The 72,089-nt window shown below is 40.3% G+C and overlaps 1 long non-coding RNA gene across 1 annotated transcript; it reads right to left on the minus strand.

Annotated features, from left to right (window-relative positions):
- Nucleotides 1-31,983: 31,983 nt before the first annotated feature.
- LOC110368787 lies at nt 31,984-35,768 on the minus strand. Its single transcript, XR_002428403.2, has 3 exons — nt 35,661-35,768; nt 33,878-34,013; nt 31,984-32,104 (listed from the first exon to the last, which is right to left on the minus strand). It is a non-coding gene; the product is annotated as an uncharacterized LOC110368787 (long non-coding RNA).
- Nucleotides 35,769-72,089: the final 36,321 nt, after the last annotated feature.

Genomic DNA, 72,089 nt, shown 5'->3' on the forward strand with positions numbered 1-72,089 from the left:
TAATAGGGTTTTTTTCTGTATAAAATTGCATTTGTTCAACCTGAATCCAAGTACCTGCAGGTGTTTTTGAGAATGCACTTGTATATGCAAGGTTTATCCATCTGAAAAATACTCAATAGTGGTTGCGAGGAGCCAAAGACCCGCACCCCAGAGCACTAAGACAGATGCCAGGGGAACCAGAACCTCTCATGACCCCACAAGGGATAGACGTGTTAGAAAATGGATGGATGGTTGGTATCAAATTAAAATGTAACCAGCATGCATCACGAGAAACCAGAAGAAGAAATTGTGGATTCTTACAAAGCATATGTGATAGCAGCAGCTACGCATGCGTATTCCTGCGATGCCATGTTTGTGTTGGTTCGTTTGGGGGCTCAACCGCTCTTGCTTTCATCGCACCAGTATGTGCCCAAACCGTTCTCTGTTCGGAGACAGGCGGCTGAAGCCGGAGTGGGATAAGATGGATTCTAGTGTGTTTGTGAACACACAAATACCATGAGAATTCATCTTGCGAGCAGGGTTAAGTTTTACTTATTTTTTTTTCACTTTTACTTAGTAGTTTTGTTGAAGGTTACTAGCTTAGTTAAATACTTTGCTGACTGATGTAATCTAACTGGATGTTGAAGTACTTTGTTAATATTTTTGTTTGTTTTTGAAGAAAAGTTGTTTTGATGCTGTATGTGTTTAGTACTTGGTGTTTGAGAACGGCAGTGCACAATTTCACTCTTTCATATGTTGCTCTGTTATACCACATCTCACCAGCACTGTTTACTCAAAGCAAATCTAGACAGCGTAGAGAATAAAATCCAAGCTGAATTGTAAAGAAAATAATAAAGCAAGTAATTTTGGACCATTTTCACGGCCTCACTCTATGAGTGCCAGGTGCTGATCAGAGCGTACCACTGATTGGCGGGTGGGGCAGACACAGATGCCTTTCTAGTTGAGCACTGGGAAGGTGGCAGTGTGCATCTTTGATTGTGTGGCTGTGTTTTTGTGATCTGCTTATCTGAGATCGTAAGACTGTTTTTCAACCAATTTAGTTGTTTTTTGAGCACCGCACCTGCTGTTTGAAGCGCTGTTACTCCGCTGACGTTCTCAGCTGAAGTCGGAGTCCTTTGCAGGGCACGGCTTCTGCTGGTTTCTGACCACCCTTTTATGTTCTACCTCAGTTTTAGAAAAGCAACACTGTTTATACATTTTCTTATTTTATGAGAGCATGCCTGAGGACTACAAAAATATACTTTAGTAGTGCTTTATCAAGTTTCGGATATTATTTCTTGGTAGCAGCCAGGTGTCCCAACTTGGTAACCAAACCTGTTGTTGCACAACAGTAGTTTATTTTAAAATGCTTTCAAAGTATTTAATTTGGCATCCATCATTGCAGTCAAGGATGCTGCGTTAATCCTTGAGATGTCTCAAACAACCATATGTAGTTTACCTGTGTGAAACTGAATTGATTAAACAAATATTAGAGTACATACTGTGATCACATGGTGCTGCAATCCACACGGCATGTCAGGACAAGAAGATAGACCTCAAACACTGTGCAATGAAGTCTGCAACTCTAGGGACTCCTACTAGATTTGGCTGTCTTGTTAAATTGAGCGGCCAGATGGAATGACGGCCATCTTGCCAGAACTTCATCAAGCAAACTGTTACAAAGTGGTGGTTATATTGAGGCGATTCTTGAGTAAAAGGCAATCGACAGCTCACTTGGCAGTTGACAGATGGGCATTTAAACAACTGTGAAAAAGGGTTTCTAGTTTGATGAGACAAAAATTAAACTACTTTGGAAGAAATTGGGGCCTCCATGTCTGTTCACAGCAATGCTTGTCGCCAGGCAATGGCTCCCTAAATAAACAACACAAGATGAACACCCAGATGCAAATATTGGCAGTCAAAACTGGTTGTTTTAAAAGCTTAATAGGTAATTAATTAGCATATTATTAAGTAAAAGTCACTTGGATTATTGAATTGTTATGATTTCAGCTAACACTGGTCTAAAAGGCCTGATTTTCATTTAGTTTTGTCAGTAAAGAGATGTATTTAGTTACGTGCAACATTATCGCTCACCAGTCCTGTATGTGCTTCCTACACCCCTCACTGCAGTGTGACACTTGCCAACCCACTGGACATCAGACCAGCTGAACACCGTCACAAAGCATTATCATTCCTAAACAGAATGACTTCAGGTCTATTTTTCAGGCAATAAAATGCATTGGAAGCGCTGAAATTACCAAAAGACATGATGAAAGACAAGACGGTCTAAATGTAGGATTAAGAAAAGAAATTGCTAAAGATAATACATGTTTGTAACTAGGATCTAGGAGATCGCCATAAACATACAATGACCAACTTGAAATCCAGAGGAATTCAGAGGAAACTAAAGTGTACCTAGTGAGTCATTCACTAGCAGATATATCGTTTAGCAAGAGTTTTCTGAGGTATTTCTGAGGGATTGTTTGATGTAGGATCAGAAGAACTTCCTTGATTATTGTTGAGAAATTATGTCTTATTTTTTCAGTCCATTAAGGTTTGTAGAGCATTTTTACACAGTATTTTACACAGGAAGAACACTTAACTTGACTCGGGTTAAATTATGACTTCAACAAGGCCTGTTCAATAGTATGATCTTTCTCAGCTTTACAGTACCTTGCAAAAACATTCAGGTAAAAAAATAAATTGTTTTATTGGGATTTTAAGTGACAGACCAACACAAAATACTGCATGGCTGTAAAACTGAAGGAAACCATAAATAGTTTTTAAACAGTGTGACAGGGCATTTGTATTCAGAACATTTAGCAGCAGCTCCCGGGCTATATATATATATATATATATATATATATATATATATATATATATATATATATATATATATATATATATATATATATATATATATATATATATATATATATACATACATATTTCTTTTTTTTTTCAGGGATTCTCAATATAATTTAGACTTGGCTTTGACTTAGCTTAGCTCTGGCCGTATGGTTTGGGTTGTGAAAAAATAATATCTGCCAGAGTTTGAAGTTTTGTCTGCCATTTAGCTAGATTCGTCTTCTCAACTTTGCCACCGTCCCTGTCCTGTTGAAGAAGTCTAGATACAGCAAGATGCTGCAACCACCATGTTTCATCAGATGAGATGGTGTGCAGTGTATTTCTTCAAATATTATTTCCGTGTCAACCAGAAAAAACTTTTTCGAAATGCTTGCTCTTGTCCCCTAACATGACGTTACAAGACTTTCTTTCAAATTAGCCTTTTGATTTGCCACGTGTTAAATAATTGTTGTAATTGTAAATAATTAATTATTAGTAGTATTTTTAACATAATCCTCAACCTGTGGACCTCTGCAATTCGTTTTGAATTACTTGCTTAAATAGATATAGAATATTTGCTGTTGTAATACATTCAGTTTAAAGTTTCTAGTTGAATTGTGACCAAATGTGAACATTTCAATAAACATGAATACTTTTGCTTACAGATAAAAGATTAAAGTCTTTAATAAGGCACCCCAATTGCAACAGGGAAGCTAATATTTTATTTTCTCTGAAATCATTATAACCATCCTTACAAATACTTGAATACTCCAAAAGAGCAAAGTCTTAATTTTGCTTGGTTTTATAGAGGTGCGTACACTCGTTGGTAATCTAATCACACATGTCATGATTTGGCTTGGATGAACCCGGACACAGCACGCACACACAGAGCAGTCTTTGAGAGTTTATTGCAAAGGGTGGATGGTGGATGACAAGAACCAGAGTCAGTTACCAGACGGAGATGTAGGATGCAGGAGCTGGCTGACAGGAACAGAGCAGGGAGAAATCCAAACCAGGATTTCTCCCAGGATGATGAACCACAGGACAACGGAGACGAAGGAGCAAGGCGTGACAGATAAGGAGCGAGACAAGACGGACCAGAACAGGACTTGACATACATGGAGTAGATGGAGCGAATAGGACTTGACAGGCTTGGTGTTGAGGTTGACTGGAGACGAGTCGGCGACAAGGAACAGACCAAGGTGAGTTTATGTAGGGAGCCTGGCAGGTGACGTGAATTCTGACTAATTAGTGTCCAACAGGTGTTACTAGTTGCTGAAGGAGCGGAGGGTGAGCTGAGAGACAGGAGGGGGAACCGAAAAACAACAGAGAAAAAGCCAGACAAAGACCAAACCATGACAACACACCTCTGGTAACTACTAATCTATTTGATTAGTAGGGCTTGGCTTGCACATAAATAATGTGGTCATAGTCAGGGTGTATTTAGTTCTTCTTTCAGTGCTTTTGCATTTTAGTGAGACATGACAATATTCTGCAATTAGTCAAAGGCCTTTGTTTATTGATTTACTATATTTGATGACGTATATAATTTGTCATTCAAAAGTTAGAATAAAAAGCAGTGACTGATTCTACCATTAGTCATGTATATAAAATATACTGCACATATAAAATACATTATGTTGTGAGATTGCTTCTATTTGCTCTCTGTTCACATGCTTAGACCCTGACCCAGGCCATTACATTTGCCTCTGGAGGACTGTTCACCAAGATGGAGGTCAGCTGATTCTAAAATAGATCTGAATTATATCGGCCGCTCCTATACATGACATGACACAGAACCATCTCTTTCTGTTAAACTGATGAAAGGGTTCATCCTGGACTTGCAATGCCTTCCTGTGTAATGTATTAGTAATTGAAAAATATATTTGGAAAAACATGAATAGTAAAATTGTAATACATTTTTAAAAGAGGCGCGATTCCATTACTTTAAGTTATAAAAACAACAAGCACGGGTGAACAATAAGTATTCAAGTATTTAAATAGGAGCAAAGACTGTAAAGTTGTGCTTATGGAGATTATCATTTCATCGAACACTGCTAGCAGACCAGTCATAAAGCAATGATTTGTAGCTTTCGCAAGTGTCTATTTTACCTGTAATCCCTCCATGATTTTCTATCTGACCTACGTAAATTTCAACATTGCCTTTTCATTCCTGCAGGCTCAATTAACAAATTACATTCTGCATGCACCATCGGATCAGATCAATGATCTTTTGACCCACATTCTTCACTCCAAGTAGACCCTTAATGCATTTCAACCTATTGTTTCCAAATCACTATTATTATCTCTTGCCTGTTACATGAAGTGATATAAGCTTATCTAGTGAAGCCATAAGCCATCTATCATTAGAATAAATATGATTCATTCACAATATTCTATTTTTAAATGATATTATGCTTAAATATTATTGTGTTTTGTTTGTTTTGCTGACTTTTTTGGTCTCATTGCAACAAATTACAAACTGTAATAAACAATTACATCCTGGATATTGACTTTTGTTTATTTGTTCATTACAAGGCAAGGCCAGTTTATTTGTATAGCACGTTTTGAAACTGAGAGCTACTTCATCTGTGTTGTGTCATACGAAGGGCTACCACTACTGACCTTTCAATGTGAAGAGTCTGAGTTCTCCTTAACTTTATGCATATTAAACACATTTTTCATGCTTTTTTTATAGATATTGTAGTTTTTTAAATTGATGTATATAAATGCAAGTGTGATTAAGAAGAAGGAGTAATGGAATAAAATCAAGTTTTAGATGTAGCTCACTGGAGGATTGTGCTTTTTTAGAACAGTCTCATGGGCACGTCATTGGGTCCTCTGGGGCTACTCGGTGCCTGCGGCGGGCACTATGTTGGTGACCCTTAGTATAGTACATTTCAGTAACGGCAATCCCCAGTGATGTACATGAACAGGACATAAGGAAAGAAAATGCATAGATGAATGTACATTCTAAAATCAACCTAAATCATTCTCATTTGTCACCTGGAACATGAGATTTTCCGGGGTTTCCAACACAGAGTGCAGTATTTGATATTTTATCTTGGCAAAAAGCAGCAGTCTGCTAACTTGGAAGTCAGTAAGAGCAGAAATAAAAGAGGATGAATAGAAAAGAATAGAACATCATATATCTATCCCGCTGCGACAGACTGGCGACCTGTCCAGGGTGTACCCCGCCTCTCGCCCGGTGAACGCTGGAGATAGGCACCAGCACCCCCCGCGACCCCATGAGGGATAAAGCGGTTCGGAAAATGGATGGATGGATGGATATCTATCCCGTGTACGTAAAATTTCACGACAGCAACACACTGTTTAAAAACGGCATATTTGATTGTTGTGAGTGGCAAAGAGTCCTGGATAGATGTTAAAACATTTTAAGAAAGAACTGAAGGAAAATCCACTTGCCTACAATTTAAGCCTTTTTGCTGTTGCGATGACTGAGAATTTGCACAGGCATATGGTTTTAAGCATGATTGTTTATTACTGTTTGTTAGCTTTTCGCTTTGTTCTTTCGGCCATGTATTAGCACAGTTTTAACAGCTATCTCCTATTAAGGGCCCAAGCTTGAAGTGAAGTGATTTGAAGGTTGTTCACCATCCATGATATGTAGGGGAGATAGATTAGGAGGTCGCAGGGGTCTGCAGCTTTTGAAAGATGCCGGTCTAGTAGCACAGCCTGTACAATGAGTATGGTTGTGTCGGGAAATTGTAACATTTATACAGAGGGTTAGTTGAATCCCAATCATAAATATATCATTCATGTGGTTAGTAAAACCATGGAAACCGCCAAATGAGCTGAGTGGGGAGATATGGGAGGTGGATGCATTTTGCGCCGGTGTCTGGGGGGAGGGAGGTTTTGGGTTTTCAACTGGGATTATGAGAAGATCTACTTTTTGTCCTCCTAATATCAGGGGGGAGTCCTCCTGTAATTATGTTGAAGTCTCTTTATGGGTCAGCTTTCAGCCTATCTTCATCTTGTATGGTTCAAGCTGTATTGGGCCTATTGTGTGTTTATGCACTTGTACTTTGTTCAAGGACAAAGAGGCTGCTGTATGATTCACATATTAGGGCATGTCGTAAGTGAGGACTTTAGCTCCCAAACTATTTAGACAGAAACAATTGTTCTTGAAAAGATCTCTTTTCTCTCAGAAAATATTGAAGTTGTCAATAAAGTTGATCGATTTTGTAGCGCATGCTTTTTTCAGCCAATTATTAGGCATCAGAAGTAATCTTATCTCCTCAATAGGCAAAATAGATCCACTGAGACACATTAAGACCCTCAACTTTATTTAGCAGACAAATGAAATCTTCCTTAAATACTTCTGATGTTTTTCTTGATAACATCACTCATGGCTTCTATGTATATTATGGGTTTTTCCAAGGTCGGGTGCACTTTTGTGAACCCTAGAATACTCTCTGAGATATCAGACATCGGGTTAAGATCATAAATCACCACTGCTGTTTTTCTTGTGTAATGATTTAGGTCCTTGTCTGTTTATTTTGGACTTTTCTTGGATCAGCCTTCACCTCTCTGCCATCATCCAATCAGCTCAGTCTCCCTACAGCCACAGCTCTACTTTAGATCAGCTCCACCTGTTGCCACTAATTAGTCAATTCACCTCACCTGTGTACCTGTCTACATATACCTGCTTCAGCCAACTCATCCCTGCCAGAATGTCTCATCTGATCTCCTCTCATCCTTTGTGATGTGCTCTGCCGCTACTAGTTCCTGTGTGCACTGCCAGCTGGACTCCTCTGTTGAAAGTTACATGTGTATGCATGCTGCACAAGTCTACCTGTTTCCCCGTGAGTTCCAGCCTCTCGTTCTGCTCGTTCTGGTGGTTCCTCAGTCTACATTGGCTGTTCTGTTCAGCTCCTGCCCTCTTCACTGGCCTGGCCTGTCACTACCTGCATCTGGTCAAGTCTGATTCAGCCTGTATCTGGTCTAGTCTTGTTCTGCTTGCCTACCTCACCTGCCATTATTCATCCATTTCAATAAACCTTTTAAAACTTAACTCAGTTTTTTGGCTGAATATCGGGTTCACCAGCGTCATCCATTAGATCTTGTTACAGAATTTGTTTTGATCTCATTAACACCCACATTGCCAAATATTAAAGTTTGTGGCCCTATGGCTGGCTCTTTCTCTGGCATTCCAGTCAGACAGTTTTGTTGACTGCTAAGGGGTCCGGTAGTGACAGTGTACCTTAATGCTCCGAATATCCATTGAGCAGAGCAGCTTTGTTGCTTACTGAAGTCATACTTACACATTTTAACAGATTTCTGAGCGCACTATACCACATAAAATTGGTCAGTAAGCACAATGATAATCATAGATAAGGAGCACCATCAATTTTTGAGAAAATTTAAGGATTTAAAGTGCACCTTATAGTCCGAAAAGTATCCGTCTGTATATCTGTCTGTCTATCTATCATTACAACCTCAATTTCCAATGTATTTTACTGGTATCTCATGTGATGAAAACACACAAACTACTGTATAATTGTGGAGTTGCAGAAAAATGACACAGACAGTAATTTGCATGTTAACCAGAATTTTATATTTAGATGCTTCTCTCAATATAAAGTGGTCCCAGTATCAAAACACCATTAAAAGGCTATTTTGTGCTTTCTATGCAACAAATGATCCATAAATCTAGAAATCTTATCACACTGCAGATAAATACAGTTAAGGTATAAACAGTCTATAGTAGATTTTAAACATGAATCAGATACCCTCCCCAGTGTCATTAGCAAGTCATTTTGTATGGCCCTCATTTTCCTAACAGTGCTCACAATGTAAACAATTCATGGGCCACACCAATTTTGTACTGAATTTATGTTATATTTTGCTATGAAAAACGTATTGTCAGTGAATACATGCCAAATATTTCTTTCCACAACGAACTGCGTAATAAAAAATACTGTAGTGCAACTATAAAAAGTGAGATCAAAACAAAAAAGGGCACTTCCAGTTATCATTAAACTTTGCTATTTCCATCCATTTTCTAACACGCCTCTCCCTAGTGGGGTCACGATAGGTGCTGGTGCCTATCTCCAGCTGTCAATGGGCGAGAGGCAGGGTACACCCTGAACAGGTCACCAGTCTATCTCAGGAAACTCTGTGATTTGGGAGCATTAAAGTTTCTCATATGCCTACCCTTAAGCAAAGAAAGAGTAGACCAAACTAAAACTTTGTCAGCATCCACATCTTTCAAAAGCAATAAGGGTCTCAGAGCATTACCTCTCTTGGGCGGTGCCTGACAAGATCCTAGCTCAAAGTAACCCCATGGTTCCTTGCCTTGCTCGACTAATTCCCCTCTTTCCAGTCCGTCTGCACCAAGAACTTTTCCAGGAATGATCACCCACTCCACTGGCAGTTCTGAGTCCCAAGAGCCTTTCTGGCTGTCCAGTTGGTCGCTGCTCCGCCGACTCCGCTGGCATTCTTGGCTTCCATCACCATTAGGCCTGTCCACCCTCCATCATGGAAGAACAGTCAAGCCCCAAGCCATAACTTCACTCACTACCGTCAACAACAACTACTACCTGCCTCTTTCCCTCTGGCTTATCACTCATCATCATGCCTGTAACTCAGCCTCTGCCGCACAATGCTTGTTGTCGGTGCTCGCCTCTATCCTTTCACTTCCCCACCATCCTCGGCCAGAACCTTCCCATTTGACTAAACCCCATAACCGCGTCCACATTTCCCATCTTCTCAACCTTCAATAAACCTCTTACCTTATGGTGTTGTGTCCTTGATGTGTTGCTTCTGGGTCAATCATGGAAAGTATGAACATGACATATATATTTTCAGAGTGCTGTTCTCTCCCCCCAAGCAGAATCTTACCCTGGCCTTTGAGTCATATTGCCATATACGCATGACCAAAATAACAATCCTTCCCTCATATTCACAAATTACGCTTGATTTACAAAAACATTTCCATTTTACAGAATGTGTTCTGTTTAGCAGGGTCTTTAACACATAATGGAGACGTTTACTTGAAGCTAGCAACACATTTCTTCAAAAACATCAACTGCAATATCCTACTGTTTGATCTTTTCCCTTTTACAGATGAATAAATCTTGGATTTGAATATTTAATACACTGTCAGGACTCCAGCGCTTTATCATCCATTAAGGAAATTTAGGTCTACTAAATGATGAATGAGTAGGCTATGGACGGAGTAAAATGTAACAACTTACTTAGTTTTGTTCTCTTTGTTCAGACTCAGACCTTTTCACGTTGGCTGTACTTTTAAAAGATAAATGCTACCTACCACACATTAGAACCTGCATTAGATAAAAACAAAGTTATCCTTTTTTATATTTCTTTTTTTGCCCACCATAAGTTAAAAATAATCGACAATTCAGCTTTGATTTAACTAAATTGCTTCAGCTGTTTTTGGATATTAGAAAAAAGGTTTTCTGCCTGGGTGCTTTTGTGAAAGAAAAATAGTAGAAATCTATTTTTTCCCAAACAGTGGATTTTTTTTATAACACACCTTGGTTCTCTCTAAATTAACAGTCTTTGAAAATTTAAGAGCTGATGACAGCAAATATTTACATAAAATATTGGTAGTTTACTAATTCTTTATTTTGAAATTTCAATATTGTCCATTCATGCTTTTTTGTGTTTTGCAGACTATTTCAACCCAGAAAAACATATTATGCCTTCTTTTAAGATACTGATCCAAATGCTGTATGTCTTTTTAACCAAAACTACTTTCCTCCAGACTTACCAAAAGCAATTTTGCATGTTAATAACACACACACTTAATTCTATTCTAAATGCAAATGATAGGGCCAAACCACTAGGTTTCTTCCATTAGCTAAAAACAAGAAAGAACCAAACAGAACAATTTTACATAGACACAACCATATTTTAATGGTAACAATCTCCTCCTTATTTCCAGTGGCTATCATAAATATTTACATATCAAGGGAGGATTCAAACATAGGACCATGTTTATGTGAGGTACTGGTTCAAAAAAGTGTACAACCATATAGCTATTAGTTTGATTTTAATAAACAAAGCTACTTGTCTTCTCACTTCACTAAAATAATGATGATTAAAATTTACTTCTTCAACTTGTTCTCGCTTGAAGAGATTTTTCAGATATATATTATTCAATATTATACACACTATTATGTAGTCCACAAGAACCGAGACATTTGTACTCGCTCCCGCCGCGCATAACGTCATTATGTTCTTACAGCCCTGTCTCGGATAGTCTCACTGCGCGTTCTCGACTGGTCTGGGCAGAACTTGTTTTTTGCGAGGTGTCCAACTACTATGATGTGATTGGACAGGATTTGCATGGCCATGTTTAAGATGGAACAGTAGAAATTTCTCACGCATCAGTTGAACTTAATGCTGTAGAGATGATTTAAGTGGTTGAACTTGCCATTTTGTGGCAATAGGGTTCAGTCTAGATACCTCAAATCCAAGCTTATTAGGACATGCAGCAGCCAAAGACTTAATGAAACATGTTAATGTTAATGTTGTACCTTAGCAAATACTAAAACTGACACTTTTATAATATTTACTGACACATTTATCATATTTATTAAAGTATTTGTTTAAATGTCTTCTCATTAACATCTGATTCAATATTTAAAAATGAGATAATGAAACAGACAAAAATAAAAGGCTATGTGTACATTTTAGAATATAAAATAAATATATACAAAAACAACAGAATTCCAAAATAACAAAGTCATGCAGAAAAAAGTATGTGAGGTGAGGGTACAGAGGGCACACACACACACACACACACACACACACACACACACACACACACACACACACACACATACACTCACCGGCCACTTTATTAGGTACCCCATGCTAGTAACGTGTTGGACCCCCTTTTGCCTTCAGAACTGTCTCAATTCTTTGTGGCATAGATTCAACAAAGTGCTGGAAGCATTCATCAGGGAGTTTGGTCCATATTGACATGATGGCATCACACAGTTGCCGCAGATTTGTCAGCTGCACATCCATGATGCAAATCTCCCGTTCCACCACATCCCAAAGATGCTCTATTGGATTGAGATCTGGTGACTGTGGAGGCCATTTGAGTACAACGAACTCATTGTCATGTTCAAGAAACCAGTCTGAGATGATTCCAGCTTTATGACATGGCGCATTATCCTGCTGAAAGTAGCCATCATGGGTTGGGTACATTGTGGTCATAAAGGGATGGACATGGTCAGCAACAATACTCAGGTAGGCTGTGTCGCAGCAGAAATCGAGACTCATCAGACCAGGCAACGTTTTTCCAATCTTCTATTGTCCAATTTCGATGAGCTTGTGCAAATTGTAGCCTCAGTTTCCTGTTCTTAGCTGAAAGGAGTGGCACCCGATGTGGTCTTCTGCTGCTGTAGCCCATCTGCCTCAAAGTTCGACGTACTGTGCGTTCAGAGATGCTCTTCTGCCCACCTTGGTTGTAACGGTCTGGCCATTCTCCTCTGACCTCTGGCATCAACAAGGCATTTCGGCCCACAGAACTGCCGCTCACTGGATGTTTTTTCTTTTTCGGACCATTCTCTGTAAACCCTAGAGATGGTTGTGCGTGAAAATGCCAGTAGATTAGCAGTTTCTGAAATACTCAGACCAGCCCTTCTGGCACCAACAATCATGCCACGTTCAAAGTCACTCAAATCACCTTTCTTCCCCATACTGATGCTCGGTTTGAACTGCAGGAGATTCTCTTGACCATGTCTACATGCCTAAATGCACTGAGTTGCCGCCATGTGATTGGCTGCTTAGAAATTAAGTGTTAACGAGCAGTTGGACAGGTGTACCTAATAGAGTGGCCCGTGAGTGTATATTATATATTATTACAAGACAGAAATAGTGTATTTTTCTACATCTTAAGCTTTCAAATACTAAAAGAAGATGTCCACAAACATTGGTAGGACATACATTTATGCCAGTAGCTTAATGTTAAACAGTCTGTCAGATTTGCTGATAAATAGTCTATACCTTTAACTTTCACTAACTTTTATGTATGTAGTTTCCATATTGGATACTAAACTCGGGGGTGCTTGGCAACCTTCAACTGTCAAAGCTGGTATTCCCAACTCATATTTAGAATAGGATCTTGGATAGTCCCAAGTACAAACAGAACACACTATTTGTACAGAGAGTTCTTAAAATCATTTCTGCTAGCCTTTTCTTTTAAAATCTGTCTAATTATGCAAAGCTCAATTCCACAACTCATTATTTTGGCATAACTTAGCCATACTTCACAGATAATGTGTTTATGTGTAGCTTACCAATAATTAAAATCTAATTTCTTCTCCATACAAAGTACCACCAGTTATAGTTCAGAATCATGATATTACAACATTTTTTCCTCCAGAGATCTGCTCCAGTGGTGAGGTGAACAGGCCAGGAATGAGTCATCAGAGATTCAACCACTTTAATTCATATCACAAAGGTTCAGAGGGGTCCTGCAGTATGTATGTTTCCAAATGTGGTGAAAGGAGGTCTTTGGAGAGATTCTCCATGCCATGCTAAGCTTGTCTGATCTCAGGAGGTAGATCAAACACATGTCTGTCAGCAGGGGACACAGGGGGGGAACCATGAAGAAGAGCAAATGCAAACCTTTATTATGTAAAATATAGTGGCGATGATGATGAAGAGAGACGCCGACAGAGCCAAATATGCAGTGATAATCCTCAGATGTCATAGACCACCCAGCTCGTCAGATTACCACCCGTGCCCTCCTCTGGGCTGTGATGGGGCACTGGGACAGTCTGGTAAAAGGCAACATAATCAATCAAAGCAGGCAGGCTGACATTCACCATAACAGAACATTTCATAGGGGGGGAATCATAGCCACAGCAGTTTTTCTCTCTATCTGTGTTCTGTTTGCGCTTATGCACAGCAAGCACAGCCTTTAGTTTCTGTCAATTATCAGATGCGTACCACCATGTATAGTAAACCCTCTTCACTTCTTTTTGGTGAAGTTATTGCTGTTTCATGTTTCACTGCACCACACAAGTACCAAGTTTTCTTAACCAGATAACTTTGAATGTTGAGCATACAATTTCTTGCATTTTGGCAAAATTTAAGGCTGTACCTTGTGGAGAAATGTTACAACTTCAAGATGGATACATCCATTTTCAATCATAGGTTTTTTAATGATAATTTTGTCCTGATATATTTATGGATTATTTATGCAGAGAAGCTTTCACTGATCCTATCTGGCACACTAAAAAAGGAGGACCTTTAGGGTTATATGCTGTATGTTCCTTCGGTTGCCCTCTTTTTCTGGTTAGCCTTAACATAAAATCTTCTTTACAAACTCTCTGTTTGAGGGTCACAACATTCAGTGTTCAGAATCAACTCCTGACAATGCTAATTGTCAGGAGTTGAAGTTGTAGGAATTGTTGGCTTTCTACAACTTCTCTGTTTTCTTTTAGAACCTTTGGTACTTTTTGGTAGCTCCCCTTAACGTTGTTGTAGCTTAAACTGATAGTCACTCATCTCTCCTTGTCCACCACCACAATGTGCTGCTGTTTAGCCATGGACTGTTTATGAGCATGGATCTTGAAAACCCAACAGGATGTCAGCCTTATCAATCTCTTCATGTGTCATCGAAATTTAGGTTTTTCACATTTTACACAGCGCTTTGTATCGTCTTGGTACTGAAATATGCTACACAAATAAACTTGCCTAGCTTTATTATGTACTTGACTGTCTTAGAGATGTTGTTGTCCAGCCTGCATCGTGGGGCCTGTCCAGTGTCTTCCTGAGGGGGTAGAGGATGACCTGGCTACTGTTCAGGAGTTCTTCTAAGAGAATGTCCAGGTGGACCCGCCTCTTTTATCAGAGGGTTCCAACACCCTGTACACCAGCCTCTAGAACTCCTGTACACATCCATGTTCAATTCTACATTGGACTCACATGTGACATCTAACGCCTCCAATGTAACCCCTCTGCTGCAATGTTGTCTTGTCATATGTGCTTTTCTCGTGCTGAGGCTTTTTACATATCTCAAACTGTACCCTGTTAAGGATAAAGTGTGAAATATGCCTTTTTTCCCTCTCCCTCCCCAAATGTGGCTCCTATCTTTCCACAGAGTTAAAGGCAGTGCCCTAAGGAAACCAGGTCACAGTGGGGTCCTTGGCAGTTGAGAGAATGCACCTAACGACTGCGTTCTTTGGTAACGCAACCGTTCCCCCCAAATGTATGTGATGTATTTGATGGACGGTTGTACTGAAACTGTAATTTCAATTACAATGCAAATTGTAGTTGACAATAAAGATTGATTGATTGGTTGATTGATTGATTGATTGATTGATTGATTGATTGATTCCAGCAGACCGACTGTCAAGGTTCTTTGTGCTTCCTGATTAAACTCCAGACAAAGATTCTCATTGGTTCATCCAGTCACCTGGCCGATCTTATGACAAGGTGCTTCATGGTTCTTTCAGTATCCCTTTCAGGATCCAGACAAGGTTCTATGTGGGTTCTCCCAGTTCCTTGATTGGACTTCCTTCACTAACTCCCTCAGACCTCCTTTGCGTTCAAGGCTCCAGTGATGTTGCTAGCCAATACGGTTCATGAGCAGCCACCGGCCCATGATGTTCCTGAGCCATCACGTTCTAGGGCTCTAACTACTACTCAACCTCCAGCCCTTCCAGCATGGAAGGTGTCTCCACTACTGCCTCTGTATTTAATATCTTCTTGTCATTGCTTGGATTCTTCTGATGTTCTGCTGTGGATTCCGTTTGACTACCTGTTCCATTGCATATGCTTTTTTACTTGTTCTTCCTGTGCAAGAACACCCTGTAAGTTTTCTTATTTTCCATTAAAATAAATTATTTTTACCAAAGCCCCTCTCTGCACTTGACAAGTAAATAACCCATGCTGCTACACAAATGACTGATTGTCATGGTAACATTATACACAATATTAGTAAGGGTTCTCAGAAATGTTTCTTGTCAGCTTTTGCAATTAAATTGAGAGTTCACAGCAGGTTACATGTTTGTCTGTTTTTTGTTTTTGTTTTTGTATCAAATGCTACCATTAAACCAGCTGCTGCATTGACAGAAATGTGCATATTTTCCTGTTTGATTTTTTTAGCCAGGAATTTTCAGGATTCATTATACCTTCATTAATCAATTGAAGGATATTTTCTTTACAGCCTCCCGTTCAAACATAAATACATATGCATACAATAGGTATAAAGTGCCAGCAACAGTTAAAACCAATCCTGCAGTAATGTTGTGAAAAAAAACATGAATTTATAATCAAATATAACTATAAAAACAGCTAATATAATGGAGGAGCTGCTACACAATTATTTAAGAAAAGCATCAAAAAGTCAGATCTTATCAAGAATGATAAGGTGTTAAGTTTCGCTTTCTGACCCGCATGCAGAATCAGACAAACAACTTGGATCTTCTGGACCCCGTTTCAGAAAGAATGCCTGATCTACCCTGAGTAGAAAGCAGCTACTCTGAGTAGTTCTACATCACTCTGTCATACTCATATGACATTCACCTGTTTTGAAACCAAAACTGGTTTCAGAACAGGTGAATTCAATCAGGTAACTAAACTCAACTTAACTTCAATCAACCCTGAGTTAAGCAGGAGAACAAGCATGAAAGAAGCCCTCATAACTGGAACGCAGATAGCGTGATTCACCATGGCAACAGCAGGAAATAAGAAGCCTTGAAGTACGCATTTCCCAAGAGTGGAATTAGAAATATTTAATGAAGGCATATGGAGAATATTAAACCTTAATTAACAAAAAGAAACAATGCTGTTGCTCATGAAAAAGTGAGTTAGTGGCAGAGAATTGCTGAAAAAGTCAAGGCATGAGAGATGTGTTATTTGACGGAGATAAACAGCTCTATTCATGCATTACATTCATCCTCTTTTTGAGGAGCATACAGAAGCAGCTCAAAGTCAAGATTAGAGACAGCAAGGGGAAGTACAGGAAGAATCTGGAGACTAAACTGCAGAGGAACAATATCAGGGATGTGTGGTCAGGGATGAAGAAGATCACAAGCTTCAAGCAAAAGGAAGATTGTATAGATGGAAGCCTGGACAGAGCCAATGAGCTGAACACATTATTCAGTGGGTTCAGTTCAGGTCAAGCTTATCATCGTCATTTCCGGTCCCCATTGAGACAGACATCCCACCCTCCTCTGATCCACAACTTTCCTGTCAAACCTCAAATGCTCCATCTTCCACATCACTCATGGATTCTTCTGCTTCCACCAGTTTGCCTTCAACCAAATCAGGAGATGCTGTTGCGCCCTTTGCCTCCCCCTCAAACTTTTTTATATTTATGTCAGGTGAAGAGGCAGCTGGAGAGACTGAACTGCTGAACTGGTACAAGGCTGCAGGTCCAGATGGTGCCAGCCCCAGAGTCCAGAAGGTCTGTTCAGAGCAGCTCTGTGGGATGCTGCATTATCTCTTCAACCTTAGCCTGACCCAAGAGAAGGTTCCATATTTTTGAAAGACATCCTGCCATTTTCCGGTACTGAAGAAAACTGACCCATCAGTCATTAACGACGATAGACCTGTTGCCCCACATCAAATAGGTCCCAGAGAGACTCCTGTTGGTCACCTGAGTAAGCAGGCAAGCACATATCAGGACCCCCTGCAGTTTGCTTATCGCTGTGGAGTTGGAGTTGAAGATGCCATCATACATCTTCTTCAACAAATCCACTGCCACTTGGACAAAGAAGGCAGCACTGTGAGGAATGTGTTATTTTATTTCTCCAGTGATATTACCACAATTCAGCCTGATTTGCTTTGTCAGAAACTCCAGAAGACTCTACCAGGATCTATGACTACCTGACAAACAGACCAGTTTGTAACACTGGAGGAATGTGTGTCTAACCAGGTAGTCAGCAGCACAGGGGACTTTACTTTCACCATCCCTTTCCACTTTGTACACTTCAGACTTCCAGCACAAGTCCAACTTCTCTCATCTACAGAAATACTCAGATGATTCTGCAGTTGTTGGGTGCATCTGAGATGAACAAGAAGCCATTTACTGTTGTGCAATTATACACTGTTTAAAAGTTATTTAACATTTAATAAATAACTCCCTGTCTGTTAGGTACTGTCCGGTGAATATCAGCTCTACAGCTGATATCAAGACAATGGTTTAAAGGAATGATTCGAGCACTAGCGATACATCACATCCAGATAACATCACTATAGAATGCTGTTTATCTGAATTAACACTATATTTCAGTCAATAAATCCTCTCTACTAAGCTAGTGAAACTTAACTAAAACTACTAAGCAAAATGAAGATAAAAAGAAGCTAAGCCAAGGAACTATGTACCTGCAAAAGAACACAAAAGACAAAACAAAAGTGGTTGATCATCATCAGAATAATTCAGTGAATACTGGTTCTCTGCAGATCTGACTTAAAGAACATGGAATGGAGTTAAATTAGCTTAACTAATTTAGAACAAAATTTGGCATGTATTTCAACCCATTTACAATGCAAATCCTGAGTTACACAAAACATTATTTGTGGTAATAACATTTTAAATAATGATTTGCTCAGTAAAATCATTACCTTTTGGGACGCTCAATATTATTAATGCGATTATACCTCCTGGATGCTAGGGTTTGCTGTAGCGATTGGTCGCTAAAAACGGCTAATCCTAAAGTTAAACAAAACGGCTTTAAATTGACATAAATATTCCAAATCAATGCGGTAATAATACTCATAGCACTATTGAACGATGGCGGAGCGAAACGAACAAGCCTTATGCTTGAAATGGGCTTTTGTTGAATAACCTGAAATCGCAAGTTACCGGGCTAATAGAATTTTGGCTAGCGGATTTTCGACACTAACTTTAAAAGCTTCAGCTTTATTTTAGCCATACTGATTACACCGGATAACGCAAACATTAATACCCCATCAGTGTATACAACCCTTGTGGAGATAACGTTAGTCATAACCATAAAAACACACTTGAATCATGTCTGCAATGGCCTGATACAGAATGATAGCATGAGCTACGTCCGTTAGCTCTTTGTGTTTAAAACACACCATGTACCCGCATCACACAAGCTTCATTCGTGCAAAGTGACACAGCAACTTTTCCAGCATCTGCATACTGCACGGATGGGGACGTGGTCCGTTCATCCTGTGACACAGCAGCATTCCAGCACAGTATAGTACTAGTTGGCAAATCACTGGCTGCCTGTTCTCTGTGTTGCTCGCTCTGTTTTTCCAAGCTAAAAGCTAATGTTGTGTCAAGCCTCATAAAAAAACAAATACACACACACACACACACATCTGTCCCCATTGTCTTTACAGATGCTGTGTCATAGCGGAAATGGATCATGTCCTCATCTATTCAATATGTGTCACAGCTGAATGGATTACGTCCTGATTTGTCCATGCAGTACACGACTCACTCACGTACTGTGAAGCGGCGCTTTGTCTGAACATGATTGGATCACGTTCTGATTTGCAGTACACTTTACTGGTGTAGTGATGTGATTTCACAGAGTGAATCTTTATCATACATTCTGTGGGTTACAGAACACAGAAGTTCCACCTGACCAGCATGTTTGCACGGACCCCAAATGAACTGAGAAATCATCAAGTCAGTTAATTAATTGGTTTAATTCAATTTGTTCACTCAAATGATCCGTTAATTTGAAAGGATACTTCATGACTCCTTAGGTGATTTAGTTTTTGGGTTTCTATATGATTGTTTCTTTCCTGTTTACATTCCCCAGTTGCTTCCATCTTGGTTCATGCATTTGTGGATTATGTTCTTAGTTCATTCTTAGTACATTTTGTATTGTTTTAGATTTATTATTTATTCTGTGTTTCCCCCTTCACTTCCTTTTTACCTCTCCATCTAATACACTCCTCCCTTTAGCTTGGTTAGTCTCAGCTGTTCATCTCTGCCTGATTGCTTTCTCCTGTTTCTGCCTTATACCTTTCTCCACACATTCCTAGAAAAAAAACAACAGTTTTAACATGGCAGGTTTTGCAAAGACCCTTTGCTTTAATCTAGGTCATGTCTGACAAATGAGAAAAAAACATCTACAATTCATAAGTAAAAAAAAACATGTTTTAACCTACATGCTACTGGATTGCCAAAGGTATCAGCACATGTTCAGTCTGTAAAACAGCTGCTTTACTCCTAGTTGTGCTGCTAATTAACATATTTGAAAATAAATAAATAAAATACATTTTTTTAAATAAATGTCTTTGTTTTTATGACAAAAAATTGCCTGCTGCAACTGTGAGAGAGAAATAAACCATGGATAATAAAGATTGTGAGGGTGCCCAAAACTGGGCACAGCTACTGTGGATAGAAAGAGTATGGGCAGAGAAACCAAAACCTATATTTCACCCTTTTTATATGCCTGAAATTGCTACACTCAAACAAATTGAGGAGACAGGAAAAGCAAGCAAGATAGGAAGAGGGACAGACAGAAAATATTAAAGCTTGTGAAAGTATTACATCTCCCTGAACAAATTCTGAGACGAGCATTGATTGTGTGAATAGCTTTTTCCAGTGAATTTACACCCACAGCTGTTCATTACATTCTCTTTACTAGCTCCCAAATGACCCTTTCAATGGCTTTCTCCAACATAAGGTTACTGATATCCCAGATCAAAATTGGATAATCCACAATAGAACTATTTCTCTTGTGGTCTTCCTTTCAGAGAAGGAATTATATCATTATTTGTTCAGTTTACTGCCATTTAGGAAATGAGGCAATAACGATTCCCAGCTTATTCGCATGTCTACTCTCTCACTGATTGAGACAATGTGGGCATAGGAGATCATTGTGTTAAAGATATAGGTAAAAATCAGCATGAAAGGCAGCTTGTTTAGTTATGTGCTTGTTTGTAAACCTGGGGCTTTCCTCACTCTTTCATTGGCTCAACTGACAGCTGTTTGGCCCAGCAGGGCCCCGAGGCAGAACATGAGGCTCCATCTGATGTCAGTTTGTCTGGTGTCAGCAGGGCAAGGCGCTTTGTTTTTCCATCAGCGACATCACCTCTGAGGCGAGAGAGCATCTTCGGTGGGGCAGAAATTCAGCACTAGTGAGAGACATAATATATGGTGAGAGCTTTAACACAACCAGGAAGACACTCAAATAATTATTTCTCCTTACCTGACAGACAAGAAAAAAAAATCTATTTCCAGTGCAGAGACTATACCATTGACCGCTGATATTAATGAATCTCTCTCTGAGACTGTCGGTGTACTTGTCACTGACACTGTCCAGGCAGTAGGTATTACTGCCATGTGGAAAGAAAATCTGGTAAAAATGCCATCATTCAATGTAGCCCATGCTTTCCTGATAGAGAAGAAACTAAAGAAAACAACACTGCTCCATATATATGCCACTGTGTTATAATACTAGGCTTTAGGTTTCCTGTTGTAGACATTTTATGCATACTTTCTGTTAGATTTGACCAGTGGCAGTTCTTGCATTTAGGGTAGCCAAGGCAAGCTCCTCTTTCTGCTCTCCTCTCAAGCTAATTTATCCTCCTTCTATTCCGTATACTACCAGAAACACACATACCCCAGACCAAAGCCCAGTCAACAACCTGCTTGACTTTAGATCTTCTTCACTCCCTTGAAATTATGAGGTTGGACCCCCTTTTGGCCAAAATTTCTCAAAGACTGATTCATATTGACATAATAATGTCACATACCGCCTTCAGACTGCAAATCCCATTTAATTCACATCCCATCTGTGTTCTATTAGATTTAGACCAGGTTGTCTTATTAATAAAACATTGTGTAAGATCTATACTAAAAGTCTACATATGCCTAAAAGCCGAAAAATTGCATACGGCAAAACAAAAATCTTGATTTATAAAAACCCTGTGCACACAAACCAGGAAGATATTGTCCCTTTATAAATCACAGCTGGACCCTGGTGTGCATACAAGGTTATGCCTCATGTTCTGCCCTTTACACGCCCACATATAGCTACAAATGGATCCCCAACTATATTACATCTTTGTTCTATAGGATTTATTTTGCCGTTAGTAACGTAGATATAAGATCAAAAATAATTTCCAGTTTTACAATGTTTCAAGAAATTTTATTTCTCTGTAGCTCGCCATTGTTGTTTAGGATGCATTACATTCTAGGTAGTGATACCAAATGGGGGCGGTACTAGGCTAGACGCAGTGGTTTGTTTTACCAATAGTAGCGGAAAAGTTATGTATGCATAGTTATACTGTATATATATATATATATATATATATATATATATATATACACACACATAGTATATTCGGCAAGGGAATCTATTTATACATTTTTTCATAATTGGAAGAACTGTGCCTATTTAAATAGGCACAACTGGAAGTATGCTCCCTCCTTAGTGTCACAAGCACAGCCATTAATGTCCACCCATGACTCAGCTTAGCCCTTAGGTCTGATGGCTCCTCCATGGTCATTTATCAGTCAGCAAGTGTTAGGGAATAACAAGGACATCTCAAGGAGGGGGATAACTGAGCAAGAGGGACCAAACTTATTTTTTTCTGCTCTCTTCCAAACTTTGTAAACAGAAATCCTGAAGTACAATTAATTACAGGTACCCCGAAAAAATTTAATGTCATGAAAAAAAAATCAATATTTGCCACTTATATTAGAAAGGGAACCTCACTTAAATCATTTACATATTCATTACATATGGAGTGAAATAGTCATGACTTTATTTGAAATTTTGATGAGAGATTTTTTATTTTATTTTTTTCGTTCTTACCTACATTAACTTAAATGAAAAAATCCTTTAGCAAAAAATATTGGATTTTGTATTCTGGTACTTGCAGTTATTCACCACAAATCTACTAAATGCTCTATATACATGTATAGTGGGAGATTTGGAGACATCCACATAAAAAAACTCAAAAAGTCTGGGTGTGGGGAGGGGACAAGTCGGCAACAACCCTGGAGGCATATGGGTCCTGGATGGATGGTAGGTGACTGACAATCACTTGATCTGCAGTTTCAGTTGACGTCAAAGAAGTTCTGGACAACGGTTTGGTGACTCAAAACAGGGAAACAGGGATCATCCGAAGCTGTGAGCTTTTTATTTATTTTTATTTTATTTTATTTTTATTTTTTTTATTTTTTGGGGGGGGGGGTTGGATTGTGGAGATCTGTCACTCTCACAGCAGCTTGAAAGACGGAGAGAAAGAGATGTGTGTATGCGGACGGATGGACCCGGCTCACAATGTGCCCAGCGCAATTGAACTAGTGGCTTTATTTGTCCAAATAAAACACGTCATGGTAAAAAAAAAAAAAAAAAAAAAAAGCCCAATGAAAAGCTACCTCTGATGCACAGAACAATAGCTTATGTGTCTTTTGTATGCAAACTTCTTTACAAATGTGCTTTTAGGATCTTACCACTTGACTAGGACCCCACTTTCCTTTTATTAAATGTAAGAAATTACGACTATGAAAATTTAGGAGATTTTTTGAAGAAATGATTTATATAAATGAGAAAAGGAGCACACATATTCAACCAATAGTAAACTAGTTTCTCATTTTTATGCTAATATAAATGTTTCAGAGTATGGTTGCTTCTTGAAAGTACACCTTTTTATATATATTCAACATCACTGCATTTGCCTTTAATTCTTTTGTGAAGTGTCACAAATCCTCCGATTATTTCTTACACCATGACATGAGGAGTACCACCTGCCACCTACCAAGGGTCAATGAGTCCTCCTTTCATGCCACTTACTAGCATATCTAGAAATATTCCTTAGTCTCCCTCAGGTGTGATTTTCCAAAATAATTAATGTTATTAATATGAACAGCTCACTTAAGCAGAAACCAACAGCAAAGCCAGTGTCCAGAAACAAAGACATAAAGCACAGATAATCAGCATTTAATGATGCACTCAATTCCCTTTGAGAAACTCTAAGATGTAGGGCATTTTACAGGCCGAAGACTACAGTCAGCCCACGGTCTACCTTTGAGTTTGTAGTAAAAGTGTAAATCCTATTACTTTGTTGTAGGTGCACACAATGAAAATATACAACTTTTACTTTAAGGTGCCCTATTGCTTTCTTAACACCATTGGTGTGCTAATGTGCCATGAGAAATGTGTTTGACAGGTTTTAAGAAATTAAAAAAGGACCTCTAAATATTAACTGAAATTTTTAAGTTGGCTAGTTGACAATGGGGAGGTAAATTCATCCGTGTAGACACTGGGACTAAAATGTGACAAATCTGTGGGTTTTTACAATAGATGTGTTTACTTTCATTTGTGAATGAATTAATTAACAAAATATTATTCTGCAAGGCAAGGGACTCTTTGCAAATAAACAACAGTAAAAGAGCTAGTTGTTTTTTTAAGCATTTTGAGCTGCTCAGGCTTAAAAAATACTTATAAAATATCAGTGAAGCTAACTGTTAGTAAATAACATTCAAAAGTTTCATATTTGTTGAATTATAAATACTACCGACTATGTGTTTATACAGACATACCTGGTAAAACAGATTTCATTCAAGGTCTTACTATACAATTTAATATAATTTCATGTAGTCAGTTTATCCCCTCCCCTGGGCTGCCACCTTACCGTGGTGGAGGGGTTTGAGTGTCCCAATGATCCTAGGAGCTATGCTGTCAGGGGCTTTAAGCCCCTAGTAGGGTCACCCAAGGCAGACAGGTCCTAGGTGAGGGACCAGACAAAGTGCAGCCCAAAATGCCCCTTATGATGAATACAATTATTGGACCTCGTGTTCCCTCGCCCGGACGCGGGTCACCGGGGCCCCACTCTGGAGCCAGGCCTGGAGGTGGGGCACGTTGGCGAGCGTCTGGTGGCCGGGCTTTTGCCCATGGAGCCCGGCCGGGCTCAGCCCGAAGAGGCGACATGGGTCCCCCTTCCGATGGGCTCACCACCTGTCGGAGGGGCCAAAGGGGTCGGGTGCAATGTGTAACGGGTAGCAGTGGAGGGCGGGGACCTTGGCGTTCCGATCCTCGGCTGCAGAAGCTGGCTCTTGGGACGTGGAATGTCACCTCTCTGGTGGGGAAGGAGCCTGAGCTTGTGCGCGAGGTTGAGAGGTTCCGACTAGAGATAGTCGGACTCACCTCGACGCACCGCTCTGGCTCCAGAACCAGTCTCCTTGAGAGGGGCTGGACATTCTTCCACTCTGGAGTTGCCCATGGTGAGAGGCGCCGAGCTGGGGTTGGCATACTTGTTGCCCCCCATCTCGGTGCCTGCACGTTGGGGTTTTCCCCGGTGAACGAGAGGGTGGCCTCCCTCCGCATTCGTGTGGGGGGACGGGTTCTGACTGTTGTTTGCGCTTATGCGCCAAACAGCAGTTCAGATTACCCACCCTTTTTGGAGTCCTTGGAAGGGGTACTGGAGAGTGCCCCTCCTGGGGACTCCCTCGTTTTGCTGGGGGACTTCAACGCTCACGTGGGCAATGACAGTGGGACCTGGAGGGGCGTGGTTGGGAGGAATGGCCCACCTGATCTGAACTCGAGTGGTGTTTTGTTGTTGGACTTCTGTGCTCGTCATGGATTGTCCATCACAAACACCATGTTCAAGCATAAGGGTGTCCATATGTGCTCTTGGCACCAGGACACCCTAGGTCGCAGTTCAATGATCGACTTTGTTGTCGTTTCATCTGACCTGCGGCCGCATGTCTTGGACACTCGGGTGAAGAGAGGGGCGGAGCTCTCCACCGACCACTACCTGGTGGTGAGTTGGCTCCGATGGCGGGGGAGGAAGCCGGTCCGACCGGGCAGGCCCAAACGCACTGTGAGGGTTTGCTGGGAACGTCTGGCGGAGTCCCCTGTGAGGCGGAGCTTTAACTCCCACCTCCGGGAGAACTTTAAACACGTCCCGAGGGAGGCGGGGGACATTGAGTCTGAATGGACCATGTTCCACGCCTCTATTGCTGAGGCGGCTAGCCGGAGCTGTGGCCGCAAGGTTGTCGGTGAATGTCGTGGCGGCAACCCTCGAACCCGCTGGTGGACACCAGCGGTGAGGGAAGCCGTCAAGCTGAAGAAGGAGTCCTACCGGGCTTTTTTGGCCTGTGGGACTCCGGAAGCAGCTGATGTGTACCGGCAGTCGAAGCGGCAGGCGGCTCGGCTGGTCGCCGAGGCAAAAACTCGGGCGTGGGAAGAGTTCGGAGAGGCCATGGAGAAAGACTTCCGTACGGCTTCGAAGCGATTCTGGTCCACCATCCGGCGTCTCAGGAGGGGGAAGCAGTGCAGCACCAACACTGTTTACAGTGGGGGTGGTGTGCTGCTGACCTCGACTCGGGACGTTGTGCGTCGGTGGGCGGAATACTTCGAAGACCTCCTTAATCCCACCAACACGTCTTCCATTGAGGAAGCAGAGCCTGGGGACTCTGGGTCGGGTTCTCCCATCTCTGGTGCTGAGGTTGCCGAGGTTGTTAAAAAGCTCCTCGGTGGCAAGGCTCCGGGGGTGGATGAGATTCGCCCTGAGTACCTTAGGGCTCTGGATGTTGTGGGGCTGTGTTGGTTAACGCGGCTCTGCAACATTGCGTGGACATCGGGGGCAGTTCCCCTGGATTGGCAGACTGGGGTGGTGGTCCCCCTATTTAAAAAGGGGGACCGGAGGGTGTGTTCCAACTACAGAGGAATCACACTCTTAAGCCTCCCTGGTAAGGTCTATTCAGGGGTTCTGGAAAGGAGGGTCCGTCGGATGGTCGAATCTCGGATTCAGGAAGAGCAGTGTGGTTTTCGTCCTGGCCGTGGAACACTGGACCAGCTCTATACCCTCAGCAGGATTCTGGAGGGGGCATGGGAGTTTGCCCAACCAGTCTACATGTGTTTTGTGGATCTGGAGAAGGCATTCGACCGTGTCCCCCGGGGGATCCTGTGGGGGGTACTCCGGGAGTATGGAGTACCGGACCCTTTAATAAGGGCTGTCAGGTCTCTGTACGACCGGTGTCAGAGTCTGGTCCGCATTGCCGGCAGTAAGTCGGACTCGTTTCCGGTGAGAGTTGGACTCCGCCAAGGCTGCCCTTTGTCACCGATTCTGTTCATAACTTTTATGGACAGAATTTCTAGGCGCAGCCAAGGTGTTGAGGGGATCCGCTTTGGTGGCCTTAGGATTGCGTCTCTGCTATTCGCGGATGACGTGGTCCTATTGGCTTCATCAGGGCGTGATCTACAGCTCTCACTGGAGCGGTTCGCAGCCGAGTGCGAAGCGGCCGGGATGAAAATCAGTGCCTCCAAATCCGAGACCATGGTCTTGAACCGGAAAAGGGTAGAGTGCCTTCTCCGGGTTGGGGAGAATGTCCTGCCCCTAGTGGAGGAGTTCAAGTATCTTGGGGTCTTGTTCACGAATGAGGGGAAGATGGAGCGGGAGATCGACAGGCGGATTGGTGCAGCGTCTGCTGTGAAGCGGGCGCTGTACCGATCCGTTGTGGTGAAGAGAGAGCTGAGCCAAAAGGCGAAGCTCTCGATTTACCGGTCGATCTACGTTCCTACCCTCATCTATGGTCACGAGCTTTGGGTCGTGACCGAAAGAACAAGATCCCGGATACAAGCGGCTGAAATGAGTTTTCTCCGTAGTGTGTCTGGGCTCTCCCTTAGAGATAGGGTGAGGAGCTCAGTCATCCGGGGAGGACTCAGAGTAGAGCCGCTGCTCCTCCACGTCGAGAGGAGCCAGTTGAGGTGGCTCGGGCATCTGGTCAGGATGCCTCCTGGACGCCTCCCTGGAGAGGTGTTCCGGGCACGTCCCACCGGGAGGAGGCCCAGGGGAAGACCCAGGACACGCTGGAGGGACTATGTCTCCCGGCTGGCCTGGGAACGCCTTGGGATTCCTCCTGAGGAGCTGGCCCAAGTGGCTGGGGAGAGGGACGTCTGGGCCTCCCTACTGAAGCTGCTGCCCCCGCGACCCGACCCCGGATAAGCGGAAGACAACGGACGGACGGACGGTAGTCAGTTTATGCTCCATGTGGTGCAAAGCTTCATACACGGCATACATGCAGGTCAAGTTAAACTCTTCATCTGTGATCCACATCTAAATATACAGGACTGTCTCAGAAAATTTGAATATTGTGATAAAGTTCTTTATTTTCTGTAATGCAATTAAAAAACATGAAATGTCATACATTCTGGATTCATTACAAATCAACTGAAATATCGCAAGCCTTTTGTTGTTTTAATATCGCTGATTATGGCGTACAGCTGAAGAAACCCAAATATCCTATCTCATAATATTAGAATATCGTGAAAAAGAATACTAGTAGGCTGTTCAACTAATCACTTGAATCGTCTAATTAACTCGAAACACCTGCAAGGGTTTCCTGAGCCTTGAAAAACGCTCAGCTTGGTTCAGTAAACTAAATCACAAGTATGGGGAAGACTGCTGATCTGACTGCTGTCCAGAAGACCATCATTGACACCCTCCATCAGGAGGGTAAGACACAAAAAGAAATTTCTCAAAGAGCAGGCTGTTCACAGAGTGCAGTTTCAAAGCACATTCACAAAAAGTGTGTTGGAAGGGGGGAATGTGGCAGGAAACGCTGCACAACCAAGAGAGGTGACCGCAGCCTTAACAGCATTGTGAAGAAGAGCCGCTTCCAGAATTTGGGGGAGCTTCAAAGACAGTGGACTGAAGCTGGAGTCCAGGTATCAAGAGCCACTGTTCACAGACGTGTCCGGGAAATGGGCTATAATAGCCGTATTCCCATGGTCAAGCCACTTCTGAACTCAAGACAACGGAAGAAGCGTCTGACTTGGGCTATGGAAAAGAAGCACTGGACAGTTGCAGAGTGGTCCAAAGTCCTCTTTTCAGACGAAAGCAAGTTTTGTATGTCATTTGGTAGTCAAGGCGCCAGAGTCTGGAGAAAGGCTGGAGAGGCGCAAAATCCAAGTTGCTTGAACGATGGTTTGGGGAGCCATGTCAGCTGCTGGTGTTGGTCCACTGTGTTTCATCAAGTCATGCAGCTATCTACCAAGAGATTTTAGAGCACTACATGCTTCCATCTGCTGAAAAGCTCTATGGAGATGATGATTTCATTTTCCAGCATGATCTGGCACCTGCCCACAGTGCCAAAACCACCAGGACATTTTCAAATGTTTGATTTTGTTTTGCTGTTATAATTTTTTTTTTTACTTGGTCTGAGGACATATTCTAATATTTTGAGATAGGATTTTTGAGTTTTCTTCAGCTGTACGCCATAATCAGCGATATTAAAACAATAAAAGGCTTGCAATATTTCAGTTGATTTGTAATGAATCCAGAATGTATGACATTTCATGTTTTTTAATTGCATTACAGAAAATAAAGAACTTTATCACAATATTCTACTTTTCTGAGACAGTCCTGTATATATATGCCTTCATATACAGTCTCACTTGACTAGTGTTCAATATTGAGCCAAATCGGTTATTGTGTGCATCTTCCTTCATGAAGTTAACCTTTTGACTTGGTTAACCGATTAACTTGATTTACACTGCAATTTGATTTAAACTGTAATTTGATTTATAAATGAGAGATGTGTTTACATTTTGTCAAATTTAAACACATTTTAATTGGGCAAAGTTCTCGGTTATCTCCTGATAAAGTCTGACACTTCATGGATTAAATTAACTTGCAGAAAGATGTGATGTTTTCATCATACTTGAACTTTTCAACATTTTGTCATGGTAACAGCACATATTTTAGTGTCTTCTATTGGGATTGTATATAGTGGTCCAACACAAAGTAGTGCATGATTATAAATCCATCCATTGTCCCTTTAATTTTGAAGGAAAAAGTCATTGCAGAAAGTAAGCCATAAAAAGTTGCATATGCAGTTTGTGACAGGTCATGTACACGACACAGCTATCATCAGGATCAGAATTAACTTTATTCAGCACATCTGTGGGTATAAACAAGGGAATTCAGTTTGGATTCCAACTAGTGCTGCTACCAATTATTTTCATAGTCAAAAATCTATCAATTATTTTTTTCGATTAGTGCATTTATCACTATTTTTTTGTTGATCTTCAACATCAATTCAGTTGCTTGTGAAAATAATTTGACTCCCTTGTTCTTGCCTACACACCTTTGAATGCCTCTTTATTGCCTCTTGTTACCACTATCCTTTATTAGTTTTATAAATGATCGCCCATAAAATTTTAATTTTAAATTTAACTAACTTAGTTTATTTTTAATATAAATGTATCAAAGTAGATTTTCTTTTCTGTAACAATGTTTTTTAAACAATATTTTGACCTTAAAATGTTAATTATAGCCCAGTGTAAAAAAGAAAAGCATATTAAGATGTTTGCAGTCAGGTTTGTTCTCTTTACTTAAGCTACACAGCACCAATATTAAAAAGGAGCGAATTATTAATTTCCAAATAAACTCCAACGCTCTAGTTAGACATTAAAGTTAAATAAAACTTTCCCATCATGTAGCTTCTCTTTAATCTCAACCATTAATTTAAGTGATAATTGAACACTGAAATAAATCCAATAATAACCGTTAGATATCATCCGATTGAACAGGAATGGCCCCCCCAGAAGCCTCCGACTCCAGGGCTGAGGAGCTTGATCGCCTCCTCAACTACAGTTGGGTGATACATAGCAAGAACAGACATAATGGGCATATCACAACTAAGCCGTATCTTGATTAACCTAGCAGCTATTTTGGTTTTAGACAGCTACATTCTCGCCTAAAATCAATGTAAAAGTCTATTTTGTATCAAAGAAAGTACAATTTATGAAACTTTACTAACTTTAGTTTCTTCTTCTTTCAGCTATTACTCTGGAGCTGAAGTAATGTGACTGGGGTGCTCTTTGCTAACTGGGAACTTTAGGCTTAGTGAACTGCATGTACTTAAAAGTCAACAGTAATGAAATAAAAACACTTTTCAATCATACTATAATTTATTGATATGAACCAGCATGTGACATCCATATTACATTCTTTAATTGTATTTGTATTGACATATATCTACATTTACAACATTTCTAACTTCTTGAATTTAGTTTCTCTGCGGAAGAAAACATAAACTCACCTCTATTTGCATAATTTAGTCTGAAGAAGTTCAAAAGCCAAATTAATTTAACAGAAAATATTGATTACATTGACCTTTCAAAATGATTGCAATCTGATGAAATGATGATATGCTACAAACACTGTCATAATTGCAAGTTAAAACATTTAGCACTTAGTGATTGTAACATGTTTTGGCATTTACATCTAAATTTGTATGGGGTTAAAAAGGAAAAAAAAAACATCAACATTTTCCCTCATTGACCTGTTGATCACTATAATAATGCAAATGTGTCATTTGTTCCATTTCTTTCTAAGCCAACATGAACTGATGGATTTGAATTTGAAGGTAAAGCTGTGTTGGGCTACATATTGTGCTGCTTGGCTGAACCACTGCTCTAATGAGACTCATGGAAGGCAGACTCCCACGGCTATCCGTGTCCCTTTTATTAAGATGGAGAGATCTGGCGAATGCATTTGGGAGAGGAAGTGATGGTATAAGCATGTTCCTCCAGAGAGACTTTGTCTAGGAAATACAGTACTAAATTTAAATGACCACTCTCATGCTTAAGAACAATACATGTGTAAACATAGCAGACGTTACTCGCTCTCTTGTATATACACATAGAATGAGGACAATTTTAAACCTTCTGTTACATTGAGTTCTCTGGAAACCCGAAGTATTACTACTATTAGCTGCAGTTCTGTTCCCTTGGGCCATGTGGGGACACATAGAAGGTAATTACAGAACATAATGTTATTAATTACTCTGAACCCTCATGTTGCCGTTGGAGCTGAACTCACTGCAGATGAGATTCTCAAAGCCAATGGGGCCTTAGCATAATGCTTACAGTTAAGTGACCCACTCATCTCTGTCACAGAATTTGTGAAATTGTCTCGGCTTGTCTATTTGTCTGTGATTCCTGGGCCTGGAGTATGTTTTTATATCCCTATTTCCACAGCTAAAATAAGAGAAAAAAAACAACTATACAGTGGTCCTACAGAGTACACAGACAGCCAAGTGATCATATGCCATTCAAAAAAAGGGAAACTTATAAATGGATTCATTAGATGCAGAGTTGCATATTTTAAGTGTTTATTTCCATTAAAAGGGAGGGGGGGAAGAAAAGGTGCAAAAGCAACCAACCATTTTATTAGATTCGCCTTGCAGGTATGTGGTTGGACTGTTTTTTTATGGATTGAACAAGGTGTTGGAAACCTTCCGCCAATGATAGCTTTGCGTAGTTGCTTCAGATGTTTCAGCTGCACATGATGTGTATCACCTAGTTCAATCCTGAAAGATGAGAAATGCAAATTAATGTGGAGACAATTGAAGTGCAGTGAACACATTTTTATAGATAAGAAAAGTAACTGTTTAACATTATTTTAGCTTTGTGACATAGTGCTTTGCCCTGCAGGAAGAAGCCATCAGAAGACCAATCACTGTGGTCATAATGGGATGCACATGGTCTGCAACTGACGGGTCGCTGGTTAGATCCGCCCCGGTCCAATCCCACCGGTCTGACCATCTCAGCTGTTGTCTCCAAGGGCAAAACACTTTTGCCCAAATTGCCCACTGACGGTGGCCAGCCGGTGGCGCCTTCTGTCAGTCTGCCCCAGGGCAGCTAACATAGCCCACCACTGTCAGGGTGTGAATGTGTGGGTGAAAGACTGATTGTACTGTAAAGTGCTTTGGGGTCATTGGACTTGATAAAGAGCTATACAAGTACAACCCATTTGCCATAAGACATAAAACATAATCTAAGGTCCTTACATGTGCCAAGATTTTGCACTAAATTCTGACTCTGTCATTTGAATGCTCCATGTGGAAAATAGAATCATTGTCCTAGTGTTATTGTCCAGGTTTGGTGAGTGTGTGTGAATTTTTTGCCTCAGTTTCAAGTTCTTACCTGACAGGAGTCTAATCCAGTTTGAATTTCTGATGCTGCAGCTTATCGGCATGTAGATTGGCTGTTTTGTGAATTGAGAGACGGTATTTACCTTGCTTTTAACAAGTGGTTATTTAAGCTACAGTTGCCTTTCTATTATCTCAAACCATTCTCTCCACTCTTCTTTGACCTCTGACATCATTAAGGACAGGAAGGCACTCTTGAGAATACTCATGCAGTACGTGCAAGCTTATTATTTTTCTCTGGTGTTGAACCTATGATATAGCTGGTGACCTTAACTTGTGTACCGCACCTTTAACAGACTGACTGCTGGCGATAGCGATCATCCCTTTTGACCATGCACAGCATTAGGAAGGTAAATCCTTTTTAATAAGTTCATATTCATGTCATCTGTTTTTAAGATGCTACATCTGCATCCTAACATATACTTACAGGTGCTGGTCATATTAGAATATCATAAATAAGTGGATTTTTCGCCAATAATTTAATTAAAAAGTAAAAAACCTATATTATATCAATTCATTACACACAGTCTAATATATTTCAATAGTTTATTTATTTTAATTTGGATGGCTAGAACTGACAACCAAAGAAAACCCCAAATTCAGTATCTCAGAAAATTTGAATATTTTGGAAAGGGCCAATATTGAAGCCACCTGGTGCCACACTCTAATTAATTCAAAGCACCTGCAAGGCCCTTTAAATGGTCTCTAAATCTAGTTCTGTAGGCTACACGTGGGGAAGACTGCTGACTTGACAGTTGTCCAAAAGACGACCATTAACACCTTGCACAAGGGTTGTTCACAATTTCAGCCTTCTCAGCCTGGTTCAGGGCCCAGCCAGATCAGCTTTGGCCGTTTTTTACAGCTGCTGTTCTGGACACAGCCTGAGCAAGAGAGCCTTAACTTAAGTGCTGCATTAAAAACCAGCAACTACAAAAGGATTGAAGTTACCGAATTTACATATGAATCCTAGACATAGTAGATGAACAATTTACTCAGATCTTTATGCAATCAGGCATTTGAACAATAAAAGAACCGTAAAACTCCTCCATGAGCCTCATTACAAATGTTGCACCAGGTTAGAAATATCCTTATTAGTTTTTTTGATGGTTATATAATACACTGATAAATGTTTACATCGACATGTCCACTAACCTTCAGCTGAAATGGGGCACCTGTAGTTGATGTCCTGGTGGGAGATGCAGGCTCTGATGCCGGTCAGCAGGTTGCCAAACTGGGCTCGGGTGACACATGAATAGTGCTGAAAGCGACCCTCGTCAGCACGCAGCTCCTGCAGTAAGTGGTAAAACTCACCATACTGAAAACGCCTTTGAAATATCTGGTGAATCCAGACATGGTGCAGATAGAAATCAAGAGAGTGGTTTGGCTTTAGATAAAGCCAAACCACTCTCTTGATTTCCTTTGCAATTTTACAAAGAGTCTGGCAGAAGTAAAAAAAAAAGTCACTTCTCCCAAAGGGAGCCACTCAGTGTTTTCACATTTTGTGAGACAAACAAGCAACCAGCGCTATAAAAACATGCCCAAAACAAGCGGCAACCCACCATACGTTGAGAAGAGGCAGACGTAGTAAACATAGACGCTTCACTCCATGATGTTTACACTGTGTGTAAATAAATACGTGTTCTCATGCCAAGATACTTTTTTTATACGTGGTGTTACGTATGGATTATTGTTCATTGTTTATTGTTCTTTTTTCACTCTCTCACACACATCTAATCATCTAATCCTGAGCTTTCTGTACACACCAACAACAATAATGTCCTCATAGTTTTTAGGTGCAGTTTATATCCACATGCATGTACACAGCTTTTTTTTAAAGCCTGGAAAAGTTTTTAAAATTTCCAGGTCATTCGTGTCTTACACTTTGCAACTGAAGAAGGAGCTTAATATCCTTGAAAGAGAACCTTTAGCACAGCTTCTTGCATGTGCTGACACTGTAACTCCAGGGTACTTCATTTGGCAACATGATTCGGCCTTAGTTTATCAAAGACAGAGATAACAAAATAATAAACATTAAAGTACGGTTTATGGGTTAGGTTTCTGCAATATTTTCAGCACAAAAAATGTGTAAAAACTCATCTTCAGAATCTCAGCCCAAAATTGGTGATCTGCACCCCGCAATCTACTTTCAGCAGTTATTGCAACGGTAAACTGCATAAAATATGGGCAAAATGCTCCCTCTGCCTTTATTCCCGTTGGCTCCTATGTCAGCCTAGAGTAGAAAAGACTCCGCCAATATGGTGAAGACACAGGATGCGCTCCAGCATGTTATGAGGCGTAGTATATTTTTTTCCATAGGTAGGAGTGTATGAATGCAGAGAGGTGGAGGGATAGGGTTGTTTGTATTTTACAAGCACATCAAAACCTTCTGTATCATAATAGAATACAAGTGGAAGTGATTAAAGATTTCTACCCCTACTTTGTGTTGTACTTCACCATCTGCATCAACTGCCTGTGCTGGTGGATGAAACTTTTAGAGTTTAGGAGTTGTGGTTGGGGACTACAGAAAATCAAATCAAGGGCAGCAAAGGCCTGTACGCCGTGCTTTGAATACCCCTACTTTAAGGCATTTGGGGATGAGAGATTTTCTCTGGCACTTTAACAAAAATGTGTCTTAAGTGACAAACTATATGTAAGATACAGAATATGGTATTTATCATCAACTCTTTCATATTTGATGTAAATGTCTGAAAATAGTAAACACTTGCAAAAATATAACAATGTTAATGCATGGTTTGCAAAAGGTTGTTATTCAACAGCCAGAAAATTGTGTCAGTCTTTTTAAAGCTGCAGTGCTGTCAACTTTAAAGCTGTTATAAAACTCTGATGAAAAAAAATAGGTGAAAGTCCATGAGGAAGGGGGAGCAATATCTCCAGTTATTCTGTTTTGGCAGTTTTGATAGATTTACTTACTCACCTGAACACCTATCATGTTCCTCCGTCTCTGCCGATATCATTGCATAAGATCAGCTACATTTCCAGCCGTTTGAAGTCCTGTTACCTAGAGACATGCTGCTGGGTTTCATTTGACTGAGTTCTGTGTCAACTGTGGCAGTTGGCTCTATGCATCATTTCTTGTTTCAAGGATGGGACATGATCATTCTCTTTCTTAAAGTCACAGTGGATGGACTGCTGGTTGTTATGATGCATTGGTACAATCTTCAGAGAAACTAGACCCTTGCTTTATGACCAATACTATAAAGAATGTCTAAATATCCAAATAAGTTCCTATAATAACAATTTCATGAGTCCATGAAAAAGTCCCCAATAGCAAATCAACCTGTTGCTTGATTTAGTTTTGCAACATACAGTACTTTAATCACTTCCACTTTTATTCTATTATGATGTTTAAAACATTTTGCACTGCTGTATCCAGATCTTATCCAACCTAAAATGTAGCCCAGATCCTATTTAAATATCTGGTGATATCAAGCTTCGGGTGCCAAGAGACTCAGTTTCTACAAGGTTTGCCGCATTGTCTACACATTGGCTTTAATTCCTTTTTGATAAAGGTTGATAACATGTCTCTGATGGTGAGAAAATAAAAAAATGGGCAAATTTTAAAGATTAGCTAATCTTCTTTGAAGAAATGTTCTTCATAAGAGGTTATCAGAAGTAGATTCCTTACTTTATTAATGAAACAGATGCTATAGCAAGTCCAAACAACTAAACGTAAAATGTGTATGCCATCCATGAAGCATCATCATAATAATAATAATAGTCTTTATTGTCATTGCAACATCCATTACAACAAAATGTGTTCACTGCATTTAACCCATCACCCTTGGGGAGCAGTGGGCTGCTACTGTGCGGTGCCCAGGGAGCAATCTGGGGTTAAGGTTCTTGCTCAGAGACCTAAAGTGGCAGTCTGTGGGAGTTGAACTCAGAACCTCTAGGACCCAAGCGCAATGCGGGACACAAACGCAATGCTCTAACCACTAGGCCATGACTCCCCTGTGGACTTCTATATCATAAGATGCTAGGAGTCAACACTTTCACAAGATATTCATATTTTTCTCGGCCGCAAAACGTCTTTGTCACTGCGTTAAAAATACATAGGTGGAGGCTCCGGGCTGGATAAATCTGAAGTTATCAGCTGTGATTCTTCAGTTCACTCTAAGTTCACTTAGAGCAGATTAAACTTCAAATTTGGCCACAAGCTGTCATTGGAAAAGCAGCATCTAAGATGGTATATTCATGTGGTTTCCTGGAATAGCAGTTTTTGGGAAGTTATTCTGACTGATTTACAAAGAGCGGATTAGTAGGATGGATACAGCCAGCAGCCTTGAGCAGACAGAACATTGATGTGCACCCCCCAATCTTCTGTCTGGAAGAACCCTGCTAAAATATTCACTTTTAGATAAAAGATAAACTCACATGTTAAATATATATGGTTAGCAAAAGCATAAGTTAATGATACTTTAAAACTGTGAAACAGCTGACAGAAGGCTTGTCCGGAGCCTGACTCATTACCAAGATAAGTTAAGCTTGTTAAATCTGGTTTTATTCTATAGAGGGCAGAAAAATTATCCAACATTTTGCTCAACAATCATAAATAAATCTTTCTAAACGTTTTCTTTTTGTTTTTTGTTGATATATCAAAGTCACAATACAAATGGATTAATGGCAATTACAATACTATAACAGTAATCATCAATATATTTTAATATAGTAAATTAAGAAGAAAAGTACTTTATATAAAATAAATTATATTGTGTTTTCCTTTTTGTGTCAATACAGTGACATTGTTGTATTTTTTTCTGAAGGTTATCATACCATGAGGATCTCGTACCAGCTTGAGCCTGGTCTGCAGCCACAGATTGAAAAGAAAATTTCTCTGTTTCTTCTTCTCACTTCATAAACTGAACCGACACCCTTGAGAAACGGCACAGCCTTTTTGTATGCCAAGTGATTAGCTGCTGCATAACAGTTATTTTCTGTGTGAATGGGATGGGATTTCCCTCAAGAAAACACTGCAGAGAAGATAATGCAGCAATCAAACTCATCGGTGAGTTATCACCAGAGTTAGAATACAGGCAAAGGGTCACATTTAACTGTCTGTGTTTGGCAGTTTGCAAAGACGGCTCTACTTTCCCCCTCACGGTAACACCCTCTTGCTCATTTGACACATTCTTGTTCTACCCTCTTCCAGAGATGTCTTTTTAAAGATGAAAAAAGACTGACTAACAATACCTTTTAGAACAATTTGAGCACACCCAAAAACAAATTATCCCTAATGTTGTATCTCAGCTAGGTTCTCTTCACTTTTTTTGTGTCATTAAAGATTTACAGTATCCAATATCAGATCAAGGCTACAGGTGCAAATCAGCTATATAGTTAAAGGAGGCAGAAATAAGGCTGTAAATGAGAAGGTCATACTTAACATGACTTATTTCATACCCATTAAGGCCTTTGAGTATCAATATTCATGTCATATCTGTAAATGGGCAGGGAAAGCTGTTCTTGATCTCAGGAGATATTTTTGGCCCCTGGATTCCTTCTCAAAGCTAGAGTTGAGTCTCTAAAGGACAGTCTGCTTTGAAATGTTGCACCTTACTGCCTGGCAGGTTTATTCTCCAACAAAAGACCAATGGGTGAGAGCAGAGCACTCTCGGTGCGAGCCAATTAGCCTTGTTTATTTTCCTCTGCTGTCTAATAAACGTCACTTTCGACTTCTAATGGTTTGGAAAGAGAGTGTGATTAAAATTCAGGCCAGAGGTGTGACCAAATGTGAAACAGAGCCATGTCTTCTGCAGACGTCCTTTATTATGCACAATGGCTCTCAACATAGCATTGTTATTGGAGCTTATAATAGCAAATATTTACAACACTCCGCTGACCTCTGCGTACAACAGCCACTGTGAGGACAATATTCCTCACTAATAAAAGTATGGGGATAGAGCACCACCTGTGCATTATTTATGAAAAAGTACATTTAATCAGAATTTCTCTAGACAAATGAACAATCAGGTATTTAAAATAAGGCAAACAAAGTTAAACTTTTCATAAGGGTGTTCAAATCATGTTTATTTATTTTTTTATATTTTGATGTAATTCTTTAAGACAATAATGCATAACTGGGGTGAATAGGCCTTATGTTAATTTACTAGAATTCATAAACAGGACAGTTCCATTTAAAAAAAATTGTTCAGTTATTTAAACCTCTGACATAGAATTTGGTTAAAGCACATTTTATTACAAATTGATTGAAGTCAAAATAATTTAAATATATTTTTTATGGCACAAAATGACAACAACAGTAGTCTTTATAAAAAGATCCATGCAAACATCATGGAATAGAATGGGATTTGGGAATGTTGTTATTATTATAACATTAGCATAGGATGCATATAAATTGTGTAGCATCTCTGACTCTCTGAGCATCACAAAGTTTTTGGTCAGATCAAAAAATATCCATGGCAGCATGGTTCAGTGGGAAATTAGATTACATAGCAGAAATATGAATGAGTCTGATGTTATTTGCATTATCAAAACAAAATGGATCAAGCTTCTTCTAGGCAAGCATGGAACCTTTCCATTGCTCGCTATTTTCGCTTTTAGGATAGAGGCTAAAATAAAAATATGTATCCTATATTGAAGAAGATATGAGCTTCATTTTTTTCTGTTCACCAAACCAGTTCCAGTACTTAGCCAGGATTGGTGCTAGAACCAGATTTTTTATTGATTCCATGAACAAACTGATTTGGTTTCACATAGCCAGAGAATCAGCTTGGAGTGACATCAAAATGTCAATGTAATATACTTTTGAAAAAAAATTTGAACCTACCCCTGTTGCATTGAACCACAGGTTAAAATCTCCATTGAAATTCTTTAACAACATAATGTTATGATCCTGATGTTTGGTGCATATGTGAGTTCTCCCCCTGAACAGAAGATCCCTGCCAGACGACATGGTTTACCCGCCGGCGACGGAACACCTATATGCAGTTACACTTATCTAACTGCTGGAGATATAAGGAGCTGCAAGACAATCACTCTTTGCCTGAGGATACGTTGTTGGTAGAGTGTTAATAGGGCATCACTCAAATGATGTCAAATTTTTGGATAAATTTAGAATAGCACACTTGTAGTGGCCATATTGTGGTTGCACAAACAGAACGGTAACGCTTGAATAGTTTACTTCTATGAGTAAACAGATCTGCACTGAATATCACCTCAACAGACAAAATACCGCTGCATTGGTATCACATCGGGTAACTCTCGATGTGATGATTGTGACCATATGGATTTGTTTTTCAATGATTTAACCCCAAAAGATTGGTGAGAAATGTAAAGAGGACTTTACTATGGAATCTGACCAAAGACACCTATGTGCTCTCTAAAATATGTTAAGGAGACAACATGTAAATGCCCAATCCTACCTGGAACCTGGGCTATCTCCAGGCAAATGTGACGTCATTTGAGGAAAGTCCCGTTGTGTTCTTCGAAGTACCTTGTGATTCTAGAAGTTTTTGTATGGTTGCATACCTCGTCTTACATCTTCTTACTCATCTTACCTTCAACTCATCTTACGTTTGGGCTATCTGTGCTCCCAGGTCTAAGTAGCCTTACTCCACTGTGACAGAATCCTGGACTCTGCCCCGAGTCCACGCTCATCCATTACAGTTTCTTCGACTCTGACTTCCTTCAGCGAACTTGCACTACAGTTCTCTGTTCACTCACCCCAGAGACGCTGAGATTTCACCTGCTCTATTCTCATAAAGTCCTCTCATAAACATTTCCTCCGGGACTCTTTGCCGAGATCCTCACTACACCCTCAACGCCTCTTTTCAACCCTGAAATCATAAGCCCAGCGTTTCTACTAACAGTCATAGAACATACACTTTCTGGTGATCATCTCACATCCTCTAGCTAGTCCTTTACCATTCTGATGGTACAGAACCCTAGACAGAATCCTTTCCCAGTTGTGCACATTATTTCTCATAATCCTTGTAAATAAACCCTTTGCTCTTATATTCTGACATAACATGACACATAAATCGTATTAATAATTTCAGTAACCCCACAAAGATGTTTACATATCAGCAGCTTAAACAGCTGATTGATTCTTAAAAAATATATTGTCTTTAAGATGGATGATAATACAATTAACAGCAGGAAGATATGACACAGTTAGCATGTAGTACTATGTTTTGCAAATCTGACCTAACGAATGTTGACATTTTTAGTCACAGTATGCAGAGCAACAGCAAAAGCGATGGGAGTTTTAAACACGGCGTCCCAAACTGTAAAACCTTTTGATTTGTTGTTGATCCATGGCTAAGTGCTAAGCAACCACTAGGACCAGTTTATGAAACAGGTTTATGGAAAAAAAAAGTCATTAACTGCCATTCAGCTGAACAAGATATTAAACCTCCAGATTAATGGCTGGCTTCAAACAGAGTATATCTTTCATCTGCATATTTATTACTCCAGGAAATATTTTGTTTACTGTAATTTGTGGGTATATCCCTCAATATATATAAGAATAAAACATAACAAAATATCCTTATGAGAATTATCAGTTTTGTCATCATTGGGATTTGTTTCCACATAGATGATTTGCAAGTTTAAAAGCAAGGTGATTTTGTTTTGTTTTTCATTTTTTTTATTCTGATCTTTAGAAGTCTTTTTCCCAAAAGATTTTTCAATTATCTTTAACTAAAGCCCAGTTGGTCCGATTGATAGAATGTCTCTGAGACTCCAGGTCCCAATGCCCCCATCATTTTTTTATTAAACACATCATTCATAGATACACCACTCTCTCAAATAGTTTTTTGGAAAATGACTATATTAATACTTTGATGTAAATATAATTTATCAATATTAACCTTCCAGTAGTCCGCCAGCCTTTATATATTCCTGAAATTACTTTTTTGGTGTGCTTGTTGAAGTATTTCCTTCCGGCCTCATTATAATTGTTGCTGTGGTTGTTGTTTTTCATCTGTGACATTTAAAAATGTTAATAGACTGCACCATGCCTGGAACGCATGAAAATCTATCAGATGACTGGCGGACACACATTGGGAGCTCTCCAGAGCTCAGCAGTTTGCTTTATCATGGTGTTTTTGTTATGATTTAATGGTTCAGCAGTATGCCTGAGATTTTTTAAATAGGTATGTGAGGCTCCACACCCTTGGTCATAGCTGGCACTTACAAACTCTAAAAGAACTGCAGAATGAGACCAAGAGCCGTATTTTCATGAAAAATCAACAACAAACACAAGCAGCACTTTGATATATTTTTGACCTTGGGTTTCACTTAGTGTGTCTGTGGGCTACTTTTAGACAAAGCCTGGTGTGTTCTCTTTGCAGGTGAATGTAGAAGCTTAAACAGGTTGGGAGCTCAGTCGGTGAAAGAAATGAAAACCGAGATGTTGGCAGACTTTGAGCTGAGAGCAGATGTCTCAGACCTATGTGTGTTTCTGGCATCAGTCACCTGCTTCAGTGATCAAACTAAGTGCTCAGAGCAAACACAGCAATGACAACTTTCTAAACAGAAATGCTCTCCAGCCAGTAGGTAGGCCCTATGCAACAGACTTTGCGGATAAATTATTGTTCAGTTTGGTATACTTATTATTTTCTAGGGCTGCTCTCAAAAGCAGCTTCTTCAGTTCACTGACTTGATGTTGCTATTTGATTATAACAGGAAGAGTATGTTGCATTTAATGTTGTAGTATTTTCTTATCTATGTTCTGTCATGTTAAATTCAAAACCCACCTTACCGTATGTTCTAGTTTGATTTAACAACTTATGACAAGACATGCACAGATTAAAAATAAAAATAGAAACATTAAAGTGAGAACAATTACGTGACCAAGCAAGGCGCTGTGGTTCTTGTGCAGTGAGCGTTGGTGTGTTTTTTTTCCTCACTGTGACTGACAATATCCTTGTTTAACAGTTTCATTAATGTTAAACTTTATAATGATTTTACTCTAGATGTGGACAGGTATTTAGTATATTTTATCTTGTAGTCGTATTAGAAAGATAAACTCACATTTGCCTTGCTTGACGGACATATTATATTATATTATTATCTTGTCTTTCCCATTTTTCAAGGTGGCTAAGAGAAATTGCTTTCTGTGCCATGCAACTGGTCCAAGGAAACAGACGTCATAAAATAAATAATTAAATGCACCTTTAATTATTTAATAATAAATAATTAAAGGTGCTTGGACTCTTGATTACAACTTAGTCACACAATAAATCCAGCATTCATATATATCAAGTACAAGCCAACAACCATTCTGAAGTTAAAAACATCTGGCTAAAGGTTAACATTGCATATGCTGCTTAGATAACTTGAAGCTACTGACAACTCAGGATTCAAGCCATTTCCTTCTGCATGTAGAGAGGATGGAAAAAAAGCATAATCCAAGGTTTTTGGACAATTTAGTCAACTTAAAAAAATTAAGTATACAGGTTGGTGTTGTTTTAGTGGTTTTTGTTAAGCAAGGCAAAGCAAGTTCATTTATTAAGCACCTTTCAGTAATAAGACAATTCAAAGTGCTGTACATGAAAAAAAAACAGATGAAAGGGAAGGATTACAGAGAGAGAGGGAAACATTGCATAGGAAAACACATTGCATTGGAATGGTAGCAGCAGGTCAGATACAGTATAAGACAAGTTTGACTATAAACTTCCACATTAACCTTTGAAGGCAACTCTAAACAGATAGGTTTTTAACCTTGATTTAAAGGAACTCAGGGTTTCAGTACTTTTACAGTCCTCTTGGAGTTTGTTCCAGACAGGTGGAGAATAAAAAACTAAATTATGCTTCTTTGTGTATGGTTCAGACCTGAGCCAGAAGACCTCAGGGGTCTGGAGAGTTGATACAATAACAACAGGTCGGTGATGTATTTAGGTGCTAAGCCATTCAGTGATTTATAGACTAACAGGATGATTTTAAAGTCTATTCTCTGAGATACAGGTAGCCAGTGTAAGGACTTCAGAACTGGGGTGATGTGCTCTACTTTCTTAGTCTTTGTGAGGACACGGGCAGCAGCATTCTGGATCAACTCTAGCTGTCTAATCGACTTTTTTGGCAGCCCTGTGAAGACACAGTTGCAGTAATTGATTTGACTACATGTGTGGTTGACTGCAGTAGTTGCATTAAACATTTGTCTTGCTGCCTTCTTTGCAACCTGACATTTTTTTTTTCATATTTCAGTAAAGTCCAGCACTCCAATTTGAGTTTTATAATAGCCTCTAACAACCCAGGAGAGTGATGGTTAATGATTTGATTCTGACTTGGAATGTGCCCAGGAGGATGAACTTTATTGACCTAAAGCCACTTTTTAACCTATTTGGGTGTATGCTTGGAGTCAGTGTCCCATTGTTTGTGTCCAAGCTCTAACCTGTGTACTGATGTCTAGAAATGTTGCTTCAAAGTTTCTACATGATGTTCTTTCCTCCATGATACCATTTATTTTACATGCACAAAATTCCTTCGGTGGGACTGTAAAGGGAAATATTTAATAGTAAAACAAAGACTCTCCCCATATAATCTATAATATTATAGTATAATGGTGAATGTACATAATTATTTATATCTGTTGGAAAGACACAGTGGCTTGAAAAAGTATTCATACCGCTTGAACTTCTCCACCATTTGTTACATTGCAACCAAAGACATAAAGATATTCTATTGGAATTTTATATGAAAGACGAACACAAAGTGGTATACCACTATGAAGAAAAAAGAACATTATATTTTATTTAATTTTTTTAAATAATATAAACTGAAAGGTGTGGTGTGCAAAAGTATTCAGGTCCCTTTTCTCTGAGTGCAACCAACAGCCTTCAGAAGTTGCCTGATGGTTGCTAATAACTGAATAAAGTCCACCTGTGTGTAATCTAATCTCAGTACATATACAGCTGCTCGGTGACGGCCTCAGGGGTTAGTTAAAATAATATTGGGGAGCAAACAGTATCATGGAGTCCAAGGAATAGTCTTAGGCTATAAAAGGATTTCCCAAGCTTTGAACATCTCACGGAGCACTGTTCAGTCAATCAGCCAGAAATTAAGAGTATGACACAAGTGTAAACCTACCAAGATAAGGCTGCCTACCTAAAATTACAGGCCAAACAAGGAGAGAAATGATCAGAGTGGCCCATGGTGACTCTGGACGAATTGCAGAGTTCCACAGCTCAGGTGGGGAGATCTGTCCACAGGACAACTAATAATCGTGCACTGCACAAATGGAGTCTTTATGGAAAAGTGGCAAGAAGAAAGCCATCGTTCAGAGAAAATCATAAGAAGTCCTGTTTGCTGTTTGTCAGCAGCCATGTTAGTGACAAAGCAAAGAAGGTGCTTTGGTCGGACAAGACAAAAATGTAACTTTTTTGTGGGGCATGCTCCGATGGTGCCCAGCACAGTACACCCCTCCTCTGTAAGGTAGCTGGTGCCAGCTCACTTCCCATCCCCCACCCACCCAAGCAATCTACTCAGAACCCTCAATGTTATCTAAATGTGAGTGGGGCATGGGTGAGGCCTACACACTAAGCCCCCCACACCCCAGATGTCTTTACACCCGCCCAAGGATGACACACCCCAGGAACCCAGAGCCCCGGACCCACCCAGGACTAACCCAAATTGCAGCAAAAAGGTGGTTCCATAAGGTATTGACTCAGGGGGTCTGAATACTTTTGCATAATGTCCTATTAAGTTTTATATTTCTAAATACAAAAAAATCATGTATAATGTTATTTTAACTTTGCAACGGTATATCACTTTGTGTTGGTCTTTCGCATAAAATTCCAATTAAATATATGGTTGTAATGTGACAATATGTGGAAAAGTCCAAAGGATATGAATAATTTTGCAAGCAAGTATAAATGTACCTACTGGATTTAAAAAAAAAAACAACAACAATTAAACAAGCTCTACAATCTTTCAAAGGGAATATGTACTACATTTAAACTTTGTGAACAGCTTAATTTCTATGATTGAAGAAGGCTAAATTAAATAGTTTGCAAGAACTCATATCCATAACAATATGCTGGTGATGTACTCTGTGCAAAATTAAATCACTATATTGTTAGCCGGAGTGAAAATGACCTCAAAGTCAGTGAGAGCACAGCTGAATGCTTAATTAGGCAGTTAGTGTTGGCAAGCACTTTGCCTAAATTATGATGATGGTGTACATCCAAAACTCAGGAAAACATTTTGCTGAGATTTCATCTGTAAACCTTCCCAAGGCTGCCAAAAGGCCTTGTGTCCCAAAGAATCCTAAATGTTGGCTTTAACACAATGCCTGAATCTCTACCACCCCCATACTGACTATTCGTGTCTTGGCTCAACTAGATTGCTTTACTGACACTTTTTAATTAAAAACATTGCATTTGTTAATTATAAATAGATTTTATTTGTTTTTCTGATAGCATATTTGGCTAAATAAATGAACAGTCTACAGACAACAGTAAAAACTTCTAGTTAATCATCAAGCAATAAACTATACATTATTGACATGGCAGAGTTCCAGAGTGATGTGAATCAATAACAGTGGATTTCGGAGCCAACCAGCCCACTTGATTTTGCTTAGGAAACTGTTTAGCAAAAGTGCATTTCATAGGAAACATTAAAATTGTTTTTACTTTCAGCATGCTCGCAATGACAACATTGCTTATAAGACTGAGTTTAATGAAACCCCCTAGAAGTCTCTTGGAGAAGAGAGGAAACATTTCAAGAAGAACTCGTCCAAAGGACCTACTCAACTTTTTTTTTATCTGCCTGGATTATTGGGATGCATCAGGACAATGAAGTGGAATGGTAGAGAGGTATTGTCAAACTTACAGAAATGTTTTTAATAATTTATGGAAAAGCCTTTTTAGTTTGGTAAATCTGCTGTAAGGGAAAAAAAAGTCACACACTTTGCACAAATGTAATTTTAACCAATTGATCGAAGCAAACTGACTTCAAATCTTGAAGGCCCTGGGGTCATCTCTATGCCCTCTGATCTTTCAGTACTTTCTTGAGAGATATGCATAAAAACCTGGAAGACAAAAAGGAATCCCAAAGCAGTTGTGAATACAGTCAAAAGTTGCTGAACTCAAATAAAAATACTTAACAAATTGGGTACTGGAGACAAAGATAAGACAACTCGGACCCCCATCTGTTTACTTCCATGGAGACGTAAGCTCTAAAATGATGAAGTGCTGGACACAATACTCTAATCCATTTATAGTAGTGCCTTCCTACTCTTGAGGGTGTAACTAAAAATACTTTTTTTGTTAAAAAAGCGCATGTTAAAATCTGGTATTAAAGGAAAGGAAGAGCATTAACTATTAGGTTCAATCTAATGATTTTTATGCTTTCTAGGTTTATAATATGATGCATATACTATGTATTTAACTGAAATAAGGATAATTCTTAATAACAAACAGGTGTTTACATGGAAAACCTAACATGAAGTCAGGTAACTGACAATTAGATGTACTGTTGTAATTTTATAGTACATAGTTGAACAACTGCAACATTGTCTATTGAGCAATATGAGAACACTATGAATGTCATAGAAATGACAACCATTTGTGATAAAAATAAGCGAGCAAGGCTGGTTATTGTTCTCTGGCATTAATAATAATGTGTGTTCAATGTTAAGGCACTTGTACTCACAAGAACATAATAACAGTCAGGCTACATACTGTATAACAATGAACATGTGGTTGGAGAAATGTCTGTAAAATGTTGCCGTGCATTCAACTCGTCAGAATTCTGTTGAAATGACACAATAATGAACGTCCAAGTGTCCACACTGCAAAAACAGAACTAAAAATAAGTCAAATCTTCTCGAAATGAGTGCATTTGTCCTTGATTTGAGCAGGTAAATAAGATGATTTGCCAATGGAATGAGATCTTTCCACTTAAAATAGGAACAATTCATCTCCATCATCTTATTTCAAGTGCAGGATGTTTAATTTTCTTATTTTAGGGGCAAAGATACTCATTCCATTGGCAGATAATCTTCTTTATTGGCTCAAATCAAGGATGAATAGACTAACTTTAAGAGCATTTTACTCGTTTTTAGATCCGTTTTTGCAGTGCATTTAATGAATTGAATCCTGGGAGGTTATATGGCTTGTTTTAGTTATTTTCATGACAAGTTAAGTACATTTATAATAGAAAAAACACTTGAGTGTGCATATTTGTTTTAAAGGTTAAGAGGATGCAACCCTTACTCCGAAAACAAGATTTTGAAATGTCTGTTATTCATGAGCTCATTACAATGGCACTTGATGAAGAGGGAAATATGCTGGGTAGCTACCAAAGTCATTTATTGAACATAATTTGTGTTGGAAGAGGGACAAATGAGAAAGTCAAAGTATTTGGACGACTTTAAGGAGACTCAGATCGTTACACGTACAGCCCCTATTGAAAAATAAAAACATGATGAAAGAAGCTTATTAAATATATACTTTACAACTGACAATAGATAATACAGTACATAAAAAAAGAAAAGTAAAATGTTTGCCTTGTTCGGATGTACTTTGGGAAGTGTGCATGTCTTTGTATGTGCCTCTGTAGCTGAGCTTATTCCTTACTGCTGATGTTATGCAGGAAGCAGCCCTTCATATTTCAACTGGGGCACTGTCACCTAGCGGGAGACTACAGATAAGTGGTGTTATGTGTTACTTGTTATTGGTAAAGTGTTGCTATTCTCCATAGCCTCTTGTTTCACAGTAATCTGAGGCAGGGGTGTCCCGAGTAAGGCCCGAAGGCCATTTGTGCCCCCTGACTGCAATTCAATAATGGTGTGGCCCACCCACCAGCACAGGTGGTTAATGCAGACCTTTTACTTTTCATTCGGGAAAACTTACTACAGATAAGTATAAATCATCTCACAATTCAAAGTGTATAGCAAAACACAACAATTTTCTTTCAATAACCAAACAGTTTACTTTCTCTATAATTTCATGATAGAGGACCACATTTTTCCAATGAATTTTATGCAAATGCAGACTTTGTTGCACCAAAATCTGATTTCAATTAATTTATTAAAATTGGCTAAACAAGTCAAACAATTCCAAAGGAAGCGTGACCCAAATGTTGTCATCATTGCTGAGAATAGACATCATTTTTCAATTGAGTCCAAAATAATTAGCAAACTAGATTTAATGAGGAAAACATAAAATTTCAAGTTTGGGATCTACAATGATTTACACATCCCTATCCTACAGAAACTCTTGCTAAAATATTGCACGCTAATATTTTGTGGAGCAGGTGAAAAAACAAAATCACTATATAGGTTTTTCATTGTAGCTTTTTTATTATATTATTTTGACCCTTGATTATCTTTTACTCCAATTTTGGCCCACATGAGAAAAAAGTTTGGACACCCATGATCTAAGGGGTTCGAGCTCTCCAGGAAAGTTGCTGATCATAGTTTACAAATAGTGAAAAAATATAATAAACTGTCTGTTTAATATTTTCTGTGTGTTCTTCTTCTGCATTGTCAAGAACAACCACCACCTATTGTCTAGACCAGGAGTGGCGAATGCGTAGCAAACCAAGCCACTTGTTGCTCTTCTACCTATCCTGTGCTACTCACAGTAACCTTTCTGATCCATAAAGGTTCTCATTTTAATTGCAGTTTATAGAGTATTTCATTTTAAATAAAAAAAACTGTTTCTTTTCTACCTGCGTAAAGCGTTTATCCAGTGAGGACACTTTATTGCAGTTACTTCAATCGATCTATTAGGGAAGCCAAGTTAAACAAGAAAGTTTCAATCACTTCATAACACAATTAAGGGTGCAATGAAGGGTCCATTCTGGGTCCCCTCCTCTTCAATATCTACATGCTCCCTCTTGCTCAGATAATAAAACCAACAACATCAGCTACCACAACTATGCAGACGACACACAGCTCTACATCACCATGTCACCAGGTGACTATGAACCAGTTCAAGCACTGAGTAAATGCCTAGAAGAAGTCAATGTCTGGATGTGCTAAAACTCTTTTCAATTGAATAAAAACAAAACAGAAGTAATAATATTTGGACCAATAGAGGAAAGATCAAAAGTTAGCTCACAGCTTCAGTCGCTTCAGCTAGAAACCACTGATCAGGTCCGAAACCTGGGTGTAGTGATGGACTCAGACCTGAACCTCCAAAAGCATCTAAAGACAATTACAAGGTCGGCTTTCTATCACCTGAAGAACATTTCCAGGATTAATGGACTAATATCTCAGCAGGATCTGGAAAAACTAATTCATGCATTCATCTTTAGTCAAATTGATTACTGCAACAGTGTTTTCACAGGCCTGCCTAAAAAGTGGATCAGACAGCTGCAGCTGATCCAGAACGCTGCTGCCCGCGTCCTCACTAAGACTAAGAAAGTAGAGCACATAACCCCAGTTCTAAAGTCCTTACACTGGATCCCTGTATCTCAGAGAACATACTTTAAAATACTTCTGTTAGTCTATAAATCCCTGAATGGCTCAGCACCTAAATACCGTATTTTCTGGACTATAAGTCACAGTTTTTTTCATAGTTTGGCCGGGGGTGCGACTTATACTCTGGAGCGACTTATGTGTGAAATTATTACACATTTTTACCGGTAAATCATTACACCTGTTATTTTCACACCAAACCGCAAGAGGGCGTTCTAGGCCTGTGTTGAATCAGACGTAAGCAATGTAGAAGCGGAAGTGCCGCATCTTCTACCTCCAGAGTTAACGGAGTTATTTGAAAGTGACACCGAGGATGAAGATTTCACTGGATTTTAGTTATTTGGAGTGACACGGGCGCTTTGGTTAACTTCTTTGCATGTTATTTATGTTATAGTTATCTGAATAGCTTTTAATATGTTATGTTAACATACCAGGCACGTTCTCAGTTGTGTCATGTAGCGTAAGCTACATGACACAACTGAGTACAATTATTCAGCCTGTTGTTGCCTCCGTTCTATTTTTATTTAAAATTGCCTTTCAAGATGACATGTCTGTTCTTAATGTTGTATATTATCAAATAAATTTCCCCCAAAAATGCGACTTATACTCCAGTGCGACTTATATATGTTTTTTCCTTCTTTATTATGCATTTGTGCGACGTGTGCGACTTGTGCGACTTGTACTCCGGAGCGACTTATAGTCCAGAAAATACGGTACATCACAGACTTGTTATCAGTGTATCAACCCTCCAGACCACTCAGCTCTTCTGGCTCTAGCCTACTCTGCATACCTAGAACCAGAACCAAACACGGAGAAGCAGCATTTAGTTCCTATGCTCCACTTATCTGGAACAAACTTCCAGAAAACTGTAAAAGTGCAGAAAGCCTGAGTTCTTTTAAATCAAGAGTAAAAACACATTTGTTTAGGATTGTCTGACTATTCTGGTTAAACTGTTCTACTGAAACATCATTAGTTTTTAGTCCAATTGTTTTTAATGTTCTATTTTGTTTCTACATTTTATTCCTACGTGCTTTTATTCTGTTTTATTTTCCTATATTTTATCAATAACAGTGGATATTCACCCATAATCCAACAATGGGTGAACATGAAACAGAAATGTAAATACACTGGGAAATAATCAGTGGGATCACAAACAGATGAGTAACAGTCAACAGAATACACGAGGCAGGTGAGGCGAATGGGCAGAAGTAAAATAAACATGAAACCTAAATATAACAGAAAAGATGCACAATCTATGGAAAGAGGACTAATAATTAATCAAACACCTTAGCATTGTGACACTGATAACAGTTGTTTTTTTCTGTTGTGCCCCTTCTTTTTTCTATCATCCATATCAAACCAGTTTACCCAATCTTCTTTGACTTCTGACATTCAAATCATTTTAGACAATGTTCTCCTTTTGAGGTGATTGTCTGTGCTCCTGAGAGGTGGTTTCACATTGCAGGTAAAGACAGAATGCATACCTCGAAATAATGTAAGGAGAACTAAGTCAGTAGTCACAATAGTTTGTTTTTCCCCTTTACTTTCACATTTTCATATAATGCATGTGATCTAAATCTTTACAGTTCCCCATGGTCTGTACAGCGTACCCTTTTTAACTCCAGAAATTGTCTTGAGCTATTTAAATAGCTTTGGCTAATTTCCAACATCTGAAGAACTGAATCTTTCTTCAGGGATTAGTTTTCAAATGCAGACCTTTTACATCCGAGACTCCCTGCAGTCCAATTTCCCAGTAATTAAGTTGTTCAGTAAAAAAAAAAAAATGTTAGAAATTATAAAAAATATACACTTGAAATCTCTGAAGTCTCATCTCATTACATTTAATTGATGATCATAATTGAGGATAAAAAATATGGTTGAAAACTGCCTCTTTGACCTTGAGCTCTCATCACCCCAATTACCCTTTTGTCTTCTATTTTCCACCTGTAAGCAGACGACAAACATTGCATTGAGCCAGAAAAACAGTGGTTGAGAGGAGACAGAGCACTTTGTCAGGTCAATTAATTGAGTAGTTGGCCCAAAGCAGGAGCGATTTATAAGACCACTCCTCCCCTTAGGCGTAAACGACTGAGTCCCATTCCTCTGCCCCTGTCCGGCTGTGTTCCGCTGTGACATGGGACTTTGTCACCCACCATCCCTGAATACTCCCTGCCTCTTCCTCATCCATCACCACAGAGTGATCCCTTAGCTTTCCGTAGAAGTGATAGTAGCTTTGAGGTCCACTGTGGACACAGAAAGACCCTTCAGGCCTAAGTGTTCTGATCAATCAAAAGGTCTTGTGGGTCAAACTGACCCCCAGAAATCAGTTTCAAGGTAACAAATCCATAGATTCATAGAAAGAAAAGACTAGAAGCCACAAAATCCTTAAATTCTCCCCCTCAGTGGTCCAAATGCTGCTTTGCCATCTAAGTTTTCAGCTAATAGCTGTTGCTCTGTTGTGCCCATATTTTTTTTGTTGCATAAATTTATCATTATGTCTGGGGCAGCACTTCATCTTTGTTGAGAATGACAATTAGGGCGTAATCAGAGCAAGTTTCCCAGAATCATAATAAGTGTCTAGTTTGTCTACCACCTCTTCCCATTTGAACAGCTGTGACTCCTGCAGAGCTCTTGGCAGGCTCCGTCCCCTTTTGGCTCATTTACTTGCCTCTGAAGTATTTGTTTGGAGAAGAGTGTTGGCTCAAACAACTGGAGATACTTTTTTTCTCTTTGATATGTATGTTTTGTTTTTATTACTATTTTCAAAATGTCCTTGTAATTCATGATAATTTTTACAACAATAAAGAAGCATAACAATATGACCACCTGCATAATAAACGGCAAAGAGCTGGTTGTAGGTGAGACCGGCAGTTCCTTGGCCTCTAGCAGGGGGCGCTCATGGGGCACCGCTCCTGATCCCATAACTGTAGAGTTACAGCAAGTTATGGATGTATTATTAGCGAGTTATGCTAAACAACTAAAACACTAAAAAGACTCTTAACATACAGCTGGAACAGGACTGATCAAGGAAGGCTTTCCTCCCTGGCAGTGATCTCCACTGAGACTGAGAGAGTTTTAAAACTGAAGAAGATAAAGAGAACTTTTACCAGAAAATGACCGATATTTTTGTTCAGAAAGAGCGCAGCTGAACTTCATTTATAAGTAGAGGTAAGATAGCGATAATTATTCATGTTTTGTTTTTGTAATGAAATGTGCGTAATGTGTGTTATATTTTTAGAATGTGATACAAATGCAGAAATCCATCATAACTCATAAACTGTTACCAATCAAATGACAAATAATTTAGTTTTATTTTTTTCATCAAAGAATCAATATTTTTTCCATGTATCTTGGTGAATTTATTTGGCTCAATCAGTCTCCTTCAGCACTTTGCAATGAGTCTACTCTGTAGAGTGTATATATTTATAAATCTGACTCTTATGACGTCAGTACCTCACCAGCTATGAACCTCACCGCACGTCACTGGAATTGAGGACTTGCAGTGTTCTTCAAATTCCTTAACCACTTCCATTTCCAACAAAGGTTATATGTAGTCTGAAACAATGCTTGGTTAGCTGTAAAAGTCAAAGTAACAACCACATGGATACAGCACCATGAACCTTCCAGAAAAAAAAAAAAAACATTGCTTAATGGATCATGCATGCCTCCACCGGCTTGCGTTCTTTCCTTAAGGCTGGTTCACACGGCAGGATTTTTAGCCCGATTTTTACCATAATCCTTCCAAGAGGCGCTGATTACCGGCATCTCATTAAATAATCTTAAAAGATTATCTTGCCATGTGTGGTGTGTTAAGAGCGATCTGGTCCGCTTGGTAGAACGTCGGGACCACTCTGACCTCAAATCGGGGATATTCAACATGTTGGATTGTCTTGCCCCCTGATATCCTACTGTCTATGGTGTCCTGAGGACAAATGAGCAGACAGCCTGTTGAATGTGACATGTAGTAATCAGAAAGCGAGTTGAGGGATTCCCCAAGAGAAAACAAAACTTGCCTCCATATCATAGTGCAGCAACCATTGTGACCCCCCGGTCGTGTATTTTAGGCTTCTTTAACTAATGCCTTTTTGTTTTTGTTATGTTTTTTTCTCTGTTAAAATTACTACACAAACTATTGTCGTTATTGTTACTGGTCATCCATGTTCATTTAGTCTGTGAACTCACATTTTGATCCTGAGAGGATTCAAAAGATTTTCCGTCTGACATCTGAAAGATCCCGAGTGAAATCTGTTTGTGTACGGTGCTCATCGTCTGACCGGACACCACTCACTATACTACCAAACAGGATTTATCTAGTGTTTTTTAACGTTAGGTGTGGTGTTTCTCAGGCTTGGAACATTTGCCAACTATTTTAAAATCCTGTGAACCAGCCTCTAGTGCATCCTGTTGTCCTATGTTTCAGCCAGGTAAGAAGCACACCCAGCCATCTACATGAGCAAAACTCATTCATCAGTCCAGACCAGCTTCATCTGTTGATCCAATTATGATATTCACCAACAGGTTTTTGTTGCTTTCGTGGTTTAAAGTGGCCACCGTGATACCCTGGCTGGTCTGTGGCTATGCAGCCCCATATACATCAAACTGCAAATCAGCGTGCATTCTTAGAAGCAGATGTCTCAGAAACAGCATTAACTTCTTCAAGCCATTCAAGTCACAGACAACTTGTGTTCCCATGACAAATGTTGCCAGGGCATCATTGTGTCTTCCTTGCACCCTATTTATAGATACTGACATCCCACAAGAGCGGCAGCTCTGAAGATGCTATAAGACAGTAGTCTAGCCATCACATTTTGGCCCTTTTCACAATTGGCTAAAATCCTTTTTGCTTGCGTTTTCCTGCTATTTACACATCCTTTTTGAAGACAAATGTTAATTTACAGCCTAACACACTCCACTCTCTACCAGGTGCAATGATGAAGAGTTAACCAGTTTTATTCACATCAACTGCCAGTGGTTATAATGTTATGGCTTTTTGGTCCATAACATTTCAAGACAATTCTCTAACACTAGCCTCTGCTAATACCCCTTCCTTTTCAGTTCATTTAAAACCTTTTAGAGAATTTGACAACTAGCTTTTGAGACAATCTAAGACAAGAATGATTGATTAAGTTATGCCACATTAGATGCCCAAGAGCTCAAATGTAATGGAAAGAGAGGATAACCTGCTGTCAAAGAAAGCACGTTCACAAGTATGCACAGTCAGATATCCACTTTCTGCTTTCCTTTGGTAACAGGTTTTTTTTTTAAATCAAACTTAGTTTAATTTATTCTTTTATCCTTTATCTATTTGTGTTGTGATTGTTGTGAAGCACTTTGGTCAGCTGAGGTTTTTTGTAAATGTGCTATTTAAATAATATACTTACATATGTACTTCTCTTAATAAAACAGTGTTAGATTGGTCATTGTTTCTCAACTCTACAATTTTTGTATTCTGTGTTCACCCTGGTCCTGTCTGTCTCGCACCTTCAGACATCAGTATTAGCTTTTGGTGTCCAAAGTCAGAGCTTAAGAAGCAATGCCCTATGTGTTGTAAATGTCCTTTGATTCAACACAACTAAATGAAGAAATTTTTATCAAGCTTTTGCCGAAATTGATGGTAAGCTGATGAGGCAATTCAACCAAATGAATCAGCTCCTGTTGGAGAAGTTACACATTTCTAACTTGTAGGTTTTGAAACTGAGAAATATTATTCCTTTCAATTTCAAAAGAGGCCATAAGATATGAGAGTACATGTGCGCAATAAATAAGACAAAATTGTTGCTTTGTTTTACCATCAATCCAGCCACTGTATTTGCCCTTTTATCCTTGCAGGGTTGTGGCGAGACTGGTGCCTATGTCCAAAGGTCATTGGGTGAAAAGAAGAGTATGCCCTGGACAGGCTGCCATACCATCACTGGGCAACTCAAAGGCAAACAGGACAAACAACCATTCACGCATGGACAAACCCCAAACCCAGGCTCTTCTTCCTTCGGAGCAACACTGCTAAAACTGCTAAATCTGTGCAGTCTATATTCCATATAGGGATTTTCTACAGCGCTGTTAAAACTTCAGCTTTTTCACCTTTAATGCAACTTACATCCTTATTATTCAAGAAAAAAAAATCTAATCTGACAGGAGTAAATACGAAAGAAAAAGGTGCAAAATCTGGTTGCAAAAGGACCAAAATGAATGTGGTTTGTGAGGCTGCCAGACTGATACAAACTCCGAGGGAGCAGCAAAGTGTTCTGCCAAATATACTGGTAGTATTCCACAGATGACAAAAACCTTCAACATTATCTGTACTTGGATCTATCAGCTAGACCGATAAATTAGAAGATGGATAGACGGACGGACAATTGGACAGACATAATGATATTTTTTAGTCTTGAAAATCTCTTCAGTAAGTTGTGAGTTCTTGGAAAGACCAATCGTAGCATAATGCATGTGTGTTGAAGCTGTGTTTTTGCTGAGTCCAGCACTATGTCCACACTACTTAGAAGTAATTTCCATTGGCTATTTCCATTACCAAACTCACTATATGTCCTCCACTTTAGCTAAATTGTGTGTTGCTATTATTTGTTTTCTCCATTTTACTCAAAGCTTATTGGATATACAATTATTATATTGCTGTAACCAAGCAATTACAATTGTACATGCTAAAATACTTCTCTGCAAATCGCACCATCTTGTTTATTTAATTTAATTGTAAAACCCATCCAGGCTGAACTTATTTACCAGTGACTAATGAACAGAAACAGTTGCTTTGGAAACCTTCAGGTACTTTTTTCTGCTCTAGTTTATAGGCCCACAGTCCATTTCAGAGGGCAAATCTCAAACAGCATCTGACAAAATGAGTCAGTTATCTCAGCAGGGAGATGTTTTGATTGCTCAAAGGGATCAGGACAAGGTCTTTTGTCTTCTTCCCTTTCCTATTTTAGTGGTAAATTATTTCTAATCTGATCTTTCTGTGTACCTAGTTCTAATGGTTCTAATTCTAAGTCATTGCAACAGTATTTTGACTTACAATTTGCACTTCAGAAAATTGTTCTGTGGGCTTTTGGCGCCCTGATGATAATGCAATCTCATGCATCACTTACACAGCATTTTCAACAACTTGCCATTAATATGGATGGTTTTTGAATGCATCACTGGATCTTTGTGGTCCTTAAGCCAAATGCTATGATTAGAAATTTGATCTGCAGGGTCAAGGTGCTGAAATGTGCATGTTGAACCCAATCCACTGCATAAACATAAAATGTTGGCAGCAAGTGCATCCTTAAGTGAAAAGGGTTGTGAGCTGTTTATTAAACTAAGAAAACATTTTTGTAGATTAAATATGCAAAACTCTACAATGTAGACATGTTATTCAGCAGGAAACCAATAACTGCCACGATCCCCAGGTGTTTGATTATTTTGAGCTATAGATTCCTGGGGATCATGCATTATGTCAGCCTTTCTTTATTAGCATTGGTTATTTGTCTGTAGATGATGTTCATTCCTTCATATTTTGTCATTCTTTTAGTATTGTGTTCTTTATGGATTTAGTTCATTCTTTTTTCTGTTATATCTTTGTTTTCCTGCCTGTCGTCTGTTCATTTAGTAGTTAGTTTATTTGGTCATAGAGACCACTGTGGTTTTGTGTATTCTCGTTATGTTATGTTTTCCTCCTCGTCTCTCATTGCTCTCCCTCAGCTCATCAACATCATGTCATCCACCTATTGCTAATTAGTATAATCTGTTTCTTCCCCTATTTAAAAGGCTTGTTTCCTCTCCCGCTTGGTCTGATCCCCCATTATACTAGTGTATGTGTTTCCTTGTCCTGACCTACACAGTCTGTAAGTTGTGTAATTTTGTTATTTATTACAATTCTATTCAACTCACCATACATCTCCCAGGCTCTGGTCTGCACTACAATGACATGACGGTAAGTTATTATATATATATATATATATATATATATATATATATATATATATATATATATATATATATATATATATATATATATATGTGTCATGGTTTAGGTTTTGTCTGCCTTTAGTGTGCAATTCACTCAGCCCTCCCTCGCTCTGCTCCATACACTAATTAGCCTTAAATCCCCGTCACCTGTCAGGCAGCAATTAACCCTGATCTGCCATCACCTGTTTCCACCGCTTTATAAGACTCACCTCTTTCTGTTCCCGTCGCCGGTCCATAGCGTTCACTCCCGCTCAGTTCTCTGCCAGTATTCTTGTCAGCTCCGTTTTGTTACCGTCAGCCTGAAGACTCCTTTCAACCTGGTTTTTGTTACAGTCAGCCAATAGACTTTCCGTCAGCTTTGTTTTGTCCAGAACACGGCTCAGACGTTCAGCTCTCCGGTGCACGGCTCAGACGTTCAGCTTTCCACTGCACAGCTCCGATGTTCAGCTCTCCAGTGCTCGGTTCAGATGTTCTGCTCTCCAGTGCTTGGTTCAGATGTTCTGCTCTCCAGTGCTCGGTTCAGATGTTCTGCTCTCCAGTGCTCGGCTCAGATGTTCAGCTCTCCAGTGCTCGGTTCAGATGTTCTGCTCTCCAGTGCTCGGTTCAGATGTTCTGCTCTCCAGTGCTCGGTTCAGATGTTCTGCTCTCCAGTGCTCGGTTCAGATGTTCTGCTCTCCAGTGCTCAGCTCAGATGTTCTGCTCTCCAGTGCTCGGCTCAGATGTTCTGCTCTCCAGTGTTCGGCTCCAGAGTTCCTCCCGGTCAGTCTCTCCACACGCCTCCTGCCGGCCAGCTTCTACACCCTACACATGCGTCTGTTGAAAGACTCTGGTCTCATCATCCATCTTCCACACCATTCAATAAAACTCACTCATAAGAACTGACTCTGTGTGTGCGTGCTGTGTCCGGGTTCATCCCAGAAAAATATCCTAACATTATGGACCGGCCAAGGGATGAACCCGAGCACGCACAGAGCCTGGTGTAGAAGCCGGTAGGATCTGCCTCGCCTTCGGTTCATCTAGCCTGGGTCGGCGTACGGCGACGCCTCGCCTCTGTTTCGTCTCGCATGGTCGCGGAGTTGCGACGTCACGCTTCCGGTTTGTCTGCCGGGGTCGCATCCGCGACGCCCCGCCTCTGACTCTGATTCCTGGATCGCCTTTCGCGAGGTCCGCCTCCCACGCTGCGCAGCAATTAAAACACGGCGCTCCTCGTCGTCGCTGCCCAGCGTTAACTTTTGCTGCTGCCCAGCATATTCAGACTTTGCTGCCCAGCGCCTTCTGGTTTTTGTTTAGAGTTATTTTTTGGTGTTGTGTTTTGAGTTACCTAACGTTCCTTAGTTCTTCAGTGTTTTCTTTGATTTCTTAGAGTTCTTAGGTTTGGTTTGTTGTGTTCTAGTTCTGCTTTAGTTTCTAGTCTTTTTGTATATTTTTACTGTTTTAGAAGAATTATTTCCACCTTCTGTTCTTTTGTTTAGGCTCAACCTTAGTTTTTGTTTACTTAGGATTTTTTTGGGATTTATGTTGCTTTTGAGTATTTGAGTTTTATTTAGCTTTTGTTTATCCAGTTTGGTTCTATTTTTTTTAGATTATTTTTCTGAGTTTATGTTTTTGAGTTCCAGTTTTTACCTTAGACTTCCTGTTTTGATTTTTCAGTTTTAGACCCTGTAGTTCCTGTCCTAGTTCTAGTTTTGTAGCCCTGTAGTTTCGTCTAGCACCTGTAGTCCCAGTCTAGCCCCTGTAGTTTATGCCCTAGCCCTGTAGTTCTAGTCTTGTTCTGTATTTGTTTTTTTAATTTAGTTTTGTTTGACTTTATTTTCCCCCCCCCCTAGTATTTATGTGTCTGGGTTCCTGCGCCATCTGGGTTCCTGCGCTGTATGGGTTCCTGCGTTGGATGGAGTCCAGCGCTCTTAAAGGTCCCTGCGCTCTCTAAGGTCCCTGCGCTTTCTAGGTCCCTACACCCTTCTCCTGTTTTCTATGTATGTTTTTGCACTGTTTAGGTTAGTTTAGTTCCCTTCCGTAGTTGTTTTGTTCTGTCTCGCCCTAGTGTCTCTGTTCTGTTCCCCTAGCCCTCTTTGTTCTTGTTGTTCCCTTGTTTAGGCGCCGCCAGAGCCCTCCGGCGCTCCCATGTCGCCGGCTGAGCCCTCTGGTGCACCGACCTGTCGCTGCCCAGCACACGCAGGTCGCTGCCAGAGCCCTCCGGTGCTTAAGTCGCTGTCTGTGCCCTCTGGCGCGCTTGGCCTGTTGCTGCCTAGCTCACCCTCTAGTTCCCTGGTGTTTAGGTCTGGGTTTCCTGGCGTTTAGATTTAGTGTTCCCCGGCGTGTTTAGACGCCCTTTGTTCTCGGTTCCCCGGCGTATTAGGACGCCTTCTGTTCTCGGTTCCCTGCCATGTTAGAACACCCTCTAGTTCCTGGCATTTGGACTTCTTGGTCCTCTGGCGTGTTAGAACGCCTTCTGTCTTGGGTTTCTAGGTTCCCGGCGTGTTAGGACGCCCTCTGATTCTCGGTTCCCCGGCGTGTTAGGACGCCCTCTGATTCTCGGTTCCCCGGCGTGTTAGGACGCCCTCTGATTCGTGGTTCCCCGGCGTGTTAGGACGCCCTCTTTTCTCGGTTCCCCGGCGTGTTAGTACGCCCTCCGTTCTTGTTCCCTGGTGTTTTAGATATTCCTGTTTCCCTTGTGCCCCGGCGTTCCCTTTGCGCCCCGGCAATCTTCTTCCTTGTGCCCCGGCGTTCCCTTTGCACCCCGGCAATCTCCTTCCTTGCGCCCCGGCGTTTTTCCTCGCGTCCCGGTGTTCTCTTTCCTCGCGCCCCGGTGTTCTCCCCACGCCCCGGCGTTCTTTTCCCCAAGCCCCGGTGTTTCCCTCACGCCCCGGCGGGTGTCCCTCTGGCGTTGTCGTACGCCTGTTCTTCCCTCTGGCGTTGTCGTACGCCTGTTATTCCCCTTGGCGTTTCCTTACGCCCGTTCCTTCCCCTTGGCGTTTCCTTACGCCCGTTCCTTCCCCTTGGCGTTTCCTTACGCCCGTTCCTTCCCCTTGGCGTTTCCATACGCCCGTTCCTTCCCCTTGGCGTTTCCATACGCCCGTTCCTTCCCTTTTGCCGTTTGTGTACGCCCGTTCCTTCCCTTTTGGCGTTGTGTACGCCCGTTCCTTCCCTTTTGGCGTTTCCATACGCCCGATCCTTCCCTTTGGCGTTGTGTACGCCCGTTCCTTCCATTTGGCGCTGTCGTGCGCCCGTTCCTTCCCTTTGGCGCTGTGTTGCGCCCGTCCCTTCCCTTTGGCACTATGTTGCGCCCGTTCCTTCCCCTTGGCGCTGTGTTGCGCTCGCTCTTTCCCCCGGCGCAGTCAAGTGTTCGTGCCTTTCCCTGATGTGCCGCGCCCTGGTTGTGCTCTGGCACATCAGTGTTCTCTAGCTCCTTGGTTCCCCTGTGTTCTCTAGCTCCTTGGTTCCCCCGTAATCTTTAGTGTTTCTCCTAGGCTTTTGTTTTCCTTGTGTTCTGAGGTTGTTCGACTCTTGCCCGCCATCCTAGAACCCCCTCCACCCACCCTGGGTGGGAGGTTCTGGGCCGTCCGGTGTCCGGCCTTGAGGGGGGGGTACTGTCATGGTTTAGGTTTTGTATGCCTTTAGTGTGCAATTCACTCAGCCCTCCCTCGCTCTGCTCCATACACTAATTAGCCTTAAATCCCCGTCACCTGTCAGGCAGCAATTAACCCTGATCTGCCATCACCTGTTTCCACCGCTTTATAAGACTCACCTCTTTCTGTTCCCGTCGCCGGTCCATAGCGTTCACTCCCGCTCAGTTCTCTGCCAGTATTCTTGTCAGCTCCGTTTTGTTACCGTCAGCCTGATGTCTCCTTTCAACCTGGTTTTTGTTACAGTCAGCCCATAGACTTTCCGTCAGTTTGTTTTCTCCAGAACACGGCTCAGACGTTCAGCTCTCCGGTGCACGGCTCAGACGTTCAGCTCTCCGGTGCACGGCTCAGACGTTCAGCTCTCCGGTGCACGGCTCAGACGTTCTGCTCTCCAGTGCACGGCTCAGACGTTCTGCTCTCCAGTGCACGGCTCAGACGTTCTGCTCTCCAGTGCACGGCTCAGACGTTCTGCTCTCCAGTGCTCGGCTCAGATGTTCTGCTCTCCAGTGTTCGGCTCCAGAGTTCCTCCCGGTCAGTCTCTCCACACGCCTCCTGCCGGCCAGCTTCTACACCCTACACCTCCGTCTGTTGAAAGACTCTGGTCTCATCATCCATCTTCCACACCATTCAATAAAAACTGACTCTGTGTGTGCGTGCTGTGTCCGGGTTCATCCCAGAAAAATATCCTAACAATATATATATATATATATATATATATATATATATCAAAAATGTATTGACTGTCCTGTGAAAATTTCTCTTTAAGGGCATGCAACATATTCTGTTTATTTGATTTTATTATTTTTCCTAGTTGTATTTGAGCTTGTGGCTCACCAGAGTTAAATATTTTCCAATTAAAATTTTGGAAACTATATAAAAGATAATAATGTGAAAGAAAGAGCACAAGGCAACCAAGAGCTTAACCAAAATTTGCCAACGAGTGATGATGTTAAGTTTGACAAGCCAAACTTGGTCTGCAAGGCATAACACAGTCCCCAACCAAGATTAAACTATTGTAGTCTTATAAGGAGGAGGTTATAAACAGAAATGATTAGAGACTATTAGCTTTGAGACCCAACAGGCCTACTTAGGAATTAAAGAACTGCTTTGAAGCCAGCCCAGCCTACAGCTGTGCATACAGTTCAGAACAGTCATAAAAAAACACTAAAATCTGGCAGCATTCAGAGCAATAAGCTATTTTCCTCTAGTTCTGATTAGCATTGTTACATTGATGCTCACTATTCTTAGTACTTCTCTGAAGAAATGTGTTAGGGAGTCATGGAGTGATTGTACCAAGTTTCATTGTTCTCTACATAAATGGTCTATGTTTCAGTCAACAGGATTCAACTGCACTACAACAGTGTAGCTTTCAAAGCCTGCAGAGTTAGCCCATCTGTCATTATTTTGCTCACTGTAGCTTGCAATTTCACAGAATAAAACATAATGCCACTCACTTGTCCAGCAGTGTTATTCCCCTTCCCAGTCTCCTCTCCAGCACCAGGTTGTCTTTTTGCCTTGCCACAATATTCAAGCAATTCTTTGTTTTTTAATGAAGTGTATGACCCTCTTTCTGTTCCAAGTTCAATCCTTGACTAATTCTTGTAGGACCAATTTTTACCCCCAAAGCATTTTTACCCACAAAGCTTTTCAGATCCTTAGCCACTACCCGTCCTCTTGTACAACCTTGTCTTGCCTTACATCTCCAAGTAATGCCTGGTATTGCTTGACGAATCTGCGACGTCCGCATTACCATGTTATGTAATTTTAGCTCCCACAACCCTCAGTGCGGTCAAAGTTTCCATTCCAAACTAAATGTAAAATTTCAGATGGACTCTGGTATGATGTCTTACCACATCTCCCTGTATTGTTCTCAAGTCTCTTGTTTACATAGCTGGACTGGCCACGTGTGCATGTATGTGCATGTGAAGAGTGGCCTCTCACGACTTAGCCCCTCCCTGTGCTAAAATGCCAGCGTCAGAGCAGTGCAGCGTTGGATCAACATGGCGGTGAGCACCCCCAGCAGATCAACATGTTCTCTTGCTAACAGGATTACGAAGTTATGAGTTACTTATTTCTTCACTTGAAATGTTCCTCCGAAAAAGGTGATGCTGTTTTGTTGTGTTTTATCCTTCACAAATATGTGCATAGGAGGTGATGGTTGAAAAAGAAATTGATTCATCTGGATTCAGCTGGATTAAAGGTAAAGAGAGGCACGGCTTGTCATACATCTTGTAAAATACTGTGGTGAAATATCGCTTATTGCTCCTTTAACAATCCCAGGACAGAAATTCCCGTCACTCTTGGAAGAAAGTAAGAGGCTATAAAATGTTGGAAACAATTGTGTTTTCTACTTCTACATGTAGTGGGGTGTAGTGCATGCCCGTAGAACCACAATACTGCCTTCTAGAGTCTAGGAAAATAGCACTACTTCAGAGAAAAAGCCACACAGAGCATAAATGCTGCAGTTGTGTCCACAAGTTTGATTTCCACATGAAACATACATGTGTCAAGCATAAAGCAACCTTAAGTCTACTTCCTTTGGGTGTGACTCAAGTCTGGTTAACTACAAACTGTCTGGATTCTGGTTCTTGTAATTTGCCTCTGTGCACCAAACCAGGACCATTAAAATTCTTCTTCATAAGATTACCACTACCCAGACACTTTCTCCCAGATTCCCTCTGCTGGCTCTCCTGACTTACCTGCAGTGTCATCTCTGTTCATCACATGCACCTCCAGGCTTCTAGAAAAATCAGCAGGGAAACAGAAGACCCTTTGTGAGTTGGCTACGAAGTGGAGAGACAAAGGTGGGATTGAAAGGATGATGGCGCTGAGTGTCATGGCATGCCTTCTCTCGGTTTTGAAATGTCTAATGTACAGTATGTATTATGTTCATAGCTGTGTCCCTGCTAGTGATATAAACCCACTCCCTATCTGTGTATGAGTGAGAGATGCTTCTTAATATTTGTGACTCACTGTTAATGCTCATCTGCTTTAGACAGTGCACTGGTGAACTTCCACCAGAGTTCCCATCTTGGAATCCCCTGAAACAAAAGTGCTGGAGGATTGGCCGTGAGCGTGGCACCTGTTTTGGAAGGCGTAAAGGTAGGATCTTGGTCGGGGCGGATCCATACTGCTGGAGATCCTAGCTGTTCTGGGCTGTTTCCTGCCCTCAGACAATGTTGCCTTCTTCATGTTTACCTGATGTCTATCGGAGCATGCTTTTCTTTCTTTTTTTTCATCACGTGTCCTGTCTGGCAGTGTAGCATTAATAATTGCTGTCTTAATGCCAAAGAGAGCCCAACAGATTCTACTTTCACAAGTAAAGCATTACTGCATTCACCATAGTGGTCCGCTTGATTTATATTCAATTGTATTTTAATTATATAGTGCCAATTCACAACACGTCATCTCAAGGCAATTTGCAAATTCTATCAAATCATACAGTATGGTCAAAAAGTTTCCCATCTAAGGAAACCCAGTCTTGACTAGTATCATTCACTCTTCATTTAAGAGTGTAGAGCAACAGTGAACATTTGTCGATGGCTTTGCAGCAAGCCCTCATACTGAGCGTTCATAGTGGTGGAGGGGAAAACTCCCCTTTACCAGGGAGGAACATCCAGAACAGGGAGGAACATCCAGAAGAACCAGGCTCCGTGTGAACAGTCATCTGCCTTGACCGACTGGGGGTTAGAGAAGACAGAGCAGAGACACAAAAAGCAGGGAAGCACACATTAGTCCAGTAATCCTTTCTATGCTATATGGTAATAACGGGTGATCCGCACCCCTGGATGATATCACAGCTAACAGAACACCAGACCAGGTGTACCTACTATGAAGGAAAAAATAACAAAAAAAGAACAGAAAGTTAAAAGTAGAAATAACAACAAACAATGCAAATTGGAGAACAGTACTCATCAGAACTCATCAGAGTGAAAAAAATAGATTTTGATGTCCTCCAGCAGCCTAAGCCTACAGCAGCATAACTACAGAGATAGCTTAGGGTGACTTAAGCCACTCTGACTATAAGCTTTGTCAAAAAGCAACGTTTTAAGTCTAGTCTTAAAAGTAGACACAGTGTCTGCCTCATGGACCAAAACTGGAAGTTGGCTCCACAGGAGAGGAGCCTGATAACTAAAAGATCTGCCACCCATTCTACTTGTAGACTAGGAAACCACCAGTAGACCTGCAGTCTGAGAGTGAAGTGCTCTGTTAAGAACATATCGGGTAATCAGAGCTCTGATATATGATGGAGCTTGATTAGTAAGGATTTTGTATGTGAGAAGGTACATTTTAAAATATCATCTTGAATAAACAGGAACCCAATGAGGGTATATATATATATATATATATATATATATATATATATATATATATATATATATATATATATATATATATATATATATATATATATATATATACACACATATATGTGAAAAATAACTTGTACTTCAGGAATATTTTTACAAAAATCTCATCAGATAAGGCTCTGTTTTAAATTGCTAAACATAAGATTCCTCAGCAGAAAAATTGCATCTTCATTTTTGGTATCTCATTAAAAGCTATTTTAGCAGATGTCTATGCAGGTCAGAACAAATGGAGAAGAAGTACAAATGTGCCAATGGAAGAAACGGGCCCTGTTGCCTTAAAAACTCAGAGGACCTCCTGTCTAATGAAATGCTGTCAAGGTCCACTGAGCTGAGCTGCCAGGAGAAAGCCTCACAATAGAGAAAAGTCCGACAAGCAGCACAAAGTGAGAGCGAGACTTCAAGCTTACCTTTGAAAGCTCTTATTGAATTTTGGGACTCACTCAAGCATATAAAGGAAAGGAGACACCTCATTGATACAAATAGTAATGCATTGCTTTCCCCTAACTACAAACATTATTTACAGTACACTTTAGCTCCACTTTTAAAAACAAATTAATTTTGATAAAATAAGGTTGATTGTAGCTTAAGTAGCATGTATACGCTGCAGTGCAAATAAAGGAAAGTTTCACTCAAATAATCTTTTTAGTAAATAGTTTAAGGTAAAACTTTAACTAATCCAAAATTGTTACAAACTTCATCTGCCTTTCATATGCCATTGTGCAAATTCTATGATCTGTCATTCCGGGTGATCGATTACTATAATCCATGACTAGTTGAACATGATGGCCCAAATATGTTGCAATTTTCCTATTAACTTAAAATACTTAATTGGAAAATGCACTGTTTGTGATATGTAAACACTCATAATTACTTTTAAAATAGTATATTCTTTGTTATATTTTTCTTCCATGCAGGTCGCCATTGTTTCACCTGCGCAAAGCATGCTGGGTTGATGATGCGGTTAGGTCCTACTGGACTGGAACCTACAGATTTTAACATTACCCAAGTTGTTTTTATTGTATTGTGTTTGACTGGTATAAATTTAGGATGTATGTGGTGAGTGCGAGTACTTGCTCTGCATCCCCATTTTTTTGATGTGTGAGTAAGAGTGTATGCATGTGGGGGTACTAGGGTGGGGACGTGTGAATGTGACTGTGTGCCTGGCTTTCTGTTTGTCTTTTTGTCAGCTTCGGTTTGGACTGCAACCTCTCCTGAAACATCTCCGTTCTCCACTAAGTGTGAAGCCCATCCCCAGTGCCCCCTTCCGTTGGCTGGTGCCTTGACCCACTGGGGCATTGGTGGTCCTCAGTGTCTGGGGCTGAGCGCTTTGGTGAGTTCTGGCTCACTCCTGGTGGCAATTCAAAATGCCTGGAGTAGTGTGGAGTTTCAGACTTTATAGACCTGCAGGAAAGGCCTGATTAGAGCTTAGATTTGCATGTAAATTCACCTGGAACTGATAGCCCGTCACAAGCGAGAGCCATTAGGCTAATTGTTTGCCTGCCTCACAAGAGAAATGTTGTGGTCAGCTCATTTTGGAATCGCTATTGAGATGCACCAGTGAGACTTCAAGGCAGACAGAAAAACTAGAGTCTTCCTTGCCAAAAAAATGCTATAATCAGAATCTGGCCTCCCTGTTGACTTTGAAAGGCTAACAACCTTAATTTCTCCTGGATGTTATGTAAACAAGACACTCAGTGATGACATTATCAGGCAGTTCAGTAGCACTCTGTTCCAGGTCACAAATGTGACAAACGTCATCACACATGACTAACATCATCACTTACTACAGACTCTGGCTGCCACAGTTAACAGTATAACACACAAATGCCTACACTAAAACACACAGGCACACACACACCACTACTGTCCTTTTTCCTTCACTCTGCTGCTTTCTGTTTTAGCTGTGGTATTGGGTCAGATCTAAGACCTAAGATCTAAGTTGTAGCTTTGAAGACCTTGTGGTAAAGCTCATTCCAGTGAAACAATTAAACAAAATAAGTTCTAGTTGTGGCTTTCGAAAAGTTGGACAAAATGGGCATGGGACAACTGACCCATTTGTCCCCCCTGTCGGCGGGCGTGATAGTTCTAGTCATAATATGTATTTTTTTCTTTTCTTTTTAACCAGAGGCTTTGGCAATCTGGACAAGAAAACCTCTTACAGTCCACAGATGCAGCGTGGCTGTATTTCAACAATTCCATGCCTCACTCTGATTTTTCTAGCTAATTAAACAAGAAGCTGAGACAAGAAATATGGGGACTGCAAGGGAAAACCAACCTGCAGCTGGTGCAGCAAAAAAAAAGAGGCCGCTTTCATAACACAGATGACAGCGTGTTGTAATACAAAACCCTGCCTCATTCTGTTGAAACTCTCATCAATACATTTACATTGTTAGAAGAGAGCATATTTAATTCAACTTGCATAAACCAACCACTGTAAATTATACGGCAGTGTATTGTTCTGCTAATAAAGACATTACCCACAGTTTTAGGGGCATCCATCAGTTGTTTCCGCAATATATTTTTCTATTTTAGGACTGTTTATTGAAGAAAATAACACAGCAGAGGGGTTTGTAGCGCAATCAGTTTCATTGTGGGCTTGCAAAAATAGTACAAAACAGAAAACTCAACAAAGGAGACAAACATAAAATGTGCTGTTTCAACCACAAAATGTAATGACAACTGTACAACTGAGTGGCACTCACCACTGAAGCTTGTTCTCTGTCGGAGAGTGGAAAAACATTTTAAAAAATATCTAAATATAGAGCTCTCACCACCAAGCACTGTGGCATTTAACTTTCTTAAAATCACCTGGGACATAACTTTTGAAAAGCTGGTATGCCCTTCAAAGCTTCACAGCTTTGTCAGACCAAAAGGATAATTAGAGTTGCCAAGAAAAGACAAAAATGCTGCTGTTGTACTTTTCTACAAATAAAAAGTAAACAAATAAATAAATAAATAAATAAACACATTTTATATATATATATATATATATATATATATATATATATATATATATATATATATATATATATATATATATATATATATAAAAGATAGATAGTGTCATGGTTTAAGTTGTCTGGCTTCTGGTTATTTTGTAGTTCACCCAGCTCTCCCTCCCACAGCCATTAGTCACACCTGTCTGGACTCTAATTAGTCTTCATTCCCGTCACCTGTCAGGCTCCCTTTATAAACTCACCTCAGTTGTTTCCTCGTCGCTGGCTCGTAGTGTTCGTTGTTCTCCATCGTGTCTGTCTGCTCCTCTTCCCCCGCCTTGGTTCCCGGCCCGTCAAGTTTTGGTTTTTGTGTGGCTGCTATGGGGTAAGAGAGCTTTCTAAATAGATTTGTACATAAAAGGATAGTTGTGTCCATATTAGTCAGAAGTTGTGCATAACAAACATTTGTAAACTCATAATAATTTAAATCACATTCAAAAGATACAACATACGGTTTAAATAGTTACAACTTCAATAACTAATAAATACAAATTTCAAGTTTAAATTTGTGCTTTACTCTTTATGAACACAAACAGCAGCGGCTGCTTGAGAATACGGATTTTTTCTTTGAGAATACGAATTCACAACAGTGGTCTGACGTCACGGTTTCCAAGGCTGGTTAATGGAGCACAGAGTGCGAAGATAGGAGCCGCGCATGCGCTCTTCAGACTGACCGTCTCTGAATGCACCGCGGCTGCAGCTTCATTCCAGACAGCGCAGAGCTCACAGTGGTAAGTTAAACACTCCCTTTTCTGCTGCTGTTGTTTAAAAGTACGTTTTCAGATCGTTTGAGGTGAGAACATTATACTTTTAAGCTTCCCTACATGGCCTGTTTACAGAGTTAGTGCATCATTTTAATAAAAAGTCCGACGTTGAGCGTCTGTGCCAACTGGTAGGTTTTTTAAGATTGACAGTAGTGATGGGTCCGGCAACACCGATGCGTCGGCGCATGTGTCGGTCTCATAGAGCGAAACCCGTGTCGATGTGTGTATTGGTACGGAAAAGTCACGTGACCGATACAGGAACTGTTTCGGTCACGTGACCAATACAGCACCTGTTTCGAACTGACTGACGCGCCAAACTGTTTCTGTTCCCTCTAAGCTGCACGTGTGTGCATTCACGCACAGCAGCGCGCACAGCAAAGCTTATGCTGCGCAGTAAAGAAAATCCAAGCTGAACTGTAAACAAAATAACGGTTAATTTTTAACCATTTTGCAACTCTGGTGTGATGGTGTACCACAGTCTCACTCTGTGAGCGGAAGGTGCTGATCGGAGCGCACCACTGATGAATGGGCTGGGCAGACGCCTTTATGGTTGGGCGGGTTGCGCTGTGCGTCTTTGTTCTGAGCGTCGTTTCAGAAAAAACGGCTGATCTACACTGAGTAGAACGCTGCTACTCTGAGTAGCTCTTCCTCCCTTTGTCATACTCAGCATGTCCGATTTCAGAACAGATGATATCAGTCAGGTAACTAAACACAGCACCCGATCAACCATTTGTAAAAAATAAAAAAGCCAGTCCACAAGCATCCTCCTTCACATTATTTATTGACTGTATCTAAAAAAAAAATCAAATATATGTTTAATTCAGATGAAAATATAAAATAATACAATGCAACATACAATGATTTAAATTGTATTGTGTATACTTAGTCATCAAATCAGTGTCAGTTAACTCTGTCAACCAGGTTGCCTGTAGGGGTTTTTAATGTACAGCAGGTGTCAGTATTCAGTGACACAGTATCGGCACAGTATCAATACAGTTTGCCAATGTGTCGAAACGTTTCATGACGCCTCATCGACCCATCACTAATTGACAGCCTATTTCCTACTTTTATCTTTAAAAAAACAACAACATTGAGGATAGTATTAAACATGTGATCACGTTGAAATTGTGACTATTTATCTGTAAAGAATTAAAATGAAAACATAATTTTTATAACAGTAAAGGGAGTAGGGTTAAGCTACTTTGTTGCACCTACTAACCTTCACAGCATTGTTCATTAAGGAAAAGTTATTTCTGTCTGCACACCTTTACAATGATTAATCTATAAATTGTGTGCAGTTAGTTCAGTTAATTCTTTCAGTGAAATGGTAGAAATACCAGAGAAGGGAAGCCATTTGTTACATTTACAATTATATTAATCTGCATGTTAACCACATATAGTTTTATGGTGTAAAAAGGTGAGAATTGAAAAAACAATTATGGTAACATTTGGCATTTTTTTTAATTTACAGTAAGAAACAGAAACAAAAAATGTGAGGATAAACACTTCTGTGCCAATCCTCCAAATATTTTTTTTAATGAAGGGGACCTGAAACCAGCCTTCAGGCTAAACAGGGCCACCATCGTCCTCCTCCTTCAGCTGCTGCCCATCCAGAAGGTCCATGGATGGCTACAGGAGATAGAGGTGCTGCTGACCCTCTACTTAGGGTGACCAAACGTCCGTATTTCCCGGGACATGTCCGTATTTCACGTCCTGTCCCGGGCGTCCCGGTTTTTTTTTTTTATAAAATGAGTAAATGTCCTGTTTTTTAAATTACCTTCACTGTTACGTCACGCTGCGTGTGACGTAATCCCTGAGCCGCGTCAGTGTCGGCTGCGCTCTACTGGCTGGCCTGTGGTGCATCCTATAGGGAAACAGCTTGCCAGTAAGATCTCTTACCTTCTTGTCCTTAAATACAGCCAACAATGACACACAATTGATACATACATTATATTAATTGGATAGAAGATTAAGACAGATCAGCATATTACCTAAATTACAAGTTAATTTTATATTTGGTACAGGTCAAGTGGAGGCACGCTACAACAGGCACCACGCCAAGGCTGATAAACATCATTGAGCGCGCCTTTGGTGATCTGAAGACACGGTGGCGTTTCATCTTCTTAAGGGTGCTGGAGGTCCGCCTGACGTTTGCCCCAAAAGTAATCACCGCCTGCTGCATCCTTCACAATATTAGTATAGAGGCAGGTGACCAGCTAGATGAGGACGAGGAGGTTGACCCGGAGGA

This window comes from Fundulus heteroclitus, chromosome 8, assembly GCF_011125445.2.
Source record: "Fundulus heteroclitus isolate FHET01 chromosome 8, MU-UCD_Fhet_4.1, whole genome shotgun sequence".
Taxonomy (NCBI): Eukaryota; Metazoa; Chordata; class Actinopteri; order Cyprinodontiformes; family Fundulidae; genus Fundulus; species Fundulus heteroclitus.